Source organism: Capra hircus, chromosome 2 (genome assembly GCF_001704415.2).
Source record: "Capra hircus breed San Clemente chromosome 2, ASM170441v1, whole genome shotgun sequence".
NCBI classification, from domain to species: Eukaryota; Metazoa; Chordata; class Mammalia; order Artiodactyla; family Bovidae; genus Capra; species Capra hircus.
Window position 1 is genome coordinate 96,277,829 of NC_030809.1, and position 72,089 is coordinate 96,349,917.

General features: G+C 39.2%; 2 non-coding genes across 2 annotated transcripts; one reads left to right on the forward strand and one right to left on the reverse strand.

Moving 5' to 3' along the window:
* TRNAA-CGC lies at positions 37,140-37,211 on the forward strand. Its single transcript has one exon. It is a non-coding gene; the product is annotated as a tRNA-Ala (tRNA).
* On the reverse strand, positions 37,499-37,569 carry TRNAG-GCC. Its single transcript has one exon. It is a non-coding gene; the product is annotated as a tRNA-Gly (tRNA).

The following is a 72,089-nucleotide window of genomic DNA, read 5'->3' on the forward strand; positions in this document are numbered from 1 at the left end:
GTAGACTCAGAGCAAGAATATATAGGAGGTAAATTTTTAAAGATCCTACATTTCTGACAATCTCTATTCTTTCTTATAACCTAATTAACAGTTTGGCTGATAATACAGTTTTAGGTGGGAAATACTTTTTTTCAGAAATTTAAAGTCGTTGCTCCAGTCCCAGTCTTACTGTTAAGAAATGCAACACTATTGTGATTCTTGACCTGATATTTTCCTCTCTGGAAACTTTGGGGATCTTTCCTTTGTCTTCATTATTCAAAAATTTTCCAGCGTTAATGCTTTGATGTGATTCTGTTTTCATCCATCATGTTGAGCACTGAATAGGCCTTTCAGTTTGGAAATTAATATCTTACAGTTATGGGGAATTTTCTTGGATTATTTCACTAATGATTTCCTCTTGTATGTTTTCTTTTTTCTCCATTTCTGGAAATATCTTCATTATATATTATACGTTAGATCTTCTGGTCTAGTACTTTAATTTCTTATCACTTTTCTACTTGTCTTTATTTAATTTTGTTTCTGTTATATTTTTAAAGAAAATTCCGCCCCTGTATTTTCCAACTGATAGTCTCATAAACTTAATTTTTAACTTATTTTTATGGTTGCAAAATATATATAACATAGATTTACCATTTTAACCAATATTAGGTGTACGGTGCAGTGGCATTAAGTAAGTTCACACTGTTGTGCGACCATCACTACCATTCACCTCCAGAACTTTCTCATCTTCCTAAACTAAAACTCTGTACCCGTTAAATTACAGCTCCTGTTCCTTCCTTCCCCAAGTCTCCTATCCCCTCTGCATTAGAGATTTTCTCAGATGTCTTATAATCCTTGATTTTCTGCTTCCAGGTAAGAACGAAAGACTAAAAGTTGATTGGGAGCTCTGAATGCATACACCCATATGGAACTCACCGATCATGAGCTTTACTTCAAGGTGATCTGGAAAGACTATTTGTTGGATATCCTGGTTAGCTATAGTTTTAGATCTTTCCAGGTGGAATGGCCAGGTATTAGGGAAAAGTCCACCTTTCTGCTTTGTGGAGGGTCAAGATTTGGCTGCCAGTGTCCTGGGAGCTGAGTGGAAAAGGGGCTTGAAGGGATGTTTTCAATAGAATATTAGATCTTCAAATGTGCCTGGCCTCTATACGTCCAAAATAACACGAGGGACTTATTCCAAAGTGGGGAGAGTCGATCTTCCTTTGGCATCAGTTTGGAAAGGAATTCACAGAGAGAACTGCTTCCTGGTCAGCTTTCACCCAATCCTCCAGGACACTGTCCCTCCTTCATTTTCAGTTTCAGAATTCCCTAGGGCTGTCATTTCTTGGAAGATTCTGTTGTGTTAATGGGGGTGTTTCTCAGCTTTCTCCCTAACTAATTTAGTTTCCTCTCTTTGAGATCTGCTAAGTCTGTCAGATTTCATTCACCTATTTTCCAGTTTTCAAAAGTATGTTGCTGTCATCTCCTCTCTTTCTCCTTGTTTTTTTTTTTTTTTTAAAGCTTTTTATTTTGTATTGGGGTATATAGCCAATTGACAATGTTGTAATAGTTTCAGGAGAAGGGACTCAGCCCTACACATATATGTATCCATTCTCACCCTACACCCCCTCCCATCCAGGTTGCCACATAACGTTGAGCAGAGTTCCCTGTGCTGTACAGTAGGTCCTTGTTGGTTATCCATTTTAAATATAGCAGAGTGTACATGCCAGTCCCAAACTCCCTAACTATCCCTCCCCCCCACCCCATCCTTGTGTGTGTGTCTTTAAAAAGATTTCTTTCACCGGATTTCCTGAAGTATTGGCAGTTAATGTGTGTGTTCAGTCCTTACTTCTACCCACCCTGGCACAGCATATTTAATGCTTGCCTGGAAAAAGAGGATAAGGATCTCCTTGATTCAACAAGCTTCCAATAAATGTAGGGATTTGGAAATAAGTTTTATACTATTAACTTAATATTGCCTCATTGAAAATTCTCTCACTTCCTCATTTTAAGGAAATATTTAGAAATTGGTTTTTCTCCACCACTAAGTTACTCACCCTGGACCTAAATCATGAAGTGCCTATTCTACTAAGGCAGTTGACATGTCAGGAAATAAAATGTCCTTTTTGATAGTGTAATCAATCCATAGACACTCTATTAGGAGGAATAATCATTAAGAGAATTATATTTACTTATGGTGGATTTTAAATTATAAATTATTTGGGTAATTTGGTTCCCATTTATCAATAAAGGGGCTCCTCTAGTTTTTGGGTTTTTTTTTTAAGATTCACATATTTTCTTTGAGGTCATTGCAGTTTGTCAAAGTAGTGTCACACCTAATGGAAGTGAAATAAACTTAAAAATAAAAATAGCACCTGTTTATTACTCAGATATATCTGTTCCCTCTGCTTCATTTTAGTCATAGCTATTTAATTTCCTGAAACAAAAAACAAACAGATTTTTCACTAATGTCAGTACTGCAGAGCTAGCATGAGACAGAAGAGCCAGCTGTACTCGATTTCATCTTATGCATCATCAACAAAATTGGCAGCTAGGTTCTGATTTCAGAGCCTTTATGGTTAATGATGATGTACAAGCTGTGCTTGATTTTTAGATATAAGCCTAGTCTTTGCTGACAGAAAAATCTATTTTTGATTTGTAAATTGAGCAAATTTGATGCAAAATTATTTATGTAGGATAAACGCAGATCATGAAGATAGCATTTTTAGATTCACATTTCTAACCCTAAAACCACTCTAGTTCATTATTATTATCATCACTGTCATCCTTATAAATATTAGCACTACAATGATGGTAACTAAGTATTTAACTAAAACTGCAGTTAAGTTTTGTGAATGAGTCATATATTGACCAGTATACTAACTTAAGAATATGACTGCAATGAAAAGAAGCAACAGAACTAATTAGCAATCAATTCTCTTAGCATCCCTATTCTGTGTATAAGAGATTATGGGTAACATCTGATATTATGTAAAGAATGGTGGAGAAAATAGGTGTGAAAGAGGGAAAAAATGCTTCTTTGATTATAAGCTCTTTGACAATAGCAATTATAACTCAGTCATTGCTTCAAGCAACTACTATAGTTTTTGAATTCATACAAGTCAATTTTTATCATACTTGCTAATGTAATGCTGTTGAATTTTTTAATAGAAGCAGCAGTATTGGCCTACTGCAAATTATGGAGCTATGAAATCTTGTCTTAGATGTTCTCTTCTCTTGTCCCTAGTTAGGAGCCCCCCAACACACACACCATCCACCACTCCACTCCCATTCTTTCATGCTTCCCTGTTTCTTGGTGGTACTGCTCTCAAACCCCTGCTCAGGCTTGCTCCTCCCTTATTCCATACCTGTCACTCCTCAACCTTATCAAAACTTATCTGCCCTTTGTCCCATTCTTTTAAGATTTTGCAAGGACACACATGTTAAGAGCTTAAAACTGTTTATTTTCTTACTATGTTATCCTTCTAGGAGTACAGATTTGCATTTTTAAGAGGAGCTCTTGAAGACCTATTGCCAGCAGTAGAAATGTCACATCCTTCTGTCTGTCAAGAGTGGCAAAAATCCATATCCTACAATAACCGGCTTTTACTTATTGATTCTACCCAGCCTAAAATGTGTGTTTTTGAAGCATAATGAGATACAGATTAAGAGCAAGGGCTTTGCAGTCAAATGGATCTAATTTTGAAACTAAGCTCTGACACTTATTAGCTATTGGTCATAATTTACTTGTCTTTAAGATGGGATACCAATAGCTACCCCTTAGGGTTGTAGTGAGATGTAAGTAAATGAATGTAAGTGAGATGTAAATGAATGTAAATGTAAGTGAGAAGTAAGTAAATGAATGCATATAAAATTATCACTATAATGTTGAGAAATAGTGGAAGTTCAGTAATTGGGACTGCTATTATTATTTGCATAATTCATTTATTAACATATATTCTTCTAAATTGTTGATTTTTCTTAATCTCAAATACTGGTTCTATATAAATATACCTAAATAAACCAAGAATATGTAAGGCTTTGTTTCTTTAAGACTTTGCCTATAATAATCATTAAACAAATATCAAATTTTATTTAATTCACCATGAAATGTCTTTGTTTACAATATGTATTTCCTATAAGGAAGAAATGGTTTAACTGCTATATTTAAAATGGATAACCAACAAGGATCCTGTATAGCACATGGAACTCTGCTTAATGTTGTGTGGCAGCCTGGATAGGAGGGAGGTTTGGAGGAGAATGGATACATGTATATATAAAGCTGAGTCCTTTCGCTGTTCACCTGAAACTATCACAACATTGTTAATTGGCTATACCCCAATATAAAATAAAAAGTTCAAAAGAAAATATAAAAGAAATGGTTTAAATAAAGAAAAAGATAGGTTTTCACATCAATGTACTTTAATTGAACCAAACCATTTTTTGTGGTTTTCTTCACTAAGATCAAGTGAAATATGCACCATCTCTTTTCTTATCAGTAAAACAGAAACCTTACAAATTATAAGCAATAAACCAGTATCCTAGGGCCCAATTTACTATTAAGAAGCACATTAGATACCTTTAGATTACTAGCAAGGTACAACATATTACACTCTGGGATCCTAAAGAGTTAATTTATCCTTATAAAGTGCAACCTGGCTTATTATCAAGGAATAATTTAAACATACCAGGACTCAGTGACCCCACAGAGACTGAGCCAGAATTGTATTTGAGTGTCTCCTGCAAAGGTACGGGTCAGCAGTGGTCTGATGCAGGGGCAGGGGCTCTGGGTGCAGCAGACCCGAGTAAGGCATAAGCCCTCTTGGAGGGCTTTCCTGGTAGCTCAGACGGTAAAGCCTATAATGTGGGATACCCAGGTTCGATCCCTGGGTCGGAAAGATTCCCTGGAGAAGAAATTGGCAACCCATTCCAATATTCTTGCCTGGAAAATCCCATGGACGGAGCGGGTCACAAAGAGTCGGGCACGACTAAGCGACTTCACTTTTACTTTCACTCTTGGAGGAGGTCACCATTAACTCCACCATGGAGCCACCAAAACTTACACAGGACTGGGAAACAGACTCTGGGAGGGCACAGACAGAACCTGGTACACACCAGGACCTAGGAGAAAGGAGCAGTGACCCCACAAGAGACTTATCTAGACTTGCCCATGAGTGTGCAGGAGTCATGAGTGTCTAGGAGTCTCCAGCAGAGGCATGGGTCAACGGTGGCCTGCTGCAGGGTTGGGGGCACTGAGTGCAGCAATGCATGCATGGGACCTTTTGAAGGAGGTCACCATTTTCTTCATTGAAGTGAAGTGAAGTTGCTTAGTTGTGTCCGACTCTTTGCAACCCTGTGGACTGTAGCCTATCAGGCTCCTCTGTCCATGGGATTTTCCAGGCAATAGTCCTGGAGTGGATTGCCATTTCCTTCTCCAGGGGATCTTCCCAACCCAGGGATGGAACCCGGGTCTCTCGCATTGTAGACAGATGCCACCAGGGAAGTCTATTATCTTCATTACCTTTACCATAGTTTGGCCTCAGGTCAAACAACAGGGAAGGAACACAGCCCCACCCATCAACGGAAAATTGGATTGAAGATTTACTGAGCATGGCCCCACCCATCAGAACAAGACCCAATTTCCCCCTCAGTCAGTCTCTCCTATCCAGAAGCTTCCATAAGCCTCTTATCCTTATCCATCAGAGGGCAGACAGAATGAAAACCACAATCACAGGAAACCACAATCACAGAAAACTAACCAAACTGATCGCATGGACCACAGCTGTGTCTAACTCAATGAAACTGGCCCCTGTGGGGCCACCCAGGATGGGTGGGTCACAGTGGAGAGGTCTGACAGAATGTGGTCCACTGGAGAAGGGAATGGCAAACCACTTCAGTATTCTTGCCTTGAGAACCCCATGAACAGCATGAAAAGGCAAAAAGATAGGACACTGAAAGATGAACTCCCCAGATCGGTAGGTGCTCAATATGCTACTGGAGATCAGTGGAGACATAACTCCAGAAAGAATGAAGGGATGGAGCCAAAGCAAAAGCAATACCCAGTTGTGGATGTGTCCGGTGATGAAAGTAAAGTCTGATGCTATAAAGAGCAATATTGCATAGGAATGTGGAATATTAGGTCCATGAATCAAGGCAAATTGGAAGTGGGTCAAACAGGAGATGGCAAGAGTAAACATCGACATTTTAGGAATCAGTGAACTAAAATGGACTGGAACCAGTGAATTTAAATCAGATAACCATTATATCTACTACTGTGAGCAAGAAACCTTAGAAGAAATGGAGTGGCTCTCATAGTCAACAAAAGAGTCCAAAATGCAGTACTTGATGAAATTTCAAAAATAACAAAATGATCTCTGTTCCTTTCCAAGGCAAACCATTCAGTATCACAGTAATCCAAGTCTATGACCTGACCAGTAATGCTGAAGAAGCTGAATGGTTCTGTGAACTCCTACAAGACCTTCTAGAACTAATATCCAAAAAAGATGTCCTTTTCATTATGGGGGACTGGAATGCAAAAGTAGGAAGTCAAGAAACACCTGGAATAACAAGCAAATTTCACCTTGGAGTACAGAATGAAGCAGGGCAAAGGCTAACAGAGTTTTGCCAAGAGAACGCACTGGTCATAGCAAACACCCTCTTCCAACAACACAACAGAAGACTCCATACATGGACATCACCAGATGGTCAATACTGAAATCAGATTGATTATATTCTTTGCAGCTGAAGATGGAGAAGCACTATACAGTCAGCAAAAACAAGACTGGGAGCTGACTGTGGCTTAGATCATGAACTCCTTATTGCCAAATTCAGACTTAAATGGAAGAAAGTAGGGAAAACCACTAGACCATTCAGTTATGACCTAAATCAAATCCCTTACAATTATACAGTGGAAGTGAGAAATAGATTCAAGGAATTAGATCTGATAGAGTGCCTGAAGAACTATGGATGGAGTTTCATGACATTGTACAAGAGGCAGTGATCAAGACTATCCCCAAGAAAAAGAAATGCAAAAAGGCAAAAGGATTGTCTCAAGAGGCCTTAAAAACAGATGAGAAAAGAAGAGAAGCAAAAGACAAAGGAGAAAAGGAAGTTCAGTTCAGTTGCTCAGTCGTCTCCAACTCTTTGCGACCCCATGACTGCAGCACACCAGTCTTCCCTGTCCATCACCAACTCCTGGAGTTTACTGAAACTCATATCTGTCTAGTCGAAGATGCCATCCAACCATCTCATCCTCTGTCATCCCCTTCTCATCCCGTCTTCAATCTTTCCCAGCATCAGGGTCTTTTCCATTGAGTCAGTTCTTTGCATCAAGTGGCAAAAGTATTGGAGTTTCAGCTTCAGCATCAGTCCTTCCAATGGATGTTTAGGATTGATTCCCTTTAGGATAGACTGGTTGGATCTCCTTGCAGTCTAAGGGACTCACTAGAGTCTTCTCCAGCACCACAGTTCAAAAGCATCAATTCTTCAGTGCTCAGCTTTCTTTATAGTCCAACTCTCACATCCATACATGACTACTGGAAAAACCAGAGCTTTGACTAGATGAACTTTTGTAGACAAAGTAATGTCTCTGCTCTTTAATATATTGTCTAGATTGGTCATGGCTTTTCTTCCAAGGAGCAAGCATCTTTTAATTTCACAGCTGCAGTCATCATCTGCAGTGATTTTGAAGCTCAAAAAAACAAAGTCTGCCACTGTTTCCACTTTTTCCCCACCTATTTGCCATGAAGTGATGGGACCAGATACTCATTTGAATTCAGAGTTCCAAAGAATAGCAAGGAGAGATAGATAAGAAAGCCTTCGTCAGTGATCAACTGAAAGAAATAGTGGAAAATAATAGAATGGGAAAGATTAGAGATCTCTTCAAGAAAGTCAGAGATAACAAGGGAACATTTCATGCAAAGATGAGCACAATAAAGGACAGAAATGGTATGGACCTAAAACAGAAGTAGAAGATATTAAGAAGAGGTAGCAAAAATACACAGAAGAACTATACAAAAAAGATCTTCATGACCCAGATAATCACAATGGTGTGATCACTCACTTTGAGCCAGACATCCTGGAATGCAGAGTCATCACTAGGAACAAATCTAGTGGAGTTGATAGAATTCCAGTTGAGCTATTTCAAATCCTAAAAGATGCTGCTGTGAAAGTGCTGCACTCAATATGCCAGAAAATTTGGAAAACTCAGCAATGGCCACAGGACTGAAAAAGGTCAGTTTTCATTCCAATCCTAAAGAAAGGCAATGCCAAAGAATGCTCGAAGTACTGCATAATTGCACTCATCTCACATGCTAACAAAGTAATGCTCAATATTCTCCAAGCCAGGCTTCAACATTATGTGAACTCTGAACTTCCAGATGTTCAAGCAGGATTTAGAAAAGGCAGAGGAACCAGAGATCAAATTGCCAACATCCAATGGATCATCAAAAAAGCAAGAGAGTTTTGGGAAAACACCTACTTCTGCTTTATTGACTATGCCAAAGCCTTTGACTGTGTGGATCACAATAAACTGTGGAAATTTCTTAAAAATGGGAATACCAGACCACCTGACCTGCCTCCTGAGAAATCTGTATGCAGGTCAAGAAGCAACAGTTAGAACTGGACATGGAACAACAGACTGGTTCCAAATAGGAAAAAGAGTATGTCAAGGCTATATATTGTCACCCTGCTTGTTTAACTTATATGCAGAGTACCTCATGCAAAATGCCAGGCTGGATGAAGCACAAGCTGAAATCAAGATTGCTGGGAGAAATATAAATAACCTCAGACATGCAGATGACACCACCCTTATGGCAGAAAGTGAAGAGGAGCTAAAGAGCCTCTTGATGGAAGTGCGAGAGGAGAGTGAAAAAGTTGGCTTAAAGCTCAACATTCAGGAAACTAAAATCATTGCAAATAGATGGGGAAACAATGGAAAGAGCGAGAGACTTTATTTTTTTGGGCTCCAAAATCACTGCAGATGGTGACAGCAGCCATGAAATTAAAAGATGCTTGCTCCTTGGAAGAAAAGCTATGACCAATCTAGACAATATATTAAAGAGCAGAGACATTACTTTGTCCACAAAAGTTCGTCTAGTCAAAGCTCTGGTTTTTCCAGTAGTCATGTATGGATGTGAGAGTTGGACTATAAAGAAAGCTGAGCACTGAAGAATTGATGCTTTTGAACTGTGGTGTTGGAGAAGACTCTTGAGAGTCCCTTGGACTGCAAGGAGATCCAACCAGTCCATCCTACAGGAAATCAGTGCTGAATATTCATTGGAAGGACTGATGCTAAAGCTGAAACTCCAATACTTTGGCCACCTGATGCGAAGAACTGACTCATTTGAAAAGACCCTGATGCTGGGAAAGATTGAGGGCAGGAGGAAAAGGGGACGACAGGGGGCAAGATGGTTGGATGGCATCTTCAACTCGATGGTTTTGAGTTTGAGTAAGCTTGAGAGTTGGTGATGGACAGAGAGGCCTGACGTGCTGCAGTCCAAGGGGTCGCAAAGAGTCGGACATGACTGAATTGAATTTAAACATTTGGAGAATCTGTTTTAATAACCAACAGCATCAATAATGTTTGGTCCAGTTCTATAGGGTACAATTAGTGAGCTGGGAGTTTTAGAAAATCTTTTAGAAATGAGGGTGAAGACCTGTTGTTCAAGAATCATTAGAAATGATCATCCAAGCGACCATTTCTAGGTAAAGTATACTTGTTATTTGCAGTGAACTTCAGTCCTGGGAATTTTTTTAAAGTATAGCTGAGTTATAATACTGTACTAGTTTCAGGGGTATAATAAAGTCAGTCAGTATCTATACATATAATATTCTTTTCAGATTATTTTCCATTACAGTTGTTATAAGATATTTATATAGTTCCCTGTGAAAAGTGAAAGTGAATGTTACCCAGTCGTGTCCAACTCTTTGTGATCCCGAACTTTTCCAGGCCAGAATACTGGAGTGGGCATCTGTTCCCTTCTCCAGGAGATATTTCCGACCCAGGATTGAACCCAGGTCTCCAGCACTGCAGGCGTATTCTTTACCAGCTGAACCACTAGGGAAGCCCAATAGTTCCCTGTGCTATACAGTAAATCCTTGTTGATTGTATATTTTTTATATATAGTAGTTCTATTTGTTAATTGTGTATTCCTAACTTATCCCTCCCCCTTTCCCCCGTAGTAACTAATTTTGTTTTCTATTCTGTGAGTCTGTTTCTGTAAATAAATTCACTTGTAAATAAATTCACTTGTACTATCTTTTAGATTCCTCATGTAAATGACATCATATAGTATTAGTCTTGTTCTGTCTTGCTTACTTTACTTAGTATCATAACCTCTGAAAGTGAAATGAAAGTTAGTCACACAGTCATGTCTGACTTTGCAGTTCCGTGGACTGCAGCCTGTCCCGCTCCTCTGTCCATGGAATTCTCCAGGGAAGAGTACCGAAGTGGGTTGCCATTTCCTTCTCCAGGGGATTTTCCCAACCTGGGAATCGAACACAGGTCTCCCACATTGCAGGCAGATTCTTTACTAGCTGAATCACAGGGGAAGCCCATGATGATCTCTAGGTCCATCCATATTGCTTCAAATGACATTTCTCTTTTTTATCAGGCCAGGTATCTTTTAAAATTGTTTCTATAGATTGAGTTCAAAATGCTGTCATAATGAGTGACTGATCAGTAACTCTAAATGAGTCTGATGCAAAATACCAGGCCCTCAAAAATACAATTTGATGTCTAACAAAATCTAAAAGCCTGCCTGTTTGGAAGCTGCTGTATTACCTTTAAGCAGTGAAGAACCCAGGTTAACCTACTTAGTGACTGTGTTGGGGATACAGACATGAATGGAGTAAGAAAACCTTGCCCATCCCCATATTTACCAATGACTATATCTTCTTTCTTTAAAAACTCAGTGTGTTTCTACCCATATGAGCCTTGCTTTGTGCTTTCTCTTTGAATTGGAGTCAGCTCACTGGAGTCCACAGCACAGCATACTGGAGAAGAGGGAGTCTCCAGCTTCTAGCTCCAAATGAGATCCATTCACCATCCTGGATTATACTGAGGTCACTCAAAAGCAGTGTCCCTACCAAAACTAATGCTTCTTTCCTATCTCAGCAGTTCCAGGACAACTTCTCTTATCCCTGGCTGGCACACCTGGGAGCTCTGTATCGTCACAGCTCCCATCTTAAAGTATCCTCCTTCTGTAGGAAGGTGTCCAACACCTATTCTGACCCACATTTTTACCTCTTACCTCAAACATCATCAGGAGCTCAAGCTCACTTTATTACCTTCTCCTTTTATTATCCATGGGCCAAATCCAGCCTGCTGCCTGGTTTTGTGAATGGTTTTATTGGACTACAGCAGTGTCCATTTCTTTACAGATTGTTTATTGCTGCTTTCACATGAAAAAGGCAGAGCTGAGTGATTGTGAGAGAAGCCTTCCGGCCTGCAAAGCTTAAAATGTTTACTAGAAGCCTCCTTAAGAAAAATCTTCTGACCCCTAGCCTAGACCATCCTCATCTGACTCTATATCCACTCGTCCTGCTCTTTCAACTTCTGCTGCCATCACATCTATTCTGCCGCTTGGAGCGAACAGTTTAGATCAGCAGACTTGTCTGCATCCTCAGCTTCCATCTCTTTGCTTTTTTTAAAAAAAATATTTATTATTTATTTATTTTGGCTGTGGTGGATCTTCATTGCTGCATGCTTAAATTCATAATACGTTGATGGCGTGTGTTTACTGTTTTCCTCCCCCCAGTATTACATAAGCTCTGTGAAAGCAGGTATTTTCTCTGTTCTTTCACCTTCATATTATCAGTACATAGGACAGACATAGAAGATCCTCAATAATGATTTCTCAAATAATTGAAATGAATGAACTATTTCTTTTTTCTGTCTGTTTCTAGACCATAAGATTCTCAGGGGCAAGGACTTTATCTTTATATATGTCTTTGTAATTTATTTCATAAACACTTGTTGAATGAGTGAGTGAATCATTGATATAAATGAGCAATAACCTAAAGATAAAAGTTATTAACATAATGTTCTACTTTTAAAATTTGCATTGGCATTTTTACTTAAAAAAATCAGAATGATTTCTTTTAGGTTTATACTAATTCCTTTAGAACTAGTGCTAATTTGTGTGGCTTACCCATATGCATCTAAATTAATTTTTCTAACTTTAACTAAGACTTATAAATAAATAAGTGTACATATATGTATGTAGATGAATGGCTATATATACACCTACCCACACATATATAAAACATATGTTAGTCCTGTTCTAAGAATCTGCCAAACTTTCTTGGTAAGACTTGCCAATTGCAATCATGTGACAGGATGACAGTTCTCTTCTCTGGGAGAAGTCCAGACTTCCAGTGTCTGGGACAGAAATAATATAGACCAAGAAACATATATAGCTGATGATGGATGATTTTTGGCTCCCGTAATGTGAGGTTTGGTCTTCTTATTGTGAGACTTTGAAAATCATTAGATGAGAAATTTTTTTTTAAATTTCTACTCAGCTAAAATTTTTCTTTCTTGTATTTCTGTATGCAGGCATACTGCAAAGATGGTTTGCCTGGTCAGTTTGGATTTATATTAAATTCTACCGCTTAATGAAAGCATGAATCTTTTTTGCCAGTGTAGCTGCTGTATTTTTATTGGCATTGTAAGTATGTGTCTGGGCTTCCCTGATGGCTCAGTGGTAAAGAATCCACCTGCAGTGCAGGAGACACGGGTTTGATCCCTGGGTCAGGAAGATCCCGGGTGAAGGAAACGGCAACTTACTCCAGTATTCTTGCTTGGGAAATCCCATGGACACAGGAACCTGGTGGGCTACAGTCCATGGGGTCACAAAAGAGTCAGACATGACTTAGTGACTCTGCAACAAAAAAATGTGTCCAAACATACTCAAATGACAGATGCTTTCCTGTCATCACTGATAGAGTACTACTATAGTGACTGTGTTTTCACTCTCAGGTAGAACTAATTCTAAGGAGATGATGGGGTCACTTCATGAATCACGTGTATACACACAGAAAAGGTAGCAGTTAGGGATGCTCTCAGATGCAGGCAACAGAAGAACCAACTAGTAGTGGCTTCAACAAATTTTGGCTCAGTAGCTCTATGATGTTAAGGCTGCTATCTCTGCAATGTTACTGACCTTCCTTTCAATGTCAAATGATGGCAGCAGCATAAAAGTGTTCTGGCACCCTTGTCCCAGCAAAAGCATGTTTCAAATGCAGGAGGCAGGAGGTGTGTGGGCAAGTGACTTTCTGCTTGGATATTATCTTCTGATGAAGGAGAGGAAACACTTCAACAGACTTTTCTTTACATCAGCTTGCTCCAAATTGGCCCCACAATAGTCCTTGACCTGCTGCTGAAGCCTCATTTCCTCAGAACTAGAGATTGTGACCTGATTTCTGAACAAATTTGGGGCTCCATTTGAAAGAATAAACAGAGGGATCACCTTTTTCTTAGCAAGGAATAGTGTCTCCTGCAGAAGCTACCCAAGAATACTCATGAGGCTTCATGGAGATCATGTCTATGTTGTATATGGAATTCTAGTAGAAGTTGGCCAAGTGAATTAAGTTGGAAAGGTTAAAAAGGCAGAAGAAATTGCATCTGCAAGTGCATGGAACAATCAGGGAACTGCAGATAATTGGAGCTGCACATTCTATATATGAGGAAGAGTGAGAGAAGAGGCTGTTCATGGGGTTCTCAAGGCAAGAATACTGAAGTGGTTTGCCATTCCCTTCTCCAGTGGACCATGTTCTGTCAGACCTCTCCACCATGACCCACCCATCTTGGGTTGCCCCACAGACAGGGCTTGGTTTCATTGAGTTAGACAAGGCTGTGGTCCTAGTGTGATTAGATTGACTAGTTTTCTGTGAGTATGGTTTCAGTGTGTCTACCCTCTAATGCCCTCTTGCAACACCTACCATCTTACTTGGGTTTCTCTTACCTTGGACGTGGGGGTATCTCTTCATGGCTGCTCCAACAAAGCAAGCAAAAAAGTTGGCCTAAAGCTCAACATTCAGAAAACGAAAATCATGGCATCTGGTCCCATCACTTTATGGGAAATAGATGGGGAAACAGTGGAAACTGTCAAACTTTATTTTTTGGGGCTCCAAAATCACTGCAGATGGTGACTGCAGCCATGAAATTAAAAGACACTTACTCCTTGGAAGAAAAGTTATGACCAACCTAGATAGCATATTCAAAAGCAGAGACATTACTTTGCTGACTAACGGCCGTCTAGTCAAGGCTATGGTTTTTCCTGTGGTCATGTATGGATGTGAGAGTTGGACTGTGAAGAAGGCTGAGCGCCGAAGAATTGATGCTTTTGAACTGTGGTGTTGGAGAAGACTCTTGCGAGTCCCTTGCACTGCAAGGAAATCCAACCAGTCCATTCTGAAGGAGATCAGCCCTGGGATTTCTTTGGAAGGAATGATGCTAAAGCTGACACTCCAGTACTTTGTCCACCTCATGAGAAGAGCTGACTCACTGGAAAAGACTCTGATGCTGGGAGGGATTGGGGGCAGGAGGAGAAGGGGATGACCGAGGATGAAATGGATGGATGGCATCACGGACTCGATGGACGTGAGTCTGAGTGAACTCCGGGAGATGGTGATGAACAGGGGGGCCTGGGGTGCTGCGATTCATGGGGTCGCAAAGAGTCGGACACGCTGAGCGACTGAACTGAACTGAACTGAGAGAAGAGGCTGCAGAGGCTGGCAGGAGTCACGTCACGAAGGCAGCATGAAAGCAGGGACACCTTCAGGCATCAATTCTGAAAGCGAAAGTGAAAGACACTCAGTCGTGTCTTGACTCTTTGTGACCCCATGGACTATACAGTTCATGGAATTCTCCAGGCCAGAATACTGGAGTGGGTAGTGTTTCCCTTCTCCAGGGGATCTTCCCAACCCAGGGATTGAACCCAGGTCTCCCACATTGCAGGCAGATTCCTTACCAGCTGCGCCTGGAGGGAAGTCCAAGAATACTGGAGTGGGTAGCCTATTCCTTCTCCAGGGGATATTCCCGACCCAGGAATCGAACCAGGGTCTCCTGCATTCCAGGCAGATTCTTTACTAACTGAGCTATCAGGGAAGCCCTTATCCATTATGAGGTTGTTAAATTTGCAAATAAATACCTGTCTGAGCTTCCCCCAACTCGCTTGTGGTTGAGAAGATCTAGATGGTACTGTCATTTCCCTGTTGCAAAGAGGAAAGAGCAGTCATTACACAAGACTGCTTGCTCTCTCTCTTTCTATCCTTAGCCAAATCTTGCTTGGGGGTTTTTCAGGTGTTTGTTAAACCAGACTACTCAGTGAATGATCGAGCCTCAGAGGATTTGCCAGCTATAGTTCCTGTGCTAAAACCTTTGGAGAAAAGAAGCTGAGTGCCTAGAATGAAACCAGTGCTACTAGCGTGATCATTATTGAATAAACCAAGGGATCAGTCAAAAGTTGACCCAAAAGCTCCCCAATAGGAATGTACATTATTAGGTAATGAGAGACAAACATAATCACATCTCCTCACTTTGGGAAGATTAACAGCATGAGGGACAGATGCCAGAAATATCAGTAGCAGAGGCAGGGTGCAGAGAAGGGAGGAGAGAGAAAAAGGGCTAGAGAGAGAATAAGGGAAAGGGAACAATAGCTGAACTCTAGAAATGAACATAAGTCGTCATCTTGGAAACTGGTGGAAAAGGAACATGAAAATGTTAACTATTGAACAGTTATTTAGGGAGCTGAATTGTGTTATCACCAGGCCATGAGAATGACTGAATCTCTTTTCAAAATACAATGTAATCCCATCCTTCCAAAGAATATGATATATCCAGGTAAAATTATTGATTAAGGTTGCAATCATAAGTTATTTTCAATCAGGTTGAACTGATGTTCACCTTTCAGGGTAAGTACCTAATGTGTGAGGTCTCAGAAAATAGCCATGCCACTATTTTCTTTCTGTGAGCTTTGATTAATGGTTTATAGAGGTTCATCAATGGTTCTTACATCCTTTCTTCCCTGAATAGTTCTGAATAAGAAAACAATCATCAAAAGGAAACCAGGTAATCTCTGAGGCAACAAGAGAAAGAGAAATGATGTTAGTTATTAGAAACTAAGGGCCAGAAGAGACCTGATTCATGGATCTGCAAGGCTGAGGAATATAGCTTGAAAGGCAAATAGAAGCAGACTGGAGAACAGGAAAGATACCTGTGGGGAAAGCAGGCAATAGGGCCCTGTTCTCGTTGAAGAATAGCCTTCCCAGGTGACACTAGTGGTAAAGAACCTGTCTGTCAGTGCAGGAGACGTAAGAGATGTGAGTTCAATCCCTAGGTTGGGAAGATCCCCTGGAGGAGAGCATGGCAACCCACTCTAGTGGTTTCTCTTGTCTGCAGAATCCCATGGACAGAGGAGCTTGGTGGGCTACAGTCCATAGAGTAGCAAAAAATCGGACACGACTGAAGTGACTTGGCATGCGCACACTAGTTGAAGAAAACCAATGTCTCCCAGAATAGAAATTCTCCACCAAGACTAGTCACAGAATTACCAGGAATACTCTGGAAAGGGCTTCCCTGATGGCTCAGATGGTAAAGAATCTGCCTGCAATGTAGGAGACTCGGGTTTGATACCTGGGTCAGGAAGATGCCCTGGAGAAGGGAATGGCAACCCACTGCAGTGTTCTTGCCTGGCAGGGTCACAGAGAGTTGGACATGATTGAGCAAAGAAGCATGCATGCATGTACAGTTGAAAAATCCCATTTCCAGACCTCAAGTCCTGCTGACTGAGAACATGACATTTTATGCAACTGGTCCAGAACCCACCCATGATGAAGCTTTCACCTGCTGCAGTGAAAATATTCATGTCATGATGACAACAGCCCTTTCTTGAGAAAGACTGTCATTTGTTTTCAGACCATTGGCTATCTTAATTTTTACTGGGGTGTTCTTCCTTTTTTGAAATTATAATAAAACATGGCACTTTAAAACAATGTACTTAGCAAAATTAAAATGAGCAAAACTATTGTTGGATGTTGACCTTGGATGATCTACCAAATTCCAGTCCTAAGGAGACTGGACCACCCCTGAGCTAGTGACTATCACCAGGGAATGCCATGTATTGACTGGCTCAGCCATGATTCGTCTGTTCCTGAATCAATGCCATTGCTAAGGGAAATGGGATTATCCTAATCAATTTAACACACAAAGATCAGTCCCTGAAGCTGGAGATGCTGCAAATACCATTAAAACCAACAGGCTGCCAGGCAATGTGCTAGAGGAGAATTGAAGTTGGAGGAATTACCCCAAGTCCCCTCCATAGTTATTTCTAAATATACTTACTATTGGCTACTTGCATACAGCAGTTGCCTAGACTTACCCTTACTGCTTGCATTAAAGTAGTTTGGGTTAAAATGAAAAAAGCTTCCAGCATTAAATGTTATTTGTGTTATTTACTTAATACTGGAAGTACTAAAATGTTGTTACTGAAGGTTTAAAAATATAGAAAATTAGAAGAGAGAAAAGACTTGTTTCTCCAGCAAAGATAATTGTCCCTAAAATTTAATGTTATCAACATTGTCTTTCTCTTATGTGTGTGTATATTATGTTATATACAGAATTTTGTATATTATTTTAAATTGAGTTTTAAACTAATATATGCCTTTCTTGATTACAAGAGAAGTATCTAGTTATATTTTTAAAATGGGAAAATACAGAAATGTAAAATAAAAAAGAAGGATGGATGGAAGGAAGGAAGAAAAAAATAGAAATCTCATTAAATGCATTCTCTAAGTTTTAGTATGCATCAAATATTTGTTTTATATAGTTGAGGTAAAGCTATTTATTCTTGTGTTTTAAGCATAATTAACAAAGAAATGCTCATCTGTCTTAGATGATGGATAATATTTACCACTGGATGGATTATTAGTCTTTCCCAATTAAAAAAAAAGTGACTCAGGTAATCAATATGAGTTTTAAAGATGTGGAAACTCATAACTCAAGTTTCCTAGCAATAAAAATGATTACTCTTGCTCTACGTAGCTCTTTTTTATGGAAGGGGCTTACATATAATAATTCTCTCAGAGTGGCTCACAATTTAGTAAACAGTTTAGCCATTTTTTATTTTAATTTTTAAAATCAAAGTAGTATATGCATATAATTGTAAAAGATAAATAGAAGCACAGAAGTTTTCTGCTCTGATTTCCTAGTAGATCCACTCCTGGCGCATCTCCCTTGAGATAACCACTCTCATTTCTTTTTGCTGTATCTTCTGGACTCTCCTGCTATGTGTCTCAGTGCTTTTAATGCCATTTGTAGTTATGGTACTGAACATGAATTATTACCTCTCAACTCTGGAATATGAGTATTTAGCAATCTTCCACTCTCCTTCTCATCCTCCAAATATTACTATATCACAATTTTTTGTTAAATCAGCATAAATTGTTTGTATTTGTGTGTCCGTATAAATATTGTTTATAGATGAATATGCAATTTATTTTGATTACACTTCCTTTCTTCTATAACTTTGCCTTCCAGAGTTGATTACTGTCTGATTTGGTTGTTGTTATTACAAGTTTTCTTTATTTTCTATACACCTAGCATTATTTAACCACTCCAAATTTTTAATATTAATTTTTAAAAATCAAACTCTCATTGAAGTGAAAAACATATCAACAGAGGCAAACATATCAAGTTGCTTGCTGGCTTGCTTGCTTATGTTCCAGGGACACAGACTGACTGCTCTCCAGGTCCTCTGCGTAGCTGTCATTCTGGGATTCTCCTCACCACTCTGTGTTGACCATTTTCTGAAAATTCTTACCTCTTTCACTGTACTTATTCACTTGGTAGAGCAAATCAGGCATTGGAAGGCCATTTTTTTTTGAGAACTTGCTTGTCTGACAAATATTTATTCACTCACATTCAATTGATAGTTTGGGTGGGTAGATAACTCCAAGCTAAACACTTTCTCTCGGAGTAATAGAGGCATTGCTCCACTCTTGTGGCATCCTGGGCTTGCAGTTCCCTTTACTTGAATGTGGTCTCCGCTTTCTCTCTGGAAGCTCTTACCTCTGTCTCAGGTGTTTTGAAATTGTATCATGAGCTTTGATGTCTGTCTCTTTTCATTCATTGTACCAAGAACTCTACAGAAACATGTTCTTCAGTAACAGGATATTTTCTTATATTGTTTCGTCGATCATTTCCTTTTTATCAATGTGCCCTTCTCCCCTTCCCTTCTCAAATTCTTACTGTTCTGATTTTGTATTTCCTGTTGGCATGCTTGATTTTCTTACTTTTCCTCTTCTATAGCTCATCTTTTTGTCTTCTAAATTATTTTCTTGGGGTGACCTCTCCAAATTTATGTTCTAAGCACTCTACTAATTAAAAAATATATTTTTAAAATTTCTTTCTTTATTTGACTGTGTGGGGTTTTAGTTGTGGCACTCAGGATCTTTAGTTGAGGCTTGTGAACCCTTAGTTGCAGCATGTGGGATCTGGTTCCCCAACCAGAGATCAAACCCGGGTCCCCTGCATTAGGAATTCGGAGTCCTAGCCACTGGACCACCAGGGAAGTCCTTAAACATTCTACTAATTTAAAAAACTTTTGCTGACTTGTTTTATAATTTCTATGTACTTTAAACTTTTTCATTCTTCCTCTCCACTACTTTTTCTTCAATAACACTCTCGTTGATTTACAGATACAGTGTTACTTGTCTTTCGGATTATATAAATTATATACTTTAAACACAGTTTTTCTGTCCTCCACATTTCTGTTTCTTCAGCATTCGATTTTATTTTTAAAAAATATTTATTCCTATTTTGTATTTTGGAGGTTGCATTCACATTCCTGGGGATAGTGGGCTGTCTCTCAGGTTCTAGATGGAAGCTCTGTATGCTGATTGGAGGCTCTGTGCATGTATATGCAGGGGCAGAGGACAGTGTGCAGTGAGAAGGTTGCAGCTGCTTTGAGGCTTCACTGCTGCAGGGTGAAAGGAGAGGGACCCAGCTGTCCAAATGTCAGTGTTGTTCACCTTTTATTTGGGCCAGACCCTCTTATTAGCTTTCTATGACTGCTGTAGCAAATTGCCACAAATAATGACTTAAACCAACATAAATTTATCTTATAGTTCTGTAGTTCAGAACTCTTAAACCGGCCTCACTAGGCTAAAATCAGGGCTGTGTTTTTTTGTAGAGGGTCTACAGGAAGTTGGTTTTCTTGCCTTTTCCACTTTCTAGTGGCTGACCGCATTTCTTTTTTCATGGCCCCCTTCCATGTTCAAAACCACCAACGGCAGCTCAAGTCTTTCTCACATTTTATAACTCTGACTCTGACTTCTACTTTTCTACCTCCCTCTTCCGCATTTAAAAGACACTCTATTTTGGGCCACTCAAATAATCGAGGATAATCTTCTTACTTTAAGGTCAGCTGATTTACAGCCTTCATTTCATCTGCAACCTTAATTCCCCCTAGCCATGTAACACAACATATTCACAAAATCAGAGGATTAGGAGATGGCCGTCTTTGGGTGGTGGTCACTATTTTGCCTACCACACATTCCAGGTTCCTATCTAATGATCCCTCCTAGTTACGGAACAGGAATAGAACTGAGATTTCTTGATATTTTATAGCAATTTCATATATTCACCGTGCTTTCTGTTTTCTGCAGGAGTTCACTTCCCATTCTCTGATATCTTAGTGTGGGTTCCCTATAGTTTAATTTGTCTGGAAAATGATTCACTGATTCATGCCAAATATAGAAAGAAATCCATGCATAAGCCAGGAACCTGCCTGAGAAGGTAATAGTTCCTTGAATGGGGGTGGTCATGTGCATGGGTAGCTATGTTGCTGGGTAGTGTGGCATGAAGATGTGAGAGGCTAATGGCTCTTGTTTCTATTTTCAATTCCAGCCACTACTCTCATCATTTTAGGTATCCAGTGTAATCTTAAGCCTTCTCAGCATTCATCCATCTGCATTCTTTCTTTCAAATTTGTCGACATCCTCTTTTCGCTAATTTCTTCTCACATGATTCTTCCTCCTGTGAGTTTTTGTTGTTGTTGTTGTTCTTTTATATTTATTTTACTGAGATTTTTAGAAGGATCAGAGATAAATATAATCATTAACCAGAAGTTATCTATCATTTTTAAACAAGTTATAAAACTAGAGAACAACAGATATTATTTTATATTATCACTAAACATGGAGAGAGGTTCATTATAAATTGAGAGGTACAGATTTGCAAATAAACATTTCTGTTCAGGTAGTTGGAAAAGAGAAAGGAAAAAGGAAAGAACAGGTTAAAGCATCACTGAAGATTAAGGTTGTTTCAAAACTTCAGAATTCATCTGATATCACATTTTCAATGGGATTAATGAAAGAAAGCCACACTGAGTAAGAACTATGCAAGTTCTTTCATATCACTACTGCATTTTGAATATCTTAATTTTGAATCATCTCTCAGTTCTCCAGAATATAACTGCAGGACATGATATTTTGTGAGACAATGTGTTCCTAAGAATCTCTTCCTTTTCCCTCATGCCTGAAAGACAACTTTCCAAGTGTAAATATTTTTGGTTATTTTTTTCTTTAAATCTCTTCAGATGTTTCTCCATTGTCTCGGGACGGTGTTGTAAGGCACATGAAGGTGTGATTTTTGTTCCTTTCTATAGCCTGCCTAGATGCTTCTGAGAGTCTGTTTTTTAGTTTTTAAAATCATAAATGTATACAAATTTGGATTATATACCACTGACTGTCTAAATAAACAGTGGAAGGTACTTACGCATATTGACACATTTCTGAGATTAAGGTAAAATATGGAACAAGGGTTCTTTGAATGGAATACAGATGGTCCTACTTAATGATCTGTCCTAATTAACTGCTGTATTAATTTTTAAATCAGATTTTCCATGGATCCATGAGTGGGATTATAAATTAAAGGCCAGTAAAAATCTGAGTCACTTAATTATCTGGAAATTTCTTACTTTAAGATCTGTGTAAATCTATATAACTACTTTTACCCTCCTTATTTCAGAATGTCAAAGCTATAAAGGCTAGTGTTTACCCTTTCTGTAGGAGCTGACATATATGTAGAGCTTTAGTTTTTATTACATAGTGGACTTGGTCATTTTATAGGCAAAAAACTATTTCAGCTGATTTAATTGTCATTTAATTGTGGCTCAGTTGGTGGGGAATCTGCCTGCAATGCTAAAGGCCTGGGTTAGATCCCAGGGTTGGGAAGATCCCCTGGAGAAGGGAAAGGCTACCTACCCACTCCAGTGTTCTGGCCTAGAGAATTTCATGGACTGTATAGTCCATGGGATCGCAAAGAGGCAGACACGACTGAGTGACTTTCACTTCATTTCACTTAGTTTTTACTACATAGTGGACTTGGTCATTTTATAGGCAAAAAACTATTTCAGCTGATTTAATTGTCCTTTCACCTCGCCCCCCTCCACCTTTTTTCTTTTTTTTTTTTCACTTTGACAATAGACATCCTCTAAAGAGTCAGACATAACTGAGCGACTTTACTTTCACTTTTCACTTTCATGCATTAGAGAAGGAAATGGCAACCCACTCCAGTGTTCTTGCCTGGAGAACCCCAGGAACAGGGGAGCCTGGTGGGCTGCCGTCTATGGGGTCTCACAGAGTCGGACACGACTGAAGCGACTTAGCAGCAGCAGCAGCAGCAGCAACAGATGACAACTGTCATCCTGAAATGACAAGTGCTGTTTTGTTTCTTTCTAACCCTGTTGTCTCAGAATGTCAGTTTTTGGGGCTATTCCATCCTTAAAGGTAGGGTCAGATACATCCATTTCTATATTTGCAGGGCCAAGCCCAACAATTAGCTTGAAGGATGCAGAGTGCTGGTGAAGTGTCGGTTGTGCGTTTACACTAGAGTGTATGTTTAAGCAGGGAGTCACAGAGGCCTTCCTCTTATCACTGCACAGTGCTCTCAGCCTCCCAGAGCAGATAGTTTGCCCTCTGGCCTTAGTTGTGAACCTCCTCTGTGGAGGCATAGACTGTAGTTGAACATACACAGAATGTTTGCCTTTGGGAGGTCTGTTGCCCATGCCACCCATGGCACTGCCAACAGCATATCTGATGACATCTGAGAGGCTGAATGGAGGCTAGGATACCTGTTGTAAAGCTGTACTACAGTTAAATGAACAGCCTCATATAGTGCAAGTGTTGAAGGAGATGGGAAAGAAATGCAAGTCCTGAAACCTGCTCAGGAAGGTAAGGTTTACCTGGATGGCAGAGCTGGAGAACAGAAGACAGCAAATGAAGAATAGCTGAATTCCTGGGCACAGAACATAAAGAATTTGAATTCATATATCCCAAATGAGTCTTCATCATTATTTAGGCACTGAATTTTTAGGGACATCACTATTCTCTTCATATTCACAGGCATGTACATCTGTATAGTAAATATTTTACCCACACCAAAGAGTTAAATCTATTTAATCTCCTTTCTCTAGTGAATTCTTAAATCATGGTCTCTGACCATTCCTTTAATGAGCAAGTGAAAACTTGTGAATAGCTTGAGTAGTTCAACAATGGTCAAGTAAGCTTTATAAGCACAAGTTTCTATGCAATAGCTGTATCGTTGCCTTTATCTAACCAAAACAAGGTAAATCAAGAATTAATCATCCTAAGTTACACTCTAAATATTTGTTTCAGTTTTCAGCCTTGTCACAAGTCTGTAGGAGATCTGGTTAGTGTTTATGGATGACCTTCTTGATGGGTGAGAGCAAGCAGCCTTCCTGCCCTCTGTCCCCTGCAGACTTTCCAGTCTTTTCTGGTACCTTTGTTATAGAAGAATTCCAAAGTCATAATGGCTCAGATTAGTCACAATCATTTGGAAAGGGTTGCATTCAGATCCTAACCCTATCATGAAATGGATATCAAAATGGAATATGATCACAGTAATAGCCATAAAGGACTGAGTCCTTAAATACCTCCTCTCATTATTTCTTTATGAGGCAAGTTGAAATCCAAGGAAATAAGTAATATTCCTCAAGGCAATAAATAAATAAAACAATAAAGTAAAAATTCAAACCATTAAGTTAAAAATGAGGAACTTCTCACAAATACCTCTCAGAATTTTCCTATTTATGTATCCCAGAGATCTTGTGTGTCCTCCAAATTCTATGGTTCCTGTATTCCTGGTAACTGATCTCTGAATTTTATTCTATTTAATTCAGTTATATAAAAATGGCTAATATTTATTACTTCTCTGTGGCAAGTTGACTTCTAAGAGATCTGCATGTATTTACAACTCAGTTTCTACTTAGCTTTTGTTATTCCTTTTAGAAACTGAGGCACAGGAAGGTTAGCAACTGTCTCAAGGTTTTTCATATAGGAAGTAAGAGAACCAAGATTCAGTCCCAGGCAATCTGATTCCAGCATCAAAGTGCTTAATCACACACAATAATATCTGTCTAAAATTCTTACTTTGTTACACATATTTATCAAATCTTGATTTCAAATAGACTTTTCTGAGCAGAAAGAGGAAGCAAAGGACAGCTGCTCAAAAGTGTTAGAAGCAAATATCCTGCTGTGTTCACTAAAAAAAATTTTTCACTACCTTGACAAGTACAAAGAAATGTGTCCCCATCCAAATATAACACCAAACTGGGTGTTCCAGAAATGAATTTGAACTCAGAATCTTTGATTGATCATAGAAAAAAGACTTAGGAGAGCCTAACTGGAAAAGGTCAGTTTTCATTGCAATCCCAAAGAAAGGCAATGCCCAAGAATGCTCAAACTACCGCACAAGTGCACTCATCTCACATGCTAGTAAAGTAATGCTCAAAATTCTCCAAGCCAGACTTCAGCAATATGTGAACCGTGAACTTCCTGATGTTCAAGCTGGTTTTAGAAAAGGCAGAGGAACCAGAAATCAAATTGCCAACATCTGCTGGATCATGGAAAAAGCAAGAGAGTTCCAGAAAAACATCTGCTTCTGCCCTATTGACTATGCCAAAGCCTTTGACTGTGTGGATCACAAGAAACTGTGGAAAATTCTGAAAGAGATGGGAATACCAGATTACCTGACCTGCTTCTTGAGAAACCTGTATGCAGGTCAAGAAGCAATAGTAAGAACTGGCCATGGAACAACAAACTGGCCCCAAATAGGAAAAGGAGTACCTCAAGGCTGTATATTGTCACCCTGCTTATTTAACTTATATGCAGAGTACATCATGAGAAACGCTGGACTGGAAGAAACACAAGCTGGAATCAAGATTGCTGGGAGAAATATCAATAACTTCAGATATGCAGATGACACCACCCTTATGGCAGAAAGTGAAGAAGAACTAAAGAGCCTCTTGATAAAAGTAAAAGAGGAGAGTGAAAATGTTGGCTTAAAGCTCAACATTCAGAAAACTAAGATCATGGCATCCGGTCCCATCATTTCATGGCAAATAGATGGGGAAACAGTGGAAACAGTGGCTGACTTTATTTTTGGGGGCTCCAGAATCACTACAGATGGTGACTGCAACCATGAAATTAAAAGATGCTTGTTCCTTCTAAGAAAAGCTATGACCAACCTAGACAGCATATTAAAAAGCAGAGACATTACTTTGTCAACAAAAGTCCGTCTAATCAAGGTTATGGTTTTTCCAGTAGTCATGTATGGATGTGAGAGTTGGACTATAAAGAAAGCTGAGTGCCGAAGAATTGATGCTTTTGAACTGTGGTGTTGGAGAAGACTCTTGAGAGTCCTTTGGACTGCAGGGAGATCCAACCAGTCCATCCTAAAGGAGATCAGTCCTGGGTGTTCATTGGAAGGACTGATGTTGAAGCTGAAACTCCAATACTTAGGCCACCTGATGTGAAGAGCTGACTCATTGGAAAAGACCCTGAGGAAAGATTGGGGGCAGGAGGAGAAGGGGACGACAGAGGATGAGATGGTTGGGTGGCATCACCGACTCAATGAGTTTGTGTGAACTCCGGGAGTTGGTGATGGACACGGAGGCCTGGCATGCTGTGGTTCATGGGGTCGCAAAGAGTCAGACACGCTGAGCAACTGAACTAAACTGAACTGAATTTAAACAAGTGGATTTGAGCTAAACACAAAGCTCAAATTAATGGTACAACCTAGAAACACTCACTGAAAGGCTAAATCTTTGGATTTTTATACTATTTGGAAGAGGAGTGGGTTCTGTTAATAGGACAGACTTTGTGCAACATATGTTAAGAAAAAATTTGGAAGCACTTAAAAAATACAAGTTGGAAGCTTGATTCTGTGAAAAAAAAAAAAGAGGAGGGAAAAATCCTTAAAATATTTTGAAGCTTTTAGGAGAGTCAATATTAAAATTAGTACGAATATAGAGAAAGGGCTTTCTGAGTCTAGTGGCTGTTGTTTTCCTAAATGTCAGCATGGAAACCCAAACAGACAGAGGTGAGTTAGGTCCCTGGAAAGACTGACTGGGAAAGCTGAGTGTTAAGTTTGTGACGTGGCTGATGGCAACCAAAAATTGTCAAGTGCATGATGACAAAGTGTTTCCTGGAACTAGGGGCTGCTTCAAGGCATATAAACAAGGGTAATGTTGTGGGGGCCCATGCTTTAAATCAAGACAGGATCTATATGTGGCAATATCACCAGCTGTTTGAACAATGTTCCCAGAGAGGTTTCTGGAATTAAGAAACCATTCGTAGATAGTTTGAGCTAAGCTTTATACTGAATTGACAGTCTTTGCATATAGCAAAGGAAAATACCCAACTTTAAGACATAACTTGCTCTCTGCTTTTATTTTGACATAATGGAAGATAACCAATTTTAAAACATAACTTCCACTCTGCTTTCATTTTAATGTCATAATCTTGAAAATATAATACTTGGCTCTTGACAGAGAGTAGGACTACTTAACTTCATGACAGCTTTTAGAATTTACCCTGAAAATCATATTTCATTAAGCTCTTAACTTTAATTCAAGACAATTCCCTCTAGAGGTATGACCACCCACTCCAAGGAAAGCAGAAAAGGGTGTTTGAGTTCAAAGTTACCATCTGATCTGACCCTTGGTTTTCTCATCTATAAAAAGGAACGTTTGGTCTAAACCCCCTGTAAGAGTTTGTGGGGGTTTTTTGTTTTTAATCTTCATAATCAAATTCAGATGTTGTTGATATGACCTCCCTAGAGTGACTATCAGTTTCAACAGAAGAGAAGAGAAGCCTGGGGGATAAGAAAAAATATATGTGTGTGTATCAGACACACCTACCCATATAATATTTTTTTTGGTAAAACAATATTTTATTATTCTTTTAAAAAATATTTATTTATTTATGTGGCTGCAGTGTGTAATAGTTTCGGCATGTGGGATCTTTAGCTGTGGCACGTGAGCTCTTAGTTGTGGCACGTGGGATTCCCCAACTAGGGACAGAACCCTGGCCCCCTGCATTCGGAGTGCAGTCTTAGCCACTGGACCATTGGGGAAGTCTCTATAATGCTCTTAAGTGAATATGATGCTCAAGAAATTTATAACACTGCAAACTAAATAAGAAGACCTCTCTGTAAAAACCAGAAAAGAAACTTACCCAGCTTTCCAAATATGCTTCTCTAGAACATTATTCTCCCCATAGAGTAAGAAAAGCACTTTGCAGACTTCCTAAAACATCAGCCTAACTGGAGCTGTGGCTTCTTCTAAAGTCTTGAGTATTTATGGCTCACACGTCACGGTTTAGGTTACCATTTACCAGAACAATGAAGTGTTTTTGTTTAAAAGTCTTTCCCCTCAAATTAAACAGAGATGAAACTGAATCAACAATGGAGTTCTAGAAGCTGACAAACTGAAAATATCAATAAGCTATTAACAACATGCTCTGTCTAAGGATACTAGGAAGTTGCATCGATCCTGAATTCTTAAGAGAAAAAGACCTTTAGATCAGAATGCAGGCCTTAAGAGGGCCTGAGAGATCTGCCCTCTTAGCACAGTAGGCAGCGTGTCAGTCTCACAATCTGAAGAAGGGCTGAGAGGAGCCTTAGCCTAATCATGTTTTTCTCCCCTTACAAACACTTTCTGATCATGCTCAGCAACTTGGCCGTGCAACAGTTGCATGTTGTCTGTATACTATCTCCTAACCCTTTTGTAAAATGGAAATTTATTTAGCGACGGGCCACTAGTGCTCAGAAAGCAGACCAGCAGAGCGGTCTGATGGCATGCAAAAATTATTTTATTTGTCATTATCTGGGGGTAGGGGAGGGCCCTTTATACTTGGGCCCACAGAACAGCCACTTCCATGAAACTTTTAACTAACCCAATTAGACTTTAGATTTTATGGTGATGATTGTACAACTTTGTGAATATACAAAGAAACCAATGAATCGTACACTGTAAATGGATAAACTGTGTCTCAACAAAGTTGTTCTAAATTTTTTTTATAGTGTGTAGAGTCACACTTGAATACAGGTTCTTGAATCTTAGCCCAAAGGGCCGAATCTCTGGATGATGAGTTCAGGCAACTCTGCTTTAAACAAATATTTCAGGTGACTCGGATGAGATGATTCAAGGGCCACACTTTCACGGAAATCTAAAAGAAGTGATGTATTTTGGTACTTCCTCTAAACAAGAAAAGAAATCCCATGAAAGTTCAGAATGATCAATAATCAGTAAACAAGTAGTGTAACCATCCTTAAGCAATTGTAAATTTGACTCAGTTCATAACTCCCCATTATGAATATGAATATTATCAGTACTGTAGTGACTGTGATAAATTTTTATTGGAACTAGGTCAAGATAACTTATATGAGCATTTGTCAAGTCACAGAAGAATTTTCAGTACATATCCTTACTGAATCCTCACAAAAACCCTACTGAGTTGTAGGAGCTATAAAAATCATCTGTCTTCTACAGATGAGAAGGTGGAGATTCAACAAAGTTAAATGTTTTGCCCCAGATACCTAACTGATAACTGACCAGTCTGCTTGGATACCAGGTCTTCTTTTTTTTAATTAATTTTTATTGGAGTATAGTTGCTTTATAATGTTGTGTTAGTTTCTCCTGTACAGCAAAGTGAATCAGCTATATGTATACATATATCCCCTCTTCTTTGGATTTCCTTCCTATTTAGGTCTCCACAGAGCACAGAGTAGAGTTCCCTATGCTATACAGTAGGTTCTTGTTGCTGCTGCTGCTGCTAAGTCACTTCTGTCATGTCCGACTCTGTGTGACCCCATAGATGGCAGCCCACCAGGCTCCCCTGTCCCTGGGATTCTCCAGGCAAGAACACCAGAGTGGGTTGCCATTTCCTTCTCCAATGCATGAAAGTGAAAAGTGAAAGTGAGTGAGTTATCTATTTTATACATAGTGGTGTATATATGTCAATCCCAAACTCCCAATTCATCCCACCCTCCCTTGCCCACTTTGGGGATACCAGGTCTTCTGACTCCTGTTCAGCACTCTCTTCAGTATAAAAATCTGTCTAAAGATGCTTCTTCAGCATCTACCAGCACAGCCTGCATCTAACCTTTAGAAGCTATTTTTTATGAAGTTTCTATTGTTAATGATGCTAAGAAACAGTACATCATTTTTTTCTGTTTCTATCTAAAAGAAATTGCAGAATTTAACACATTTACCTCCAATTTCTGTAACTGTGCTGTGCTTAGTCACTTAGTTGTGTCTGGCTCTTTATGACTCCATGGGCTGCAGCCCACCAGGCTCCTCTGTCCATGGGAATTCTCCAAGCAAGACTGCTAGAGTGGGTTGCCATGCCCTCCTTCAGGGGATATTCCCAATTTTTGTAACATTTTTGTCTAAAAAACTGGATTAATGTATATCTGTAGTGGGGAGCATATGTAAATGTGTATGTGGGTTTGTGTGTGTGTGTGTTGAAAGAGAGAGAGAAAAGGGGTAGATATTTATTGTGTTTTCATATGTTTGTGGAAAGAAACATGAAATATTCTAATGTGAAATTACAAAATAGAACTATTACTTTGTATGTGAACTGTTTAAAGAAACTAATATTTATTGGATAACTACTATGCTATAAATCTACTTCCTTCCCATCACCAACCCTCAACCCCCAACCCCTTGTTTATAGTTATTTATTTGACCAGACTGTGGCACACTGGATCTTTGATCTTCATTGTGGCCTTTGAACTCTTAGTTGTGGCATGGGGGATCTAGTTCCCTAACAGGGATTAAACCTGGGCCCCCTGCATTGAGAACTCAGCTCTTAGCCGCTGGACCACCAGGAAAGTCCCTCCATTTCTTAAAGATATACATTGGGCTCACTGCCTACTTTACCCAGGCCTCAGCCTTCTTCTTGAGGTGAATTAATGTCCCTGTGGAAGCCCGAATATTTCAAGTCTTTCAGCTTCTTGAACATCTCATCTTTATTAACCACTCTTCACTCTTTTATATCTTTGTCATCTCCCTCTTTTCTGACTCCATATTTTCACTCAAACATACTGAATCTTCTTCTACCTTAAAATAAGAAACAAAACAAAGAAACTTTCTTATCCCTGACTTTCTTTAGTCTACCATTCTTTCATTTAGTTGCTCAAGTCGGAAACTTTGGAATCATTTATTCCTTTCTTTTCCTTATCCCTACTGTCCAGTTGATTATGAAAGTTCTGCCAAACCCACTTCCTCAATATCTCTTTATTAATTCAGTTTTCTCCTTCTCCATTTCCAATACAAAGTCTCAGAATCAGTGTTGTCCAATAGAACTACTAATGGAAAAAGTAAAAAGAAAGTGAAATTAATTTTAATGATATATTTTACTTAATCCAGTATATCAAAATATTTTCAGCATGTAGTCATCATGAAAAAAACTTCTAATGATATATTTTACCTTCTCAATTTGCATTAGCCATATTTCAATAGACATATGTTGCTAGTAGCTACTATATTGTAGAATGCAACTCCAGATCATCATTTCTTCCCTATTGTTCCATTGCTTGAGGCCAGAAGGAAGCTTCCAGTGGTTTCCTTGTTTCCTGCTGGGACCCACTCCATATGCTCTATAATCTAAGGCCAAAATGCTTTTTCTAAAAATAAAACTCATGTTTCTTCTCTCTGTAGAACTCTGCATGGTTTCTCACAGCTCTCCATGCTCTTAGGATATTTACAAGACCCTGTGTAAAGTAGACCTGTCTGCTTTCCAGCTTCCTCCTTGTCATGTTCCTCAACATAGCATACACACACCCCGCTAAATATATTCCATCCCTGAAAGGTCTATGATCCTCTTGGCTTCGAGGTCATTTTGTACTCTGTTCCTCCTGCTTAGTTTGTTCTTCGTCTTCCTTATCCCCCACCCCCATCCACACTAGGCTAACTGCTACTCATACTTAAAGTCTCCACAGAAATCTTCCCTGATCCCTGGTCTGAACTGTGTTCTTTTGTGCTCACAGGGAACTCTTAGTTCCTTCTCTCATAGCCTTTATTGTATAATCAATGCTTTCTTTATGTTTGCTGTTTCCTCAATTATTACCTCTAAGTACAATTAGCTTGGGGGCATTGCTAACTTTGTCACTTTTTTAGCCCCAGTTCCAGGCATAGTGCCTGACATATGGTATGTGATCAATAGATGCTCACTGGGTCAATGAATACGAAAATGAGTAAATGTTATCTTTTTTTAAGACCAGAAAAGAATAAAGGAATAATCTTTCCTATTTGCAAACTTTTTTGTGATTAAAGGTAGTTGTGTCTCTTGTCCTTTCTTGATTCCTAGGGTCTCATGAATTTCCAGATGAATTTGCTTCAAAAGAAATAGTTTCTTTAAGTTTAGGTATTAAAAGTAAAGAACTTGACAGAGCTCTTTTCACTAGAAAACAAGAAAACTTCCCAGAGAGAGTAACTGTGAATCACATGGCATATATTATAAAAATTAACATTTGATTTCTGTGAAATAACTGTTATTAAAGTTAACCAATGACTTCCATGTCACTAAATCTGAGGGACATTTTATATCTTCGAAATTTTACCTGATTTCTCAGGTGCCAGTATTTTTAAACTTAACTCTGTATTGAAACATTCTTTTCTCATTGGGATCCCTGAAATGTTATTATGGCTTTCCTCTGTATCGCTGGCTGTTCCTTTTCATTCTCCTTTCTCAGTCTTTACATATTAGGGTTTCTCAAAGCCAGACCCTCAGTCCTTTCTTGTCTTATTCTCTGCTCTCTCCCTAAGTAGTCTCATCCAATCCATGACTTTGTTTTGTCTACACTAGTGTTTCTCAAATATATATTTCAACACAAAACCTCTCTTCTGTCTCCAAATTCATCATCTAAGTGTCCATTTAAAATTCCATTTGAAAAAAAAAAATAAAAAATAATAAAAAATAAAATTCCATTTGAGAGAGATGAATTATCCCAATTTGAACAGAATAAAAATGGAATTAATGACTACCTATAAAGTTCACTCTCCCTCCCATGTTTTCTGTTTCATTGAATGACACCACGATGCATGTAATTTTTCAAGCCAGAATACTGGGAATTATCTTTGACACCTCCTTCTCTCATAATCCCAATTTTCAATATATCTGTAAGGAAATCAATAGTGAATTAATATCAGAGATGTTTTGCATTAACAAATATGTACAGAGTCCTTAACACATATATTATATATCTTATATCATTATTGTATTCATGCAATGTATACATCTATATTTGCAACACTATGGAATTATTTCTGAAGCTCCGCATAACATTTATCTAAATGCTATTCATTCCCTATCCTGGTAACAGGTATTGGAAACAAACAACTGTTTGTTCCTTTCTACATCACAGGAAATCATTGCCTTTCATTCTCCACTTTTCCTCTTTCGTGCATCTTTTACTTTTTCCGATCAGTTACGCAATCTGTATGTATAACTTATTGTCACATTAATCCTATTCCATTGCTGCTGCTGCTGCTGCTAGCCCATTCTATTTCCTTACACCCCCTCTTTTAAAGCTTTATTGAGGTCTAATTTACATATCATAAAACAACCATGTTAACTGCCAAACTAAGTATTATAATTTTGGTTAATTTTATTGAGTTGTGCAACAGTCACCATAATCCAGTTTTAGAATATCCTTTAGAATATCTTCATCAGTGCAATAGAATCCTTTATGTCCATTTACCCTTAAACACCCTTTTTACCGATTTCCCACTTGACATTGTAAAGCCAGGATGTATTATGTGCCTCAGTAGAACCCAGTGAGTGCTTGATGCTATGGGGAGTTCATATAGAATAAAATATGATACCTAATCTCCAGGGGACTAACTAGTTGATAAAATAAGACCTCAGTCAGAGGCCTCCACAAGCGAATATGTACCCTATTTCCAGCTTTTGTGAATAGGCCAGTATAAGACTACAGGGATTCCTATGGTTAAGCAGATAATTTAAGTTTGGAAAAATCTTTCATATCCCATACAGATAAATTTTTTTTTTCTCCCTATAGGCCTATAACACCCTTTCTGAAACTGACCATTGAGTTTCCAGAAGTATGGGCTTTCTGTAACATCTTTTCTCTCTTAAATGTCATCTTAAATATGTACCTCCTTCTGTTTCCATCTATTTGTAACCAGAATCTAAATTATAGAATGTGCAACTTTCCAAGTAGAATCTAACACTGTTCAATAAATACTTCTAATTCTAAATGCAAATTATGATCACTATAATTTTTCACATTAGGGGTACTTATTGAAAAGACTAATGTTTATTAGCTGTCTCTGAATTAAATGTAACCAGTAGTTTTTTTGGCCCTTGGGTTGTTATTAATGATAATTAACTGTGGTGATGAAGAATTACTAATAGTTATGACCCTGAGAAGCAAAAGAATGTATTTCAAAGAGCTGCCTGTTCCTTTAGGTATTGAGTAAAGCACTCCTTTTTCATCCAGGAAGCCACAAGCACAGGGCATTCCCAGGTGCCAGGTGTAGATTACTCCACTCCTATTCTTTCTTAGTCTCATCTTGAGCCCTTCTAATGGCCAGCAAATCAGCAGGGACAGCTGGTTGGAAGAACTCATTCATGTGATGTGGAGGTTAGAGGAGACAGGATATGCAAGGGTAAGGCATGTTTGTTTTTAGCACTTGAACACCTGCCTCCACCAGTTTTATTTTATATGAAGGAAAATAGTGAGAAGAAGTTGGACTGAGATAGTTTCTTTCATCCTCTAGCAATGCCAGCTTCCCAATGTGGGAGCCCCTGGGCAGTGAGTAGTCCTCTTCTGTCAGAATTTTAGCAAGCTTGGCTGCTCACATAATTGGGTGAAGATCTTGAGAAAGCATGTACTTGAACACTACGGTTCTCTACCTTGGCTGCATATTAGAATCGCCTTTTAAAATTCCTATGCCCAGACCACTCTCGGACCAATTAAATAAGTATATTTAGGAATGGAATTCAAGCAACAGAGTTTTTTAAAAGCCTGCCAGGTGCTTTCAATCTGCTGCCAAGTTTGAGAATCACTGGACTGGTGACAGATATCTCTTGGGTTTTTCCCTGGTTTTATTGAGATACAATTAACATATAATATTGTACTAGATTCAAGTGAATGACATGATTTGATATATGTATATCTTGTGAAATGACTAACACAGTAAGGTTAGTTAAAACCATTACTAGACATCTGTTGTCATGAAAAAACAGACCTTAAGTACTAGCTCTTGGGCTTAGCTGCACCTTGGAATAACTTGAAAGTTTAAAAAGGTACTGTTGCTTACACCCATTCCTAGCAATTCTGACCTCATTGGTTGGAAGTGGGCTCGAGCAAGTATCAGCATTTTTTCCAAGACTCTTGTAAGTAATTCTAATGTGCCGATAAGAGTAAGAACTGCTGCTTGGACTGGGAACAAGCATCTTAACTTGTTGTCAACTTAGAGGGAAAGATGCTTTATACCTGCTGGACAAAGATTGCCAGGAGCTGAAGCAAGAATGTGAAAGGAAATATGGAAATCGTACCAGAGATAAAAGTCACCTGCCTCAAAGTGGGGGTGTAAGGTCGACTGTTGTGAATGGGGGGGGAGGTGTGCACGATGTGTGACAGAGAGACTGAGAATGGGGAAAATTTGTCCCCCACCAAGAGAAATGTGGGGAAGGTGGAAGATAGAAGTGTCTCTTTAATACTCCATGATTTTGGACACTTGGTCAGCCTATCTTCATCTGTAAGCAGAGCATACAGAATAAATGGGATCCAAGAAGTAGTCCCTAATTTAAAGTGTGCCATTTCTCTCATCTTTCCCATCCACTACAGTGGCTGAAAAAGCCATCTTTCTCTTGGGTTATGCCAGGCCAGTAAACTGATTTCACATCCTCTCTTGGCTTTAGAGCTTGACTTCATTTTCTTTACCCAATTCACCAAGTTATGTCCTGGACTCGTAGAATAAATAGGAGGAGTGAACAGTTTAGAAGGAGCCTTCTTGAGGCTTAGCTCTGAACCTTAAGAACAAAGTTCTTGTCTAAGAATGAAGTCCCAGAAAGGAAGTGCCTCAGATGATGGAGAAATGTCTTAATATGAGGAAGGGATCCTAAAGAGGATGTCAAGGTGCGGTCACCAAAGGCAAACATGCTTCCTTTACAACCAACTGAATACTACACTTGTCATTTGCACTGGTGAAAACCCTGGTTGGTGAAAAATGGTTCTCTGTTTCTTGACTCAGTCAACTGAAGAGGTTCATGTTCTAGTGACTCTGGATGGAAAGCAGGGGTTGGTTTGGAAATGTTTCAGTTTGGAGCGGGGCTCCTTAATGACGGTTCAGTGACGTGGCTTTTATCTTTTTTTAAAGACATTCTGCATTGAAGTTGCATTAAATCAGTATGTGGCTTGTTCTGGCTTGTTCTCATTAAAAACAAAATCTGATTATGATTTTGCGCCATTATTTGTTGAAATTACTGTAAGCAAACACAGTAACTTATTTTTATTCTAGGACTTGATTATGAAACTTGTGGTTTACCCAGAGTTATTTTGAAACTTCTGCTTTTCTGCTCTGGCTGTTGGCCTGCTGACTTTTCAATTTACGAGGGGCGCTCTGCTGCAACGGAAAACAGTGGAAATTCTAGGCCCTCACCGTGTGCCCTTTGGGTCAGCCTTACAGGTCATCTGGAAGAGAAGGTAGCCCAACTACCCCGACAAAAAATCGCTCCCCTGTTCTTTCCCATCAGGGCACCCGAGGCTTTTCCCACTCAGCCTTCACTTCCTTGGGGTGGTATCAGTTTAAACTGCACTGGGAAGGCTCAAACATATCATTTCATTATAAGGTAAGTTAGTTCAACGTATTACCCAGCACTCATATTTGAGACAGAGAGAGGTTATTTCAAGGAAACACGACTGGAGTACATTTCTTCCTTTGGGGCTGGGAGTAGGCTTAGCGGTTACGAAGAGTTCAGAGGACACAGTGAAGTAGTGTTAAGTGCCTTACGTGTTTCTATCACAGCGTATCAGTCAGATGGGTCCAAGGTGTAAATACCAGCGAGAAAAGTGCATCATGAGAAGGTACCTCCCATCAACCTTATCATTTATGTAAAATTAAGCTACAAAGAGGGTGTCGGCGTCATTTTCTTTCAGTTTGGACCCCACATAAAAAGCATGCTGTGAAGTCATTTTCTCCTACAAGAGTTGGCTGTAAGCCCTACAAAGCCAGTTTATGGGGATTTGGCGTGAACATGTTTTTCTGAGATGTGGGTTTCTTTTGGTGGGGGAGGGGCGGCTGTACAGGTAAATCCGAAAGGTTTTCGGCTGTGCACAGAAGGTCCCCACCGCTCTGCTTCAGGAGCAGGTCCCCTTTGGCGCCAGGACAGCGCTCGCGGCGATTCCCGCCTGCTGCGTTGTACGGGGTACTGGGGGCTCCTCTCCGCAACAAAGTGCCGGATGCACCCCCACCTCCGCGTTCTGCAGCGCCTGCGCAGTAAGCCGACGGAGGAGTCGGGCTCGGGCTGGCACTCTGCGCTGGGACGTTCCGCCCCGCCGCCCGGCAGGGTGTAGGGTGTCAGTTCGGGGTCCAGGCGCCCGGCAGGAGTGCTCGAGAGCCAGTCAGGTTTGCATCCCACAACGCTGGCTGCATGGAGTTTTGGTACATCCCAGAAACAGTTTCTAAAGGAAGTGGCAAAGGTAGAAAAGAGGATGCCGTGGAAGCTCTCACCAAAATAAAGTCTTGAAACTTAACCAGAGCTGTCGGTCTAGCGCTAGCCTGAATGAATACCTATAACAGAAAGAGAACTCTCGGCTGGGGGATGTAGCTCAGTGGTAGAGCGCGCGCTTCGCATGTGTGAGGTCCCGGGTTCAATCCCCGGCATCTCCAAACAGCCACGGGTGTTTTTTTTTTTTTTTTTTTCTTAAATCCATATAATATAGTAAATGTATGTCCCATTACATTTCACATGTGTACTCTAGGCACCCTAAAAATATATAAAAGAAAGTCTCGAAAAATAAGGCGCGCCTCAGGGAATCAGCCTTTAATTGCTCCATGAGAAACTCAAACGGGAAATTATGCTCGTCATCTTTATTTGCATAAAATGACCATTCCTAACTTTCTAATGAACTCGTTTTGAGGAGCTGAGACGTGTGGGGAAAAGGAAAATACCTCGTTGCATTGGCCGGGAATCGAACCCGGGCCTCCCGCGTGGCAGGCGAGAATTCTACCACTGAACCACCAATGCTCTTCCTGTAAATTATTTTCCACATCTTACTAGAGTAGATTTGTCAATGTGCAATGAGTCTTCTGCTAGAAAAGTGTGAAGTCCTTAATTCAACATCAGAAAAAACAATGGAGTTTTAAAATTAAATAACTATAAACATTGAATTAACATTTATCCCAAAATCTCATTATACTTAGTTCTGTTGAACCTTGAGAGGAGGTTCTGTCTTCTGAAGTCGTCCTGGGTAAATGAGGCAAATAAAAATTTTATTACTATGTAGACACAAAATTACACAATTACTTAGTTGTGTGTTCAGATGTTTAGATGTTTTAAAACAACCACTCCTGTTTTACTTTTCTTATCTAATTCAGGCAAATACATGGGGTATTTGTCAGGGGTTGGGAGTAGGATTGACGGATCAGTGAAGGCGAACTGGCACTTAGATCCAAGTATATTGGCAACCCACTCCAGTACTCTTGCCTGGAAAATCCCATGGATGGAGGAGCCTGGTAGGCTGCAGTCCATGGGGTCGCTAAGAGTTCGGCACTACTGAGCAACTTCACTTTCAATTTTCGCTTTCATGCATTGAAGAAGGAAATGGCAACCCACTCCAGTGTTCTTGCCTGAAGAATCCCAGGGACGGGGGAGCCTAGTGTGCTGCCGTCTATGGGGTCGCACAGAGTCGCACACGACTGAAGCGACTTAGCAGCAGCAGCATTTTGGAACTATGAGGTGTGAGCAGGCATCTTTGGAATGTTGGTGATTCTTGACAAGTGACCTAGAATCAGTAAGATGTCCCTTCTGTGATAGTGAGAAACTTGATTCCAGGACTCTTTTATACTCCACAGTATGAGTTACCCTTCGTTTCCACGGAAAGCAAAATTGCAAACCATACAGTGAAGTTATATGAGGAGGAGAAAGTAAAGTGAAGGAAATGCACTCATGGAAATGAATCTAAACATAAGATAGAAGACTCTGGATTTAGGCATTATTGCCCCTTTATCTCTGAGAGGGAAGTTCCCAGCAATTTATAGGATCTTTGAAGGCCAAAAAGAATTTGAGGGGAAGAGGATGACTGAGAAATAACAGTAAACACATAGCAGTTGCTATGTGCTGGGGTATGTAAGTACATTACATATGAAATTCAACCCAGTGAAGTAGGTGTTATAATTACTTCAACTTAACAAATGAGAAAAAGTGAGGCTGTTAGAGTCAAGGTTGGAACACAAGTGGTATCATGCTTAATATTTTGTTGCTTAACCACTCGCCTGCCTACAACAGAATAAAACACTGTGTAGTTACACCAGAAATACTTCCTGTGTAGCTCAGGAATATTGTGTATCAAGACTGGGGTTAAAGAAAGAACATAACAAACTGCTGAAGTAAGGTGAGACTTCTATATCAAGATTTATTTTTAAGGATTTTTTTTTAAGTGGGTACATACAAAGCAAAATTTGAAGCAAATACAATACAGAATTATAAAGATGTAAGAGATACAAAGAGATTAAGGAATAAAGAAATCTAGACTACAGTCTTAGTAACATATGGGGGAGCAAGTGCAAATCATTTTACTTTGTAGGACCTCAGTTCCTTAAAATAAGAGAACTAGAGGAGAAATGAGGTTTTAAAATTGCATTCCAGAAGTGTCTCAGGGCTACTAGCCAGCAGCAGGCGGGGTGGGGTGGGGGTGGGGCACATGAGGGGGATGGGAGGAGCTCACCTTCTTTACCTGGCTTCCACACTTCACCAGCTCATTTATAACCTTTCCCATTTATTTACATTTGTTTGATGGCTTACAAGTCTGGAATAAAAAACATTGAAAAGCCCTAACTGGATGACGTAAGTTCATCTGAACTCTGAAATGTTATGATTCAAAATAAAAAGGCAATCTAAAACTTCTTGAGAAACACTACAAATTTAAAAATTTAAACAGGTGGCAGGAATCAAATAAGAAGTATGATCTAATGGCAAACATTATTAGTGACCCACCAATGACTACTTTGCTTTTTTTCTTCCTGAAAGGCTACCTAGCTCCAGGGACAAATTGTGTGCATTAAGCCAGTTATTCCATTCCCCTTTCCAAGGATTGAGCTGGGATGGGTTTGTGACAGTTCCTGCCAGTGACAGAAAGAATGGTCTCCTAGGGGCTTCTGGGAAAGCTGGTGTCTCTTTTGCCCTTTCTTTCCTGCTTGTAACACCATCTTGTGAGGTATAATGCTTAGAGCTGCCCCAGTCATCTAGTGACTTGCAGGGAGACAGAGGATGACCCAGCAGAAAGATAAAAAGAGACATTGTGCCATCCTGAAATTTTCTCCACTCAGATTTTTGGTTAGGTAAAATAAATCAGGCTGTTTATTGTTTAAGCCCCTTTGAATTAGGTATTTTGTTACATGCAGCCAGGGCATGTAGGGGGTGTGTGTGTGTGTGTGTCTCCCAACAGTTTATACCCTTTCTGGTACAAGTCTTCTACTCTGTAGAGAACCAATACCTTGAGACTTGAGTAAGACAACTTGGCCCTTCATCTCCTTTTCTCACAGTGATAAGTCTACCCAAATGTTTTCCTTACCATTGTGCTTAATTAAAGACAATATGTAACCATAGCAAGGAAAATCAAATCCTTACCAGAACTTTCTTTCTAGAGTTGTAAGCCGAGACTTTTTTCTTCTGGGGCGGGGAGCGGGGGTGGTGTCAAGCAGGTTGAATGTTTAGCTGGTATTGTTGGTTATAGCTATCTTGCTTGTACAAAAGAGGAAGAGAGGCCGACCCTGGTATGACAGTCATGCCTTACTAGAACAAATTCTGGATTTTGCATTTATATGAGTCAGTAAGTTGTCCTTATGCAATAAGTTGCCTTTTATTTTTTAAATCAGTTTAAGTAGTATTTATTTTGCTTGCAAATGAAAAACACACGTTGAGAAGCTATTTTACCCCCAAACAGTAAATTTGGAGAACTTTTTACTCTAGAATGTGCTATAAGATGCAAATATGAAATTTTAAGGAAAATGTAGAGAAATTCATCATCAGTGGTTGAATCACCAATAAAAGCCATATGAAAAATTTGAAGGACCCATCCTTAGTTTGTTGGACTGGTATTAATTCGGTAGCAAGGGAAGCCACCAAAGATTTTTTTGAGTAGATAAAAGATCAGAGTATCTGAAGAGTTGATCTGGCAACAATGTGTCAGAAAAGTGGAAGTAAGAGAAACTACAAGTAGGGAAATTCACCCAGGAAGTGAATACAATGGAAGCAGTGAAGCAATGAGTTCTTGAATTAGGATGAGGTCTCTAGCATGAGGCAAGGCAGGAAGAAGAAGGAAAATGAATCTGAGAGATTAAGGAATAAAGAAATCTAGACTACAATCTTAGTAACCTATGGAAGAACAAGTAATTTAAGTGACTGGGAGGAGTGGTGTAGCGTAGGGAAGTCAGAAGGAGAAAGGATGGGAACTGAAGAGTAGAGTCAAGTGTTCACTTCTGGAAATACTGACTGAGATAACTCAGAGGAGAACCTTACTAGGTATCTGTCATCCAAATCTGAAGAAATCAAGGCTCCAAGGTGACTTGGGCTTCAGCTGCTCAGGAGTGGAAGGTAAGAATATAGATATGGAGGCAATCCCAGAGAGTTCAGAGCAGAGCCTTGGGAAGGTCTATTTTAGGGAGCAGCAGGAATTGAGGGGTCAAAGACAGACAGAAGTGAGGTGTCTGGAATCTGGAGACACGGCTTATCAGGCAGGTAGAATCCTCCTCCTTTGCTAGCTGTTAGTGACACATCATGACAAATATAGTTATCATTTTGTTCCAGAGATACGCTCTATATTAACCCTGTTTCACATCAGAGATGCTGTGGTAGGCCGTGATTTCCCCTTTGGTATGGTTAAGCATGGAAAAATCACCAGATGGCACACCCTGACACTTTCCCTAGTCTACCATGCTCCCAAGCTCTGATGAGCAAGCCCCAGTGAGGGTGGCCGAGAGGAAGAAAGCAGGGAGTGCCGTGAAAGGTTACACAATCATGTCTCTTAGGAAACCTGATCTTTGTGACAGCCCCATGGGGCAGGCAGGAGCTTGTAATTTGCATCATGGCACCTTGGGACACTTGCTCAAGGCACCTAGTCCCTGGTTGATGCTGGCTCACTGTGGAAATCTGGCCAAGCTTAAAGCTGAAGAAAGCAAACCATTAAGAAACAGAAATAGTTCATAGGATGCATAGCCACCAAAGCAACGACTTTTTTTTTTTTTTTTTAAACTTGTGAGTGATTGTATTGATTTAATACACACAGCTTATTTCTGTCCCAGGTTACAAACTAGCCCTGGGGAAATGGTGGAGCCAGTCATTTGGATTGCCCTTTACTGGCTGGGAATTAAATCATTACTTACTCCATTTTAGAATCACAAGTAGTACCCCAAGGCCTACTTTCCTAAGGATTAAAATCAAGGCATGGAAATGAAGAATCCAGGTGTAATTCTCAGATGCATGCAGATGTTGAGAATGCAGCAATTTTTCCTAGAAAGCTGTCACTGCCAAATCCTCCTGCTCGCGATATGCTCAAGCCTAGTCCTCCAGCATGTCCAGTCAGTCACCACATCTGATTCCCCCCTTTTAAAATGGCACTGATTCTTGCTCCCATCCCTCTCTCCTACCTCATGCAGACCCTTATCAGCACACTTCTTGGGTTACCTGAGAAACCCCTGGATTCCTTGGCCATCCTTCATGCTGTTGCTGCTAAGTCACTTCAGTCGTGTCCGACCGCATAGACAGCAGCCCACCAGGCTCCCTCGTCCCTGGGATTCTCCAGGCAAGAACACTGGAGTGGATTGCCATTTCCTTCTCCAATGCATGAAAGTGAAAAGTGAAAGTGAAAAGTGAAAGTGAAGTCGCTCAGTCGTGTCCGACCCTTAGCGACCCCGTGGACTGCAGCCTTCCAGGCTCCTCTGTCCATGGGATTTTCCAGGCAAGAGTACTGGAGGGGGTGCCATTGCCTTCTTTCTCCCTCTTTCTCCTCCTCCCTCTGTTTCTTATTTCCTTAATATTTGAAAATAAAATTGTTCCCTTATTGCTGATTCAATAATTGAATTAATTTCAAATCCATACCGAGTCCTCAGGTTCATGGGTGGGAATTCTTTATCCTTTTCTTTTGACAGCCATCTCTGGGAGCAGCATTTATTAATATATTCTTGACCTGTGCCACTTGGCCACCTACTATCTAATGGCGAAAATGGCTTTCTCTTCCTTTCTCTAGGGCTCTCTTCCTCCTCTCAAGTCAATTTGTTTCTTAAAATATATATATATATATATATATATATTAGAAGTAACCCATGAATATGGTAAGAAATTTCAAAAGGTATAAGAATATGCATTAAAAAGTAAGTCTTTAAAAAAACTTAAGTCTTCACCCCACTGTGATCAGTTTCCCAGTTTCTCATTCCTACAGGCAACCTGCAGTCATTCGTTTCTTGTGTTTCCCTCCATAGATATTCTATGTAGATACACATATAGCATTTTACTTTTATGCACAAATGGTACTTACAATACACACTATTGTGCTCATTGTCTTTTCTCTCCTTTCTTTTTTTCAGAAAAATTGATCTCAGGAAAATTTCTTTGCAAGTACATGGGAAGATACTTCTTTCTTTTTAATGGTTCTATCATTTTTAACTGCCTTTTACTGGTTAGGAATTAAAACTTTATTTATTCCACCTCAGAATCACAAATAGTGCCCCAAGGCCAATTTTCCTAAGGATTGAGTCAAGGCAAGGAAATGAAGACCGAAGCTGTAATGCTAGATGCATGAAGATGATGAAAATGTCCACTACACGAAGGAGCCATCATTACCGCAGCCAGGTCATTAACAGAGTACAGACTATCTCTGATCTTTTGTTAGTGGAAATTAACTGCAGTGAATATTCTTGAACAAATACCATTTTGCTCATGTGTAGGACATGTTACAGAATAAATTTCTAGAGGTGCAACTGCTAAGTCAAAGGGTAGGTGCATTCAAAATTTCCATACATATTGCAGAATTACTCCCAAGAGAGGTCTATATTTTTGAAAACACTGATTTCATTACATTACTCTTTTGTTCACCAACCTCAGTGGATCCCAGGTGTGACCACATTTTCTAAACCTTGCTAGATTCAGGGCCAGCTTCATAGAAGTGTGTCCTGTGTAGTCACCCAGAGCCTTGCACTTGGATGGTGATGGGACACACCATGGCTTGTATGCAGCATGTAGAAGGCGTTGGGTCAGATGTATTACAGAGTAACATGGATGCTCTCAAAAACATAGTACATAGTAAATAATGTAGGGGCCTTCCTGATGGCTCAGTCGGTAGAGGCTCTGCCCGCAATGCGGGAGACCCGGCTTTGATTCCAACCTGGGGTTCGATCCCTGCGTTAGGAAGATCCCCTGGAGAAGGGAATTGCAACTCACTCCAGTGTTCTTGCCTGGAGAATTCCATGGACAGAGGAGCCTGGCAGACTACAAATGTAAGCTACAAAGATGACAATATTATATGAGTTTAAAATAATGTAAGCAAAACGATACATCTTTTGTAAGGTCACATATAAACAAAAGATGTATATTTAGCACAATATAGTGATGGTTTATGGAGAAGGCAATGGCACCCCACTCCAGTGCTCTTGCCTGGAAAATCCCATGGACGGAGGAGCCTGGTAGGCTGCAGTCCATGGGGTCGCTAAGAGTCAGACATGACTGAGTGACTTCACTTTCACTTTTCACTTTCATGCATTGGAGAAGGAAATGGCAACCCACTCCAGTGTTCTTGCCTGGAGAATCCCAGGGACAGGGGAGCCTGGTGGGCTGCTGTCTCTGGGGTCACACAGAGTTGGACACGACTGAAGTGACTTAGCAGCAGCAGCAGCAGCAGTGATGGCTTATGGGGAGGCAAAGGGAATTAAATAGGATATGGGGATAAAAGTGAATAAATACATGAACAAAACAATGTAGAGGTGTGGTCTGATAAGAATAATCATGAACAGAAAGTATGAGTAGCTCGACTCTAGACTACTGAGCTCTCCCCAGCTCAAAAAATCATAAAAAGTAAAAAGCAAAGCATATATGTTATAAAAATGCAAACAACACAAAAAGATACAAAGTAGGAAGTAAAATTTTTCCTCCATTCTAGTACAGTCATGGGAGTGGTGGAGGCTGGGAGAGAGAGACAGGGAGAGAGAACGTAATGTAATCAATCCTCTATTGATGGACCCTGTTTACTAGAATGTTTCTCACTTTTAGATTGATTTCTAGGTTATTTGTATATAAACAAACCTCAATTGTATTTTACTTTTCTGAGCTCCTTGTATTGAAGAAGCACCTTTTCTGAGCTCTTTCTAGTCCCTGTCAAAACTTACCTCTTAAATATTTACCAAAAATATTTTATTTTTTACTGTACTCATACCTTCCTCTAACATTATACTTTTGGTCAGAGAAAGTTTTATATAGTTTTTCTGTTTGCATGAAAACTGACCTTTTCCAGTCCTGTGGCCACTGCTGCAGATTGCGTTTCAGTAGTCCCTAAAGCAATGTTGTATGTAAAGTCAGTGTTCAGATATTCTGACTGATACTGAAAATTGCATGTGGAAAGTAACCTTCTCTCTAGTTTCGAACAAACAAAGATATCTGGCCATATAATGGATGTAAATCATAAGGAAAATATGTTATATGCAGCAGAAATGATCTCCTAAGCAAGCAGCTGAAGAGCTAAAACCAGCTGTCACTTTATCAAGGCTGTTAATATATAAAAGAAAACAAAAGTGTGTTTCTGGTTGGGGATACTCGGTTTGGAATAGGGAGGAACACAGCTTTATGCAACTCATCTACGGATAAGAAGGGCTCAGACTGTAACTTCTAGGTTACATTTAAAATATAGGGGCAAGAAAGCCTCTATGACCGGGAGTGAATTATCTTTCAAGCATCTGTGTTCAAAACTAGAGCACACTCATGACAAATTTCGGTACAGCAGGTTCACAGAAAGATCTGAATTTCTTGTTTTTGAACTAGCACATCCTATGACAAACCCTGCAAATGCTGACACACCGCAGAGCCTCTGCTCTCAAATTCTAGATGTTTTTCCTTTTTAAACATCACAATCCAACAAACACACATATATAATATATTGTTGTTGTTTAGTCACTAAGTTGTGTCGGACTCTTCTGTGACCACCCCATGGACCATAGACCGCCAGACTCCTTTGTCCTTGAGATTTCCCGGCCAAGAATAGTGGAGTGGGTTGCCATTTCCTTCTCCAGGGGATTTTCCCAATCCAGGGATTGAACCTGAGTCTATTGTGTCTCCTGCAATGGCAGGCAGATTCTTACCACTGAGCCACCAGGAAAGCCCTCTGGCTTTTTTTTTTTTTTTGATGTGTATTCTATTGTGTCCTTGTCCCTGTGGCCTGCAGACACGCTCTTGGAAATGACTCCCAGCTCCCTTGCCTCCTGGTATTTCTTTGGGGCATTTACCTCCTTTAAGTCAGTACTCAGAAGGCTCAGTTAATCTAAGTCCCTAAGGCCCCAAGTTAGATGCCATTGGCCTATAGAATAGGGCCAAAGCAACATCTTAATTTTGTGTCTCCTCAGCATTTTGTACAGATTTAATTTTCTGTGTGTCCTAATATAATAGACAAATCTGTTTTTTGAACTGTTTGTAAATACCTTGAACTTTCTCCATCGAAGATTGAATCATCTCAGCACAGAAGTTGTAAAAGTGAGTAAGGTATCTTAATAGAAACTTACAGGTTTAACTTTGAACACTAAGAACCATTAACACATTTTTCCTTATTTTTCTTTACCTTCATTTACTGTAAGAGGCTGTATTGCAAAGTCATGTACCATTTGACTTTGTTTTGTTCCTTAACATTCATGAACCATCTTATCTTGAGTTTATGCTTAAAATGTTAATACTGCTATTAGTTACTTGGAGACCTCTTCACTCTTCCCCTTTCCTCTGTTGTGTATACTCAATGTTTACCCAAAAAGGGTATTGCACTGGTGAGAGGAGTATTCGATTTGGTCAATTAACTGAATGTCTAACAGACAAATTATTTCCATTTGAATGTGTGTGTGTGTTTTTTTTTTTTTTTTTACACTTCTAACACTAACCTTATGCAGTGGAAGAAAAATAACAGGGTAGGTGAAAATAACTAAAACTGCATGCAGTATTTTTAGGAAATTAGTCTTTGTTCAGCTTGAACTAACAGCAAAGTAATTACATAAACTAGAACACTTTTAGTTAACAGATGGAAGAAATTAAGGTTTAAGTAACTGCTTAAAATCCTTTAAAAAGTAAGTGGAGAATTGGAAATATGACTCTAGAACTTACACTCTTTAAAAAAAATAAATAACTAAGAGACTCCCTTCCAGAATATCTTTTATTAAACTTTAATTAATTTATTTTTGGCTATGCTAGGCCTTCGTTGCTGTGCACAGACTTTGTCTAGTTGTGGTATATAGGCTTCTCATTGAGGGGGCTTCTCTTCCTGCGGAGCGCAGGAGCTAGGATGCATGGTCTTCAGAAGTTGTGGCATGTGGGCTCAGTAGCTGTGGCTCCTGAACTCTAGGGCACAGACTCAGTAGAGTGGCACATGGGCTTAGTTGTATGTGGGATCTTCCCAGATCAGGGATCGAACGGTGTCTCCAGCATTGGCAGCAGAATTCTTCACCACTGAGCCACCAGGGAAGACCCTAGAACTTACACGCTTGACAACTGGTCTATAACAGACCCACAAGAGATTTACTTTCTATTTCATTTCTATAAATTTCAGTTAAGTTCTATATATTAAACAATTGCATCAATGGATATTACTAGCAGTTTTTCCTTTAGCACCAAGTAGCTTCCACTATGATCTTAAGGGTCATTAAACCTGAAGTCCCTCAGAAGGGTAAAAAATTCCAGACTATAATTGGAATATTCTGATGTAATGTATATATTATAAAATATAATATTCTGACTTAATGATCCCCTATTACAGAACTAGTACATACTGTTAAACTAACATTCAAATGTTTGGATCACTGACAGGAATTCTTCCTACAGAATCCTTCATGGTTTTGAGGAATATTATACCTGACCAGAAAAACTAAGTCTGCTCAGATACTAAGTAGTTCCTCTGGCTCATTTTGCCAGCCTGAGTGAAACTGCTTGCACAAGTCAGTTGAGAGCACTGCTAAAACAGAACACCTGAAGCTTCTCCTAGCAGTGTTGAGTAATAAAGAGGTAAGCTTTATCCATCAGCCTTTAGACAGTTGTTTTGAACACTTGTCTTAGATCAATAAATGTTAGTTATTAATACGAAGAAATGAAAGTCAAGATCACCACAAACTGTAAAAAATTCTTAAAGAGATGAGAATACTAGAGCACCTTACCTGCCTCCTGCGAAACCTGTATGCAGGTCAAGAAGCGATAGCTAGAACCAGACCTGGAACAATGAACTTGTTCAAAATTGAGAAAGGAGTACATCAAGACTCTATATTGTCACCTTGCGTATTCAACTTATATGCAGTGTATATCATGCAAAATACCAGGCTGGATGACGCACAGGCTGGAATCAAGATTGTGGGGAGGAATATCAGTAACCTCAGATATTCAGATGACACCACCCTTATGGCAGAAAGTGAAGAGGAACTAAAGAGCTTCTTGATGAAAGTGAAAGAGGAGAGTGAAAAAGCTGGCTTAATACTCAACATTCAAAAAACGAAGATTATAGTATTGGTCCCATCACTTCATGGCAAATAGATGGGGTAACAATGGAAACAGTGAGAGACTGTTTTCTTGGGCTCCAGACTCACTGCAGATGGTGACTGCAGCCATGAAATTAAAAGATGCTTGTTCCTTCTAAGAAAAGCTACGACCAAACTACACAGTATATTAAAAAGCAGAGACATTATTTTGCCAACAAATGTCTGTCTAGTCATAGGTATGGTTTTTCCAGTAGTCGTGTATCCATGTGAGAGTTGGACCATAAAGAAGCACCAAAGAATTGATGCTTTCAAACTATGGTACTGGAGAAGACTCTGGTCAGTCCCTTGGATAGCAGGGAGATCAAACCAGCCAGTCCTGAAGGAAATCAACCCTGAATATTCATTGGAAGGACTGATGTTGAAGCTGAGGCTCCAATACTTTGGCCACTTGATGTAAAGAGTGAACTCGTTAGAAAAGACCCTGATGCTGGGAAAGACTGAAGGCAGGAGGAGAAGGAGATGACAGAGGAAGAGATGGTTGAATGGCATCACTGACTCAATGGACATGAGTTTGAGCAAGCTCCAGGAGATGGTGAAGGACAGGGAAGTCTGGCATGCTGCAGTTTGTGGGGTCACAAAGAGTTGGACACTGCTGAGCGACCAAACAACTAAAACAATGATAAAATATCCTTATAATCAGTATAAAGATGAGCAACATAGTTATAAGGACCAGTAAATATAAAACTAAGAGAAGAAACTACATACTACTCTACTACATAGTAGTAGAGAAGAAACTACCAAAACTACGTATTTTTGCTGCTACTGTGTTATCAAAAAAAAAAGCAGTTTTTATTTCATCAATATTTCGTAATCTTTGCTTATACTTTTTCTGGCTCTTTTGGTAGAGATGATGTCAAAACTACTACTCTTCATGACCTTTTATATTTATAGTATAATTATAACATGAAGCACTTTCACAGTGATTTTCCTTTGCAACAATTCCGTGATAGCTAATATTTGTTTGTTTTAATAGTGTAGAAAGTGAAGGTTAAAAAATTAAAGCTACCATTTTAAATAGGCAGAAGGTTTTTTAATTCTAAATTCCTGAATTTTCTTCCATGGGAGTGTGGAGAATGCAGATTAAGTGATTTATCTATTTAACACAATTAGTGAATCACCAGGAAGTATTCAGTTGGATTTAGTTTGCCTCAAAAATTCAGTCACTTTAACTTAAATAATTTGCAGTGTTAAATTTAAAAGTTTTGGTGCAAATGCACAGATTACTTTGAGACAAATATTGATTTTCCTTATAATTGAAGGAGAGGGTCTTGATGTCATTCTTGTGTGTGCTTATTCCTTCAGTCGTGTTCAACTCTTTATGGCCCCACGAAGCAGGGGCTGCTCTGTCCATGGAATTTTCCAGGCAAGCATACTAGGACAGGTTGCCATTTCTTCTTTCAGGGGATCTTCCCGACCCCGGGATTAAGCACTCACCTCCTATGAGTGCTTCCTACCTTGGCAGTCAGGTTCTTTACCTCCTGGGAAACCCCTGATGTCAATCTTGCTGTCACAAATTTTTAAATGGTAATAAAAAATATAGAGAACCTGTGTCATTAATCTACTTTCATTTTAACATTTTAAGTGAAACTGCTTTCAAAACTGACATTCTAAAGCAGACTAAAACATAAATAACGTATAATGTACTACTTACCTGTGTTTTTAATTCTTCAAATTGTATATAGACTGAGTTAAGTTCAACAGTTCTGTAATAATTAATGCTAAAGCACAAGTACAGATAGTCAACATGTGAGGTCAAACATTCACCTTAAAACATATGGAATAGATCTATTATATGAAAGTATTTCTAATGCTTCTTATAGATATATCTAAGTGTGTTTGTATCCTAAGAAATGCGTGTGTGCTCGGTCATGTCCAACTGTTTGCAACCCCATGGGCTGTAGACCACGAAGCTCCTCTGTCCATGGAATTTTCCAGGCAAGAATACCGGAGTAGTTGCCATGTCTTACTCCAGAGGATCTTCCCAATCTAGGGATCAAACCTGTGTCTCCTGCATCTCCTGCATTGGCAGGCAGATTCTTCATTACTATACCACCTGGGAAGCCCCATCCTAAGGAATACTTGGATCCTAAATAGTCTAGATGGGCTTCCCAGGTGGCGCTAGTGGTAAAGAACTCGCCTGCTGATTCAGGAGACACGGATTCATTTGATCCCTAGGTCAGGAAGATTCCTTGGAGTAAGAAATGGCAACCCACTCCAGTATTCTTGCTTGTGAATATCCATGGACAGAGCAGCCTTGTGGGCTACAGTCTGTAGGGTCACAAGGAGTCAGACACAACTGAAACAACTTAGTTCAGTTCAGTTCAGTCCCTCAGTTGTGTCCAACTCTTTGTGACCTCATGGACTGCAGCATGCCAGGCCTCCCTGTCCATCACCAACTCCCGGAGTTTACTCAAACTCATGTCCATTGAGTCAGTGATGCCATCCAGCCATCTCATCCTCTGTCATTCCCTTCTCCTCCTGCCCCAATCCCTCCTAGCATCAGGGTCTTTCTAAATAAGTCAGTTCTTCGCATCAGGTGGCCAAAGTATTGGCGTTTCAGCTTCAGTATTGGTCCTTCTAATGAATATTCAGGACTGATTTTCTTTAGAATGGACTGGTTGGATCTCCTTGCAGTCCAAGGGACTCTCAAGAGTCTTCTCCAATACCACAGTTCAAAAACGTCAGTTCTTCAGTGCTCAGCTTTCTTTATAGTCCAACTCTCCCATCCATTCATGACTACTGGAAAAACCATAGATTTGACTAGATGGACCTTTGTTGGCAAAGTAATGTCTCTCCTTTTTAATAAGCTGTCTAGGCTGGTCATAGCTTTTCTTCCAAGGAACAAGTGTCTTTTAATTTCATGGCTGCAGTCACCATCTCCAGTGAGTCTGGAGCCCAGGAAAATAAAGTCAGCCACTGTTTCCATTGTTTCCCCATCTATTTTCCATGAAGTGATGGGACCAGATGCCATGATCTTAGTTTTCTGAATGTTGAGTTTTAAGCCAGCTTTTTCACTCTCCTCTTTCACTTTCATCAAGAGGCTATTTAGTTCTTCTTTGATTTCTGCCATGAGGGTGGTGTCATCTGCATATCTGAGGTTACTGATATTTCTCCCAACAATCTTGATTGCAGCTTGTGCTTCATCCAGCCCAGCATTTCTCATGATGTACTCTGTATATAAGTTAAATAAGCAGGGTGACAATATATAGCCTTGATGTACTCCTTTCTCGATTTGGAACCAGTCTGTTGTCTCATGTTCAGTTCTAATTGTTGCTTCTTGAACTGCATACAGATTTCTTAGGAGGCAGGCCAGATGGTCTGGTATTCCCATCTTTTTAAGAATTTTCCACAGTTTGTTGTGATCCACACAGTCAAAGGCTTTGTCATAGTCAATAAAACAGAAGTAAAGGAGAAGCAACTTAGCACACGCACAAATAGTCTAGATATGCACATGCTTGATGGAAAGGGTATGAAGCAAATTATCTCAAGTTAATTTCTAGCTCTGTAGCTCTGTCACATTTCTGTGGCTTTATTGGCATTATATTATTGGTAAACTTTATTTTAAAAAATTAACTTTTACATTCAAAGTGGACTTCCCAGGCTGTCCAACAGTTAAGACTCTGCACTCCCAATGCAGGGAGCACAAATTTGATTCCTGGCCAAACAACTAAGACTACACAGCATGGCCAAAAGAAAAAAAAAGTGGATGATGTATTAAAAACTTTTTCTTAGGTTATTTAGTACCAGCATTTCTTTAATGAGTACTTACTCTTCGAATGATTATAATTTCAATGACATTTGCATTTTTTAAAACAAGGGATACCATCAGTCTTTTCATATATATTCTAAATAACAGTGACAGTCCCAGAAAGGATCAATAGGTATTTAATATATGTTGTTAAATAAGAACATGAAGATATTACATCATATCTATCTAGATATAATGATGACGAGTTAATATGCTGCTATTTCTTCTGTCTTTTAGACAGTATAATGAACATACATTCTACTATTTAACTGTGGAAGAACAGAACAAGAAGAAAGTCTAATTCAGAGTCTTTACTTTTCATTAATTGGTCATTCATGAAGTATTTTTTGAAGCTTATAAATCATGTGCCAGATCCTCTTCAAGTCACTGAGGATACATCCTTGAATAAAAGAGACAAAAATCCCTACCCTCCTGGCACTAACATTCTAAATGGGAAGATTAAAAAAAAAAAAAAAAAATGCAATATAAGAAGACAGTGTATAGTTCTATAAATAGTTGTAAGAGCTGTGGGGAAAATAGACCAGGGAAAGGGGTTATATAATGTTCGTGTATATGTGCTCTGTCGTGTCTGATTCTCTGTGACCCTTTAGATTATAGCCTGTCAGGCTCCTCTATCCATGGGATTTTCCAGGCAAGAATACTGGTGTGGGTTGCCATTTCCTCCTCTAGGGGATCTTCCTGGCTCAGGGATCAAACCCTCATCTCCTGTGTCTACTGCATTGCAGGCAGATTCTTTACCTGCTGAGCCATCTGGAAGGTAAACCATAATGTTGGTAAGAGACTAAAATTGTAAATAATGTAGTCAGGGACGGGTCCCACTGAGGAAGTGACATTCCAGGGAAGATGTGTCAAGGGGGAAGGGTATTCTTTGAGAGAGAATAGAAAGTGTAAATTCCAAAGTCCCTGAGGTGGAAGGTGATTTTTTAAGGAAGCAGCAAGGAGTTCCTGTGGTTGGAATGAAATGAAGGTGGATGAAAGTGATGGAAAATGAGATTAGGGAGACAGGTGGGCAGGTGGTGGCTAGGCAAGGAATTTGGATTTTACTCTGAATGATATGGAACGCCACTGGAAAGTTTTCGGCAGAGGAATGGTTTTACTTAATTAACAGTACTTAGCAGAAGTAGTCTGGCTGCTGAGTTGACAATAGGGTAAATGGGGGCAAGAAAGATAGCAAGGAGTCAAGGTAAGAAATTATTTCAATAATCCATGCAAAACATGATGGAGGCTAGGACAGATGATAGCAATGACAATGGTTAGCAGTAGTTAGACTGAATGTATTTTACAACTACAACTCAACGTTAGGTGCTTTCAAAGGTGAAAAGCATTCAGGCTCAGAGAGGCTGTAGTTGACTAAGACAGAAACTAGTTAACTGGTAGAGCTGACATCGGATCACAGGTCTTCTACTCCATTTTGTACTTTCCCAATAATCTCACTTGTATAAGAGTTAAAATAACTTATGTTTTGAAATCAAATTGGAAAATGAAAAATATTACTTAAATGTAATTGGGATTATGTGTATTAGGATTCATTGTTTAAAATTAAATGAGAATATTTCAAAGTCTCCACATATTTTATATTACTTTATTCTAAAGGTGAAACGAATTTGCCTGGCATACTGGACAGCTTAGATCTGGACTGATTTTTTTTTTCCCGTGTTTATCCAAGTGGTCAACATTTGACTCTGTTCCTTCACTGTTCATGAGTTTTCTGAATGATTCGTGAGTGTCTTGTATGGTGCCAGATACTGGAGCTTATCTAATACCTGACTTCACTGAAACCTCACCTTGGGTGTCCTCAGGCACTGTTGGTCACTCACTCCTCTGCATATCTTTCTTGTAACATTTATTGCACTGAATGACATTTATCTGTTTAACTGACTTGTTTTCTCATGAAATGTTAAGCGATCTGAATTCAGGATTAAGTCTTATTTGTCTTTCCATTTTCAGAAACTAGAACAATGCCTCATGCGTTGTAGGTGTTCACTGAAGGATGAATCAAACAATTTTACTCAGAATTTGGTTTAGGATCACTTTCTTTTTCTTTTCTTCCCTTTAGATCTCATTCTTTGCAAGGTGAATGATCAATAGAAAGGAACACTGAAAAGTTAGAAAATAGTATTTGATTAATACCAGTAATTAGGTAAGCTCTGTGAATGGTTGTATAAAATTAAACAAATGACAGAAGATGAAAATTATGATTGACTTGATGATTTGGAGCAAAACCCTGATGAATGGGCAATGATTTTCTATTTGAATCTGTACTTGTTTATGTATTCAAGTTCATAAGCAAACTTTTAATAATAAGATTGTTCCTTAACTTACCAAATATTTATTGAGGACCTACTACATCAGGATTTGCTGATGCTCTTGGTTCATGAAATGGTTTTAGGTGCATATGGACATTTAATTTTTTAAATTTGTTTATATTAATATATAATTCATGAAATTTATTTCTTAGGAAGAAGTTAAACTTTTAAAAAAGTAAATTGAAGAAAAATGTAATAAGGGAAGTATAATAGTGAGGGACATGCACAAATACTAAAACTTTGAGAAATATAATACAGTGAGCCATAAAGTGACAACAAAGAAATTTCTAGAGACTATTCAGATGGCCCATGAAGTATTATAAAGTTTAGTTTCAGGAAAAATAGCGTTTCTTTAATGAGAAAAGAGCTAGCTCTTTTTTTAAGCTTTTTTTCCTTCTTGTTACTGTTGGCTTTAAGTTTATATATCTGAATGATATAAAACCTTCTCACTGACTGATTTCATCTGGATTTCTCCCACTTCCATTCTGCTTTTCTATTTTTCTTGACCTCTTTTATTTTTTTAAATCACCCTTCTCGTTATCATCAACAAGAACAAGTATGAAGAGACAAAATGTGGTTGAATTTGCATAAGAGAAATTTTAGCTGAGTAGTTTTATAGTGAAACATGCCTTGAGACATATGCTTTTGAGTACTAATCAAAAACTTGTAAATAAGCGGTCTATGGCTCTATGGTTAATTGTGTCTGTCTGCCTCTCTTCTTTGGTTAAAACCAAACATTTCCTTATTTAAAATAAACTTATAAGATAAGGACAGCCAAACTTCTTTGCATCTTTAAAGTTTAGCAAACTTTGAAGCTTTTTTCTAAGTATATTTGAAAAACAAGAAATTTGGAGATACAAAATTGTTACTTGATCCAACATATTTTTCTTTTTGGATTTGTTCCAGATCCTACCTATCTGAAATATCTATCTGAAATAATTATTTAACTATTCAGTAAAACTTTGAACATCCTAATAAATATTCAGTTTTGGTTACAAGATGGTTGTCTCCAGCCAGATTCCTATATGAAGTGTTAGCCACTCAGTTGTGTCCAACTCTATGCAACCCCATGGATCGTAGCCCTTCAGGTTCCTCTGTCCCTGGGGTTTTCCATGTAAAAATACTGGAGTGGGTAATCTTTTTCTTCTCCAGGGGATCTTTCCGACCCAGGGATCAAACCCAGGTCTCCCACATTGCAGGCAGTTTCTTTACCATCTATTTAGCCACCAGGGAAGCCCTATAAGAGATTAGTACAATGACATTTGTGATTCAACCAGATGCATTTCGACCAATTTTGAACCTCTTAAAATATCAATTAGCAATGCTAAATAAAAATTCCAACACTTCTTTTATTTGCTTCTGATTTCAGCTGCATAATTTTATAATTTGAAAAGTCCTTCAGTAGAAACGGACAAGAGAAATAAAACCAAAACCAATTTTATTTCATTTTGCATCTATTGATGATACTTGAAGCTATTTAAATCCTTCTCACTGCAACTCCCTCATAAAGCCATTCATACCTAGAAAAGAGTTAGGAATTGATCTGTACATAGAGGATGATCACTACGAATAAATCATTTAGATCTTATTTTTCCTCATCACTTTTCCTGAAATGTTAGTGTTGGATTCTTACATGCCACTGGTTTCACTGATTTATCCTTCTGGGATTTTTTTCCCCAGATTAGTCACTGGAAAAAATGTGAGACACAAGGTTTCTTGATGCATATTCTCAGTATTCAGTAGTATATGAATTTTAGGTCTTCCCCAAAACCAAATGGATGGGTCTTCTAACTTTTCATGGGAAAGTTTTTCTTTGTTGGATCTACTCAGTTTATTTATTGACACTTAACCTAGAGAATAGGATTTATTAAAATTGAATGTGCATGTAAATCATCCGGGAAAATATATGAAATGCAGATTCTGTCTAGTAGGTCTCAAGTGAGGTTTGAGAGTCTGCATTTCTATGCCAACAAAGGTCCGTACAGTCAAATCTATGGTTTTTCCAGTAGACGTGTATGGATGTGAGAGTTGGATCATAAAGGAGGTTGAAGACCAAAGAATTGATGCTTTCAAACTGTGGTGCTGCGGAAGACTCTTGAGAGTCTCTTGGACAGCAAGGAGATCAAACCAAACAATCCTAAAGGAAATCAACCCTGAATATTCATTGGAAGGACTGATGCTGAAACCGAAGCTACAATACTTTGACCACCTGATGCAAAGAGCTGACTCATTTGAAAAGATCTGATGCTGGGAAAGAATGAGGGCAGAAGGAGAAGGGGCTGACAGAGGATGAGATGGTTGGATTGAATCATTGACTCAGTGGACATGAGTGAGCAAACTCCAGGAAATGGTGAAGGACAGAGAAGTCCGGTGTGATGCAGTCTATAGGGTTGCAAAGAGCCAGACATGACTTAATGACTCAGCAACAATAACAAGTACCCAGGTAATGCTTTTGCATAAGTATATACTGGAACTGCTTTCTGAGTGGCAAGGGACTATACCAGAGATGCTCAACATGGTGGAATTGGAGGACTCCCTAAATCCAGACTAGCGGGGTGCTCATTAGAATGCAAATCCTTAGTCCTCAACCTGATTTTACAGAGACAAAAATCTATGTAGGTATCTTTTACTTCTACAGAAAAGCGTTTTCAAATAAGTGGCCCAGTTTGTTTTTACATTGCTGTCTAGTCGCTAAGTTATGTCCGACTCTTTTTCAACCCCATGGACTGTAGCTGGCCAGGCTCCTATTATACATGGGTTTTCCCATGCAAGAATACTGGAGTGGGTTGCCATTTCCTCCTCCAGGGGATCTTCCCAACCCAAGGATCAAACCTGCGTCTCCTGCCTTGGCACGCAGGTCCTTTACCACTGAGCCACCAGGGAAGCCCTAATTTTACATACATTAAATTTTAAAAAGAGCAAACAAAAACCCAACAACTTTGTATCAAGGAGCCTTGTAGTTCTATACTTTTGTTGGGAGCAGAAAGAGGATTAAGTGGGCATTGGAAGAGTGGGCTAAGAGGTAACAATGGTTTTCCTTCCTTGAAAATTCTGCCTGGTGTTGTGGATCATGAAAATGTTCACATTAGCATTCCAGAAGGTGTTCCAACTGTCTGAGTGACTTCACTTTCACTTTTCACCTTCATGCATTGGAGAAGGAAATGGCAACCCACTCCAGTGTTCTTGCCTGGAGAATCCCAGGGACGGGGGAGCCTGGTGGGCTGCCGTCTATGGGGTTGCACAGAGTCAAACACAACTGAAGTGACTTAGCAGCAGCAGCAGCATATTCTTGAGGATTGAAAGGAAAAAAAAAAAAACTTGTCCTTTATATATTTTAGATTAGTCACTCTTTAAAACTACTATTCCTTATTATTTGTTTAGTCCCCAAAGATGCCTGGTTTAGAGTATGACCTCAGATTAACAGAAAGATAATGAGCTCATTCCTACTGATATCATTCTCTCACTTTTCTTCCCTAATCTCTTCTGCCTAGTCTTTAACACCCAGCTCTAATATCTTTTCTACTTGAAAGCCTTCCTTGTACAAGCTAATCATAGGGTGTTAAAACATTTTTATTTGTTCATCAAATTTGGCTCAATAATTCTACTTTAAAAATGTATCCTTAAGAATCATTTGGACATGAGTACAAAGATATTCGAAGCATGAATACAAAGATATGCATGTTGTCTGTAATAGATTGGAAGCCACATCTAGAGGCTATACCATGTGGCTTGCACGGTCTTAGTTCCCAGACCAGGGATCAAACCCTGGCCCCTGAAGAGAAATAACCAAGTCCTAACCACTGGACTCCCAGGGAATTCCCTGCAGGTCCCTGAATAGGTGATTGACTGAATAGATTCATCCTGCTGGAATATTATACAGCCAATAAAAAGGATGATATAAATCTACATCCATATATTTATTTTCATGAAAAGATGTTCTCTATATGTTGCTAAGTGAAAGAGGATTTACAGGATATACTAATTATAATATTTATTAAAAATAGTATACTTAAATACTAAACTTAGTTCTAAGTGCTTAATATCAGTACAGTTCAGTCACTCAGTTGTGTCCAACTCTTTGTGACCCCATGGACTACAGCACGCCAGGCCTCCCTGTCCATCACCAACTCCTGGAGTTTACCCAAACTCATCTCCATTGAGTCAGTGATGCTATCCAACTATCTTATCCTCTGTCATCCCCTTAACCTCCTGTCTTCAATCTTTCCCAGCTTCAGGGTCTTTTCCAATGAGTCAGCTCTTCGCATCAGGTGGCGAAAGTATCGGAGTTTCAGCTTCAGCATCAGTCCTTTCAGTGAACACCCAGGACTGATCTCCTTGCAGTCCAAGGGACTCTCAAGAGTCTTCTCCAACACCACAGTTCAAAAGCATCAATTCTTCAGTGCTCAGCTTTCTTTATAGTCCAACTCTCACATCCATACATGACTACTGGAAAAATCATATCTTTGACTAGATGGACCTTAGTTGGCAAAGTAATGTCTCTCCTTTTTAATATGCTGTCTAGGTTGGTCATAGCTTTCCTTCCAAGGAACAAGTGTCTTTTAATTTCATGGCTGCAGTCACCATCTCCACTGATTTTGGAGTCCAAAAAGATAAACTCTGCCACTGTTTTCCCATCTATTTGCCATGAAGTGATTGGACCAGATACCATGATCTTAATTTTCTGAATGTTGAGTTTTAAGCCAGCTTTTTCACTCTCTTCTTTCACTTTCATCAAGAGGCCCTTTAGTTCTTCTCCACTTTCTGCCATAAGGGTGGTGTCATCTGCATATATGGAGAGCTCTTAATAAATATTTTTTGGATGAATGAATATGTTGAGTGCTTTATATACCTCTGAGATTATAGTTCTAAGAATTATACTTTTTCTGTCTTCTCATTTATCTTTACAACAACCCACCAAGGTAGGTATTGTTACCTGTTTATTATAGATAAGAAAACCAATTCTTAGAGAGAGTAAGCAGATTGCCCAAAGTTATGACAGTAATAAATTACAAGACCTTGGTTTGGAACAATCTGACTCAAATCCTTTATTTTCGCATGTTTTTTGGGTTTAAGAAAGTTGTGCACATATATATATAATAGAAAATTCATAATATGTTTATAGCAGCCTACTAGCAAAGTTTGTGATCTGAGTAGTGGGATCATAGGCATTTCTTTCTCTATTTTGTCTGTATATTTTCATGTTTACAAAATGACCATGGATTACAGTAGTAGTCCCTCTTATCTAGTTTTGCTTTTCACAATTTCAGTTACCTGCTGTTTTCTGAGGTTCTTAAATAGTAAATGGGAGATTCCAGAAATAAACAATTCATAAGTTCTAAGTTGTGCACTGTTCTGAGTGATGTGATGAAATCTCAAGCCATCCTTCTCAGTCCTTCCCCAAGCATGAATCATCCCTTTGCCCAGTATATCCTGTCTGCCTAGTAGTCATTTAGTGGCTATATAGGTTATCAGATTAGATAGGCTGTTGCATGCTTGTGCTCAAGTAACCCGTTTTTTACTTAATATTGGTCCGAAAGCTCAAGAGTGATGGTAGCAATTTAGAGTTATCAAAGAGAAGCCATAAAGTAAGTTGAAAGTTCTGAACCTAATACAGAAAGGAAAGGAAATCATGAGCTGAGGTTGCTAAGATCTGCAACCTCAAGATTCCTAAGAAGGAAGCTTCTTTGTGAGCTTATGAAGAGAGAAAAAGAAATTCACGCTGGTTTTGCATCTCACACTGAAAAAGTTACAGCCATGGTGTATGGTAAGCACTTAGCTAAGATGAAAAAGGCATTAAATTTGTACCGTAAGATAGTTTGAGAAGGAAACTATATTCATGTTACTTTTATTAAGTATATTTTTATAACTTCTATTTTAGTGTTAGTTACTTTTGTTAATCTCTTACTTTACCTAAATTGCAAGTATGCATGCATAGGAAAAAACATAGTATATATAGGATTTGGTAATATATCTGCAGTTTCAGGATCCACCAGGGAGCTTGGAATGTTCCCTCACTGATAAAAGGGAATTACTGTATATTCATAATAAAATACCTACATTAAAAAGGGACTTTTTTGTTCACTACACCAACATCACCAACAAAAAAGCCTTTGGGGGAATTTTTCTTTAAAATAGATCATTCCATTTCCTATGCTATGTCCAAACCCAGTTCCACATCTGCTCTTTACTGTTTTCACTCTTTAATAGTTATTATTGTTTCAATTTTCTTTTGAACTTAACAAGGTTGGAGATTGTATTTCATTTATCTTTTTAATTTTAGGGGTAATACAGTGCTTGGTGCACCAGACATTTATCCAAAGAGATTTATCTAATGAAAAAAGAAACTTAATATAGTAAAATCACTGTCCATCATTGTATTTTTCTTTGCCCCTTTCCTGGTACTGTAAATATTACGTATTTGTTCCTAGTCTTGGCCGTGACAAAGCCTCTCTACTGCCTTTTTATCTCCTACTGCTAAAAGCAGTAGCCACTAAGTGTAAAAAATCAAAACAAAGCGCTTTCCCATCTCCCTGATGGAGTAAAAGCAGTGAAGCCCAAATAATGCTTAGTTACCAAAAGCCACGCCAGGTGTCTAATCGAAACAGTATTGATTTTAGCTAGTAAATAGCCCTTAATATAGTTGGAACCTGGGTTGAATATGCAGCCTGGTAATTAGCTAATAAAGCAAACAAGGCCTGGAGAGAACATGGTGCAGTTGGATAAACAGTAGCCTGTCATCCAGGAAGCTTGCCTGCATATAATATCTTCTCCTACAGAGGACTCAAGTTGCCTTTAGGACTCCATGCCTAGTATTTTTAGCCATTAAATAAGGGGCGGGGGGAACCTGTAAACTTATCATAGGATCTGAGATATAACTAAAAGCAGTTGTAAATGTTTTACGAATATTACATGTACTAGAAATGCTTCCTGAAGACAGATGTTACAATTTAATAACCTTAAGTGGGAAGGTTTAATAACTACTTTAGATCATTAGGATAATGTTTAATGCCCTAGGATAATTATTAAACAATTCTCCAGTTTGCCAAATCATCCAATATGCTAGAGAAATCCATAGCTTGATTCATTCTCACATTATCCACTAACTGCTCAATGAAACCACAAAGTGGTAGAGACCAGTTGGGAAAAAAAAAGAGCAAGGGTGAGAAAAGGACTAAGTTAGCTAGATGCCACTGTGAGAAAGAAGAAAATCAGAGGCAGAGGGTCAGAGGCAAGATGTAAGGATTAAGGTGCAAAGGATCTGAATCAGAGACGGTGATAAGAGCTTAGAGCTTCAGCATCCAAATACATTGTATTAGGCCTGCACAGAGGCTTTGTTGTTGTTGATGTGTTTTTAAAATTGGTTGCTGATATTTTCTTTTTTTAAATACAAATTTATTTATTTTAATTGGAGGCTACTTACTTTACAATATTGTAGTGGTTTTTGCCATACATCAACATGAATCCGCCATGGGTGTACATGTGTTCCCCATCATGAACCCCCCTCCCACCTCCCTCCCCATACCATCCCTCTGGGGCCAGTGCACCAGCCCCAAGCATCCTGTATCCTGTATTGACCCTGGACTGGCGATTCATTTCATATATGATATTATGCATGTTTCAATGCCATTCTCCCAAATCATCCCACCCTCTCCCTCTCCGACAGAGTCCAAAAGACTGTTCTATATATCTGTGTCTCTTTTGCTGTTTTGCATACAGGGTTATTATTACCATCTTTCTAAATTCCATATATATGTGTTAGTATACTGTATTGGTGTTTTTCTTTCTGGCTTACTTCACTCTGTATAATTGGCTCCAGTTTCATCCACCTCATTAGAACTGATTCAAATGAATTCTTTTTAATGGCTGAGTAATACTCCATTGTGTATATGTACCACAGCTTTCTTATCCATTCATCTGCTGATGGACATCTAGGTTGCTTCCATGTCCTGGCTGTTATAAACAGTGCTGCGATGAACATTGGGGTACACATGTCTCTTTCAATTCTGGTTTCCTCAGTGTGTATGCCCAGTAGTGGGATGATATTTTCTTAAGTGGGAGAAGCATTACAAAAAATTCCAGATTTCAGGCTTCTTTTGAAAATTCAGAATATCTAGTAACGCTGGGCCTAATTCCTCCATGATAGCAGTGGGCCAAAGCTGTATAAAAACTGCCCCATTTATTTTTTCTGAAAATTTTGATTATGAAAATCTTAAGGCTAGAAATACAAATAAATATCTATTCACCTACTTCTGAATTCAACAATTGTTGATGTTTTCCAATATTTATTATAAAATTAAATACTTATATCTGTACATTTATACTTTGCTGAATCATCTGAAAGTGGTTATATTGTACAGTCGTGTTAGACGCTTTGTGATCCCATGGACTGTATAGCCTGCCAGGCTCCTCTGTCCTTGGGGATTCTCCAGGCAAGAATACTGGAGTCAATTGCCATGCCCTCCTCCCAGGGATCTTCCCAACAGGGATCGAACCCAAATCTCCTGCATTGCAGGCGGATTCCTTACCATCTGAGCCACCAGGGAAGTACATGAATACTGGAGGGGTAGCCTATCCCTTCTCCAGAGCATCTTCCCAACCCAAGGATAGAATCGGGGTCTCCTGTATCGCAGGCAGTTTATTTATGAGCTAAACTACCAGGGTAACCCATGGTTATATTATTTCATCCTTAAATATGTTAACATGTATTTCTAAAACAAGGGTAGTTTCGTATATAACTGCAATATTATCACACTAAAGAAAAAATCAATCATAACTCCCTGAGGTCATCTTTCTGTTTTTCATTTTTACTCAAGCTATATTCAAATTTTCCCCATCATTCCCAAAGTTTCTTTCACATTCATTTTCTTCTCAAGCCAGAATCCAATTAAAACATACTTATTGCACTTAATTATGTCACATGTCACCTTTATTCTAGATCAGTCTCTCTCTCCCTAGCCCCCTTTTCTTCTATGACATTGTCTTAAAAGGGTCAGTTATCTATTGGACTAGGATCCAGATTTAAAGGCTTGACTAATTTAGATTAAACACTTGGGGCAAAAATAATTCTGAGATAACGCAGACTTCATATTGTATCACAGAAGGGAGGATATAATATCTGTTGTTCTAGCTGGTAGGACAAAGTTTGACCACCAGGCCTAGGCAGAGAGGTAATCTCTTTAGCATGTGGTATGCTCTTTCTGATTTTCCCCAGACCCATGACTCCTTGTTTTATATCTAGCCTAATTAATTCATTTTACCTTGCCTGGAAGAAAGGTCAACTTAGAGTTGATAACGTGCTACAATCTGAACTGTGTGATAAGAGCACCAATACTGGTTATTGTTCCATGACTCAGTCATGTCCAGCTCTTTGAGAGTCCATGGATTGCAGCATGCCAGGCTTCCTTGTCCTTCACCATCTCCACATCCAATCCATGGAGTTAATGATGCCATTCAACCATCTCGTCCTCTGTCATCCCCTTCTCGTCTCACCTTCAATCTTTCCCAGCATCAGGGTCTTTTTCAATGAGTTGGCTCTTCACATCAGATGGACATATTGGAGTTTCAGCTTCAACATCAGTTCTTCCAGTGAATTCAGGGTTGATTTCCTTTAGGATTGACTGGTTTGATCTCCTTGGGACTCTCCAAGGGACTCTCAAGAGTCTTCTCCAGCACCACAGTTGAAAGGCATCAGTTCTTCGTGGCTCAGTCTTTTTTATTGTCTAGTTCTCATATCCATACATTACTACTGGAAAAACCATAGCTTTGACTAGACGGACCTTTGTTGGCAAAATAATGTCTCTGCTTTTTAATATGCTGTGGTTGGTAATAGCTTTTCTTAGAAGAAACAAGTGTCTTTTAATTTCATGGCTGCAGTCACCATCTCCAGTGAGTCTGGAGTCCAGGAAAATAAAGTCAGCCACTGTTCCCATTGTTTCCCCATCTATTTTCTATGAAGTGATGGGACCAGATGCCATGATCTTAGTTTTCTGAATGTTGAGCTTTAAGCTAGCTTTTTCACTCTCTTCTTTCACCTTCATCAAGAGGCTCTTTGGTACCTCTTCGATTTCTGCCATGAAGGTGTTGTCATCTGCATATCTGAGGTTATTGATATTTCTCCCTGCAACTTGATTCTGGCTTGTGTTTCATCCAGCCAGGCATTCCGCATGATGTACCCTGCATATAAGTTAAATAAGCAGAGTGACAATATAGAGCCTTGACATACTCCTTTCCTGATTTGGAACCAGTCCGTTGTTTCATGTTTGGTTTTAATTGTTGCTTCTTGATCTGAGTATGGGTTTCTCAGAAGGCAGGTTCCCATCTCTTTCAGAATTTTCCACAGTTTGTTGTAATCCACACAGTCAAAGGCTTTAACATAGCCAATGAAGCAGAAGTAGATGTTTTTCAGGAATTCTCTTTTTCTATTATCCAGTAGATGTTGGCAATTTGCTCTCTGGTTCTTCTGCCTTTTCTAAATACAGCTTGAACATGTGGAAGTTCTCAGTTCATGTGCTGTTGAAGCCTAGCCTGAAGGACTTTGAGCATTAACTTGCTAGCATGTGAAATGAGTGCATTTTTGCAGTAGTTTGAACATTCTTTGGCATTGCCTTTCTTTGAGACTGGAGTGAAAATTGACCTTTTCCAGTCTGTGGCTACTGCTGAGTGTTCCAAATTTACTGGCATATTGAGTGCTGCACTTTCACAGCATCATCTTTTAGGATTTGAAGTAGCTCCACTGGAACTCCATCATCTCCACTAACTTTGTTGGTAGTGATGTTTCCTAAGGCCCACCTGACTTCGTACTCCAGGATGTCTGGCTCTAGGTGAGTGATCACACCATCGTGATTATCTTGGTCATGAAGACCTTTTTTGTATAGTTCTTCTATGTATTCTTGCCACCTCTTCTTTATATCTTCTGCTTCTGTTAGGTCCATACCATTTCTGTCCTTTGTTGTGCCCATCTTTGCATGAAATGTTCCCTTGGTATCTTTAATTTTCTTGAAGAGATCTCTAGTCTTTCCCATTCCAATTTTTTCCTGTGTTTCTTTGCATTGATCACTGAAGAAGGCTTTCTTATCTCTCCCTGCTATTCTCTGGACTCTGCATTCAGCTGGATATATCTTTCCCTTTCTTCTTTTGCCTTTTGCATCTCTTCTTTTCTCAGCTATTTGTAAGCCCTCCTCAGACAACCATTTTGCCTTTCTGCATATTTTCCCTTGGAGAGGGTTTTCCTCAGAGATGGTATCCTGTATAATGTTACAAACCTATGTCCATAGTTCTTTAGAAACTCTATCAGATCTAATCCGTTGAATCTATTTGTACTTCCACTGTGTAATCATAAGGGATTTGATTTAGGTCATACCTGAATGTCCTAGTGGTTTTCCCTATATGCTTCAATCTTAGTCTGAATTTTGCAATAAAGAGTTCATGATCTGAGCCATAGTCAACTCCAGGTCTTGTTTTTGCTGACTGTATAGAGCTTCTCCATCTTTAGCTGCAAAGAATATAATCAATCTGATTTTGGTGTTGACCATCTGGTGATGTCCATGTGCAGAGTCATCTTTTGTGTTGTTGGAAGAGGGTGTTTGCTATGACCAGTGTGTCCTCTTGGCAAAACTCTGTTAGCCTTTACCCTGCTTCATTATGTAGTCTGGGGCCAAACTTTCCTATTACTCCAGGTACCTCTTGACTTCCAATCTCCTATGATGAAAAGGACATCTTTTTTTGGTGTTAGTTGTAGAAGGTCTTGTAGGTCTTCACAGAACTATTCAACTTCAGCTTCTTCAGCATTACTGGTCAGGGCATATTGAATGGTTTGCCTTGGAAACAAACTGAGATCATTCTGTTTTTGAGATTGCACCCAACTACTGTATTTCAGACTCTTTTGTTGACTATGAGGGCTACTCCATTTCTTCTAAGGATTCTTGCCCATAGTAGTAGATATAATGGTCATCTGAATTAAAATTACTCTTTCCTGTCCATTTTAGGTCACTGATTCCTAAACTACCGATGTTCACTCTTGCAATCTCTTGTTTGATGACTTCCAATTTACCTTGATTCATGAACCTAATATTGTAGGTTTCTATGCATTATTGTTCTTTATAGCGTTGGACTTTAGTTTCACCACCAGACACATACACAACTAGGTGTTGCCTGTATCCCTAAACAATAGCCTGGTGATGCTCAACAAATATCCACTGGTTGTCAAAAATTCTTTGGGGAAACACACTGACTGAAACTATGCATCCTAGCCAAGTACCTGAGTAACCATTTGGTGAGTAATTTTGTCACAGGAGGTCCCAGTAAGGAACATGAAAATAAGCCACACCAATCAGAAGAGTTTGGGAAAGGTCAAAAGGAGATATCACATGTCTACCACCCCCCAGAGTCCTCGCTGGCATACATCTTGGCTGAGCAATGCATGCGCCACCAGGAAGGACCCTGAGCCAGAATGATTGGCCAGTGAAAACCTGGAAACTAAAACCATCACCATTAAACCCGAGACTGTGAGCCACATGGCAGAGCAGTCCTCCTGGATTCCCTTACCCTCCTGCTCTCTGCTTGGGCACCCCCTTCCCAATGAACTCTCTTACTTTGTCAGAATGTGTGCCTCCTTGGACAATTCATTTCTGAGTGCTAGACAAGAGCCCTCTTTTGATCCTGTTGGGGTCCCCGTTCCTGCAACAAAATTAGAAACAAATAAATTAGAGAAACTTGAAAGGACGTATGGTTTGGGGGGAAATTGGGCAACTCATACTTCTAAACTCTGTGTGCTTCAGAGAAGCCTTGTGCCCTTGAATGTGTAGATATCGTCTAGTCACTGAGGCATGTCCAGCTCTTTTTGTGACCCCATGGAGTGCAGTCCCCCAGGCTCCTCTGTCCATGGGATTTCCCAGGCAAGAATATAGGAGTGGGTTGCCATATCCTTCTTCAGAGGATCGTTCTGACCTTGGGATCGAACCCTCATTTCCTGCTTTGCAAGAGGATTCTTTATCTCTGAGCCAGAAAGGAAACCCTTGAATAGCCTTTGGATATGCAGATATGTAGAAACATAACAAAGGCTCCTGGCTCTGGGGAATGGTTCTTTATTTGAGATAGGTAGAAATGTATAGTCCCAGGGGAGAAATCTGATTAAGGAGAAGGAATGAATTAAAAATTCTGTGGAACTCAAGGTTTGGGTTACCTGTGCTTCCTATTTGTGAAGGTCTCTGATTCAACTTGACATGCATGATATTTTTAGGGACACTTATGATAAGGAGAACACAGAAGCAGAAGTGGGCAGAGGAAAATGTGAATTGTGATGCAAGGTCAACAAAACCTCCTTCACCCGCTAAGGGAGTTCTGGAGTATGAACAGTCCATTAGTGTTATCTCCCAATTATTTAGCTGGGTCTTTATACTCCTGCTTCACTCAATCTCATGGTAAGGATCAGTTCAGGAAAGGGATGGCCTTAAATGAGGCTGCTTTTTGCAGGAGATGCAAATTCTAGAGGAGTTGCCAGCTGAAGATGCTTCCAGCAGCTGGTGAAAGAAGATCTGCTTAAAGAAGGATCTGGGTGGCGCAGCAATCTGTCTGGTACAGACTTCATGTTAAAATTTTTGCTCTTATCTCTAAATAAAGCTAAAAGGGCAATTACTGACATCCTTCTGCTAAACATTAGTTGCCTAATTGTAACATTCAAACTATGAAATAATTTTTTAACCTTGTTCTGGTATTTCTTCACTTGTTAGAAAGCTAAAACAAAACAAAACAAGGCATTTCTCAAATTTTTAAAGTCTGTAGTATCAGTTGAATGTCCCGCAGGACAGAAAATTGAGCCCATTTACATTGCTGTAAATTGCTTTGTCATTGCGAATAAAGAGTATGTTACAAATGTCAGTGATGTACTGAAGGGCTAGCTCTACAAAGATAAACTGGAGTTGATGTCAAAAGAAAATAAATGAAGGAAGTGCTGAAGGAACTGTTATCAGTTTCCTATTGCTGCTTTAACAATTTAACACAAGTTGGTAGTTTAAAACAAGAAATACAGTCTCCCATAGTTCTGGATGGCATCACAGACTCAAAGGACATGAGTCTGAGCAAACTCCAGGAGGTAATGAAGGACAGGGAAGCCTGGAGTGCTGCAGTCCTTGGGGTTGCAAAGAGTCAGACACGACTCAACAACAACATTTCTGCAGGTCAGAAGTCCAACATTATTATCACTGGACTGAAATTGGGGTTGGCAGAGCCAGCTCTCTCCAGAAGATCTGGGAGAATTCACTCCTTGCTTCTACCAGCTTCTGGTGGCTGCTGGCATTCCTTGGCTTGTGTCTGTATTACTCCAACCTGCATCCATGATGACACTGTCTTCTACTCTTGTGTCTGTACGCTGCTGCTGCTGCTAAATCGCTTCAGTCGTGTCCAACTCTGTGCGACCCCATAAACGGCAGCCCACCAGGCTCCCCCCATCCCTGGGATTCTCTAGGCAAGAATACTGGAGTGGGTTGCCATTTCCTATAAATCCTCCCTATTACTGCTCTCTTCTATCGATATGTGAAATGGAATATTTCCTGCCACATCAATAAACAAAGATGCCACATCAATAAACAAAGATGTCACAGCAATTTTGAGCCTTCAAAGTGAATTTTTGAGCCCAAGAGGGAGAACAATGTTTGTAATCTAGTAGCTACTGCTGCTCCCAACAATAAGCAAGGAACTAAGGATGTGAAAAATCAGGAAGCAGGATGCTGATCCCAGTTAGCTGACATGCGTATGAAAGGGGTGACTTCAGTTAGACCAGACTCTTGCATCTTCCTAAACACAGAGGAGTGCCAAATTCCTTAAGTTGAGATTTTTGGATTTCCTTAATTAACAATAATCTTTTAATGTTGAGACTACGTGCCCCTTGCTGCAAACCTCTATATAGCCTGGCTCCTCCCCCCGCCTCCTTGGAACTGTTCTCTCGGGGTCACTTGAGATGCTGTCTCCTGGGCTTGCGGTTCTAAAAATTCCCGCCAAATAAAATATAGCTCTCAATTTCTACGTTGTGACTATTTTTTAAATTGACAGATACATGTGACTGTATTTAGGGTCCCTCCTGATAATTCAGGATAAACTCTCCATCTCAGAATCCTTGGTTAAATCATATCTGTTAATACTCCATACCTGCCATGTAAAGTGACATTCAAAGGTTCCAGGGAGGTCACTATTCAGCTTATAAGTCTTCACTTTACCTCATTAAGCCTAGGGACAATTTGCTTTCACATAGCCCCAAAGCAGGAATGTAAATTATGTCTGGGTGAGGAAAATGATGGAAAAGCTAGAATTCCACCCCACTGCACTTTGAGACCCACTGGAGGAAGGCCTCTTTGTAAGGACTGGACTTCTCTATTGCAAAGCCCCAAGAGGATCAGGTTGAAGAACACGTGCTCAGGAAAAAGTGCCTTCCTCTACATTTGACTATTGAAAGATATTTTTAGAACACATATACTCTAAATTTACTAGGAAAAAAATATATATTTTCAGATACCCTGACACCAGTTTCTAGCCTTTTTTTTTTTTTTTTAAATCATAGGTCAAGTTATCTCAGTTCTCAGAAATGACCAGGATTAAAACTTAGGTGGAAAGGAAATAGGATTATCTATTTACAGTGTGGTCTAGAGAATGTTAATAGACTTTACATTAAGATTTCAAATTCTTTTTGATGAAGTTTACATTATACCATTCTCTTATTTTGTCTTATGACCCCTAAAAAGGCTATTTAAAAAAGTATTTTAAAGACTATTTAAAAAAAAGCTATTCAATAAGTAACTCAAAGATAACAGAACAAAGAGTCTCTGCATTTCCCTGGTTCATTTCTTGGCTTTGCTTGATGCTTTTACTGATAGAGGAGGAATGCAGGAGATTCCCTTTTGAGTCCAAGCTATCTATTGAGGGAACAGCACCTGTCACTCTGGCCTATACCCTTGTGTGTAGAGGGCCTCTGTCTTGGCTTGGCAGAAAGTAGGTCAATGCCCATGTGTTTCAAGGCTGCTGAATTAAGACACAGTGTTCTTCTTATTTTAAAGGCTAAACATGCACAGGCATAAACCCTGTCCTTTGCTATTGTTGCTCTGTTTTTTGCTGTTCAGATTCATTCATTTAGAAAAAAAATCGCATCAAAATATTACAAACTGTGGTCAAGTTTATTTTAAGTATTTACTGATGAGATTGAAATAATCTCCATGTTATGTAACAGGTTCTTAGACATGGAACTGAACACATCTCCAGTTTCCTGGGCTGGTTACTTTTGGCTCAGTCACTTCTTTAACTGAATCATAACCAGAGTTGCTCTGAAGGGTCCAGTCCTCCATTTTGTTTCAGCTCCCACATCAGAGCCAAATACTTATTCATGTTCTCCAAATGAGTTATTTAGGACATAACACTTGCCTGCAACCTTCCTCCTGCTATTAAATGAGAGGCTTTGTTCCAGAGACACTGTTACTCAATTTACATCACAAACACTTGTTTTCAGTGCTGTCTTAGGAACAGAGTGGATGCCAGCCCAAGGAGGAGTTTGAATTTCCTTTACCTTTGAAACCTTTACTTCTAAGTAAGTTTCCTGGTGTCATTTTTTATTGATGTCATTTTTTCTAAATTTTATTTTTATTTAGAAGGTACTTTCCCAGAATTTTTTTTTATGTAGACCATTTTTAAAGTCTTTATTGAATTTCTTTCAATATTATTTCTGTTTTATGTTTTTTGGTTTTTTGGTTTGTGAGGCATGTTGGATCTTAGCTCCCTGACCGAAGAGATTGAACCCTTACCCCTCTGCAATGAAAGGTGAAATCTTAACCATTGGACTGCCAAGGAAGTCCCCCCACCACCCCCAGATTCTTATAAAGCAGAGATAAAACTTTAAGTACCCATTACAAATATACTTAGATTTTCATCTTTTCAAGATGAAGATCATATCCTGTTTTTTTACCTCATTCTTGATCCTAACTCTTTGAAAATCACTGATGTGGAAAGATTTTCTGTTGGATATTAGATGTCTATAATTCTGGTTTTAAGAATTCAAGTAACAAGGAGGTGGAGACCAACTAAATGATAAATGACCTGGTCTAATCTCCGAGCCTCAAAGGTACTGAACCAGTCCAGATCAAGAATTTGTTTCAATATTGAAGAATTTGTTTAGTTTTTCTGGACAGAGTTTGCTAATCTAGAAACTCTATATTAGTTTTTTTCTCTTCTTTTGTAAGTGGTAAACTTGTAGTCTTTGTTCAATGTTTGATTATCTTCTTAATTTGTAACTATTGTTAACAATGATTAAGATTATTGGGTGAATATATTAATAGTGCTTCCCAAATTATGTAAACTACTAAAATAATAGAATGGAAAAAAAGATGTGAGTATACATAGCATTCAAAGCTCAGAACAAACGTGTCTTTGCCCAATATTGGACCGCGAGTCAGAATGTGTGGGCCTCAGGGAAGGGAAACGACATTGGTGATAGTTTTATAGATAGACTATAAGTCAGGCATTTTACATATATTATCCTATTCAATCCCAGTGTGGCTGTTGCTAGCTGTGTTGTGTTGGGCATGTTGCTTAGCAATTGTATGCCTCAATTCCCCCATTTGTAAAAGCAAAGCCAAGAAACCAAAAAACTCATAGTTATTCTGAGGATTAGCTATTACAAGTGCTTTGTTAGGACTAGTGCCTGAAAGAGAGTTCGTACTGAATGTGCGCTAT